This window comes from Pimephales promelas, chromosome 7, assembly GCF_988280905.1.
Source record: "Pimephales promelas chromosome 7, fPimPro1.hap1.1, whole genome shotgun sequence".
NCBI classification, from domain to species: domain Eukaryota; kingdom Metazoa; phylum Chordata; class Actinopteri; order Cypriniformes; family Leuciscidae; genus Pimephales; species Pimephales promelas.
This window is the reverse complement of record NC_142775.1, coordinates 28,494,514-28,563,267: the sequence shown is the minus strand read 5'-3', so window position 1 is coordinate 28,563,267 and position 68,754 is coordinate 28,494,514. Positions and strand designations below refer to the sequence as shown.

Here is a 68,754-nt window from a genome sequence, read left to right as displayed (position 1 = left end):
TTCACTCTCGCCGCCCTGCCAACGACGCCGTGGAAAGATTCATGGACGCTCTGATGCTCTGACGTAGATCGAATGCGTGATCTTTTTTAAAACTGTATTCAAAAGGGCCGCAAAGCAAACAAGCATGTCGATCGTTATTTTTGCAGAAAATTGATCGATGGAAATAACTTTAAAATTATAGTGACATGTTTTCTAATGAAATAAACAAACTAAAAGCCATATGTGTGTGGTGTGGCTTCTGTGTTCATGGTTCAGTGCTATTATAATTTGCTTTCCCACTGAAAAAGTGGTGAAAAAGCTTCAGGTTGGTGGAGAGATCCTTCCTCAAGTGGAGCAGTTTAAGTATCTTGGGGTTTTGTTCACGAGTGAGGGAAGGATGGAACGGGAGATTGACAGACGGATCGGTGCAGCTTCAGCAGTAATGCGGTCGATGTACCGGTCTGTTGTGGTGAAGAAGGAGCTGAGCCGTAAGGCAAAGCTCTCGATTTACCGGTCAATCTACGTTCCTACTCTCACCTATGGTCATGAGCTTTGGGTCATGACCGAAAGGACAAGATCTCGGATACAGGCGGCCGAAATGAGCTTTCTCCGCAGAGTGGCTGGGCGATCCCTTAGAGATAGGGTGAGAAGCTCGGTCACTCGGGAGGAGCTCAGAGTAGAGCCGCTACTCCTCCACATCGAGAGGGGTCAGCTGAGGTGGCTTGGGCATCTGTTCCGGATGCCTCCTGGACGCCTTCCTGGGGAGGTGTTCCGGGCACGTCCCACTGGGCGGAGGCCCCGGGGAAGACCTAGGACACGCTGGAGAGACTATGTCTCCCGGCTGGCCTGGGAACGTCTCGGCATCCCCCCAGAAGAGCTGGAGGAAGTGTCTAGGGAGAGGGAAGTCTGGGCATCTCTGCTTAGACTGCTGCCCCCGTGACCCGGCCCCGGATGAGCGGAAGAAGATGTATGTATGTATGTACTGAAAAAGTGTTCTAGCACGAAAATCTTGCCTATAAATAGTGTTGCGTGCCCTCTTATCAAATTGGAATGATCAACCTCCTTTATTTTGCTTGGGAACTAATGTGGTCGGAACCAAAGTTTACAGGACTGCGTTCTCTGGCATTCTCTCAAACGAAGCACTTCTACATTCAGATTGGTTGCCGCTGAACTGCGTCATTGCTTTTTTAAAGTTGAGCTGATTTCAACTCTCCTCGCCGCTCTCGCTGTCCAAGACGCGCTGCGCCGCTCTCGCCAGAGCTCACCGCCGGCTCTCATTGAAAATTAATGACTTCCGGCCACTTTGACGCTCTCGCCGGTGGCGGTGTGAATACACAGTAAGGGTGAATTGAAACTCATTATAATATGCAAAACTGTTATCCACTCACAACAGTGGGCGTTTACATTCAAGTCTTCAATGCGTGATGGCCATAAAAACCGAGCGTTTTTCAGCTAGGCAGACTGATCTCATGAAGTAGCGTGTGTATGACACGCCAATTCGTATTTCCATTTTTGCCGTGCTATCAAGATGCATAATCGCTTTTCAGTGTGTTTATGAACGTGGTTGACTTAACGTTATTACTGTATATATAAATATATGACTAACCTCAACCCCATCCCTAAACCTAACTGTCACTGGGGTTAATGGCATGTATGACTGTTCCCTTATCATCCTAGGAAAAAAAAAAGATCGCTCCCCAGGTGTAGATGTACATTTTTCTTCGTTTCGCACGGACATTTGACGGCGTGTACAGACACGCGGAATCACTCTGACGTTAATAGCGTAGACATACACAGATACACGTGGATACACGCAGATAGCTCAAAATGCGCAGAGACAACACGCCACTTGACTCGAAAATGGCGTGTATGTTTACGCAAAAGTCATGATGTCATGTTGCAAAACTAGTAAAATAGCCTATAACTTATTCATTTTGATGTTTTTGAATTCAAAAGCCAAGCGAACGTCATAAGTTGACCTCAGACAACAATATAATAAAATTTAAAAAGCCAGTTCAAGACCCCTTTAAATGTGCACTAGGTAACTCTTTTTTATGGTATAAGTGCAGTCCATTCATCTCATCATGTAGAGAAAAAGTTGCTCTGGCTTATTTGATGCGTGTATGGTGTGGGGAGTGCGAGCGTGAAAGGTTGACATGATGGATCACGATAAACCTCCAAACTTCGAGGAATCACCTGTTTTAAAATCACCACTGGTTTGGCTTTTTGAAGAACAGATATGGGAAAAGTTGTAAAAGTGAGACGGGGATGGCATTATTTTACTTAACCGATGAGTAATGTATTTTATTGAGCAGATAAATTGCCATTTTTAGCTCTCTAACAGAGTTCATTGTAAAACATTATCTACCGTAAAGGGTAATATTCTTCCACAGTCGCACAGAGCTGAAGCTCAACCAAAGCAAAATGCATTTTAAAATGCAAACGTGCCACGATTTTGATGACTTAAGACTGGGCAAGTATTAGAATACCTTTTCATGCTCTTCATGTGGATTGATGCAGTGGGTTTGGGATGAAGCATTTTAAAGTGTGACATCCTTTTTCTTTTTCTTTTTTTTGCCTTCGGCACACCTGTGCAATAATCATGCTAAAACCAATGAAGCTGCAGCATTTACTTCAACATAAAAATTAATTAAAATTAATTTGATATGGAGTGGGATGTGCTAATGAGAACAAATCGACATGGGTTGCTTTCATTCCTTAAACCCATTCACAGTTCAGCATATTTATTGAATTATCGATTTTGTGTGTACTTGCCTCATTTGTACAATATTCTTTTTTTCCCCTCAAATGTGTCATGTGTAATGAAATCCAATATGTAATTTGTGGCTGCTAGCAAGATTGTAACTTGAACCAGATTTTCCATTATTTCTTGAGATTTGATCGGAGACTCAAAGGTTAAGACTTGTAGATAAAAGCATTTTTTCTGCACTGGACTCTTTCAGTGATCCTCCAGATGACCTTGAGACTTGTTTGAGGTGTATGAACCTAGCTCTGATCAGGCTGGGTAGCCAGCTGGATGCCCACATCAGACACATGGCTGAGTGCTTGCTGAAGGTGACACAGAGCGGGTCTCTGGAGGTGAGGCTGACCCTTGCTGTCAGTGCCCAGCTCAGGTGATGCACTCAGATGCACGCTACCCTTGGGCCTGCTTGAGATATTAATCCATCCTGATTACTGCTGTTTTTACACCGGAGGCATGATTCAACTAACCTTGAAACAGGCTTATTTTTTGTGGCTCATGAATAAATGAGGTAAATTCTAGTGGTTGGTAAACTGTTGAAGCATTCAGGGTTTTATTGACCTCACAAGACATCAGGGGCCGATGCAAGTTTAAGATTTCATTTCTCAGTGTCAATGTTTCCTGAGTAATAATAACTGCAAGTTGTATAGATTCTCTCTTTTACACTGAAATGTTATTGCATGAACGATTTTACCTTAGAAATCTCAAGTAAATTTCACAAGAAAGTGCACAATTCTGAAGGGACAAAATTAGTTTTATTTTAAAACACTCAGTAACATTGAAAACTCATTTTTTATTTAAGTTAAGTATTTTAAAAATTAATGTTACCTACTGAAATTTTCCAATTTTAGCAACTAAAAAAAAAGAACACATAATTTTTTTTAACAAAAAACATTAATGAACACATTGTTTTTTGTTTTGGATCCACTGCAATGCAAGAAAGCAGCCACACTTTTCATTCATTTTACAGTTCAAACCTGTGCTGAATTCAGATGAGATGGGATGTTGACCACTAGATGGCAGTGTGCTCATTTACTGCTTTTTGAAAGCAGAAGTAACTTTCTTGTAGCGCCTTTATTTGGGTTTGAACCTTAAGAGATGCACGTTTCATTCTGATGTTTTAAATCAAAAATTGTAAACTAAAGTTCAGTGATAAGAAGTATATGATTATCATTGACTAATTTTTTGGAGACTTTATTTTTTCTCCATTTTATATGAGATTGTTTGGGGGGGGGGGGAATTCTGAAATGAAGATAGCCTATTGTTGACATGTCCAGGCTTTTTGGAATTGAATTGGACAAGTTATTGTTTGTGCTTAAAGATAGATGCTGCAAATATGAACTCTTGAAAAGTGCTTGATGCATGCAGTTTGTGGGCATTATTATAGAGCATCCAGTGCTATTTTAAGTGTGATCAGTTGTTTTAGGTAAAAGATGACTCTGTCAGTGTAAAATGCAGCCTAATTCAAAACACATCAGGATGCAGGTCCTCTTAGTCACTGTGTAATCGTGTATTAAAGAGATCAGGATGGAATTAAATGAGACCTTGGCTGTGCAACAGGATTTATGCAGGTCCTATTAGACTTATTCATTTCTAGTTTTAATTAAATTCTGGAAATGCAGCACTGCAGAAAAGTAACCTGTTATTGGATAATCTGGGTGTGTAGGCTCTCAGGGCAGGGTGCATATCAATAACGCCTCCAGTGAAAAGGCCACAGCATTATGGACTATTTAATGAGAGGATGTGAATTAACTCAGAGTCGGATGGGGAAAGAGGAGAGCCACCTTGCAATGAAATGCTTCTTTATTTGGCACACAATGGAATAAGGGCCGGAAAAATCAATGATGATATCTCCCGATTACAATCATCAAGGTTTACTTCTCTTTCAGAATGATTCCTATCAATTCCCTTAAGAGCAACAGCCTGTGTGAAGGATCAATACCATACTGGTGCTGTGGTTTTACCTAATGCGTGCAAGCCCTGGGCGTTTGGGGTCTGTGTGTGTGCGTGTATGAGTGAATGCATGCAAAGGCTCTTCTGCCACATTAGAATAGCCTTGCTTTCATTTGCCTCTAAAGGAGATCAGAATGAGGGGCTTTCATGTGCAGCATTCTCATTCCAGATCACATTCAGACATGATCTAATTATTCTTCAAGAGTTTCTCTGTGATTGTTGATGATGGTAATGAGGACTCCCTCCTCATCTTCTCATGTGGAGAGGGAGTGAGGGATAAGAACAGAGCAAAATGTCTGTCTTAATATGTTTTCTAGTAAAAAAAAAAATGTCTGAAGATACATTTACTTTTGAATCAAAATTTTATAAGATGACAATATAAAAACAAAACATTGTCCACATGTTAACACTTTATTTTACGGCGTGATACAGTGTAATTACTTAATTAATTACTTAGTAGTATAATAAGATTTAACAAACTAAGTTATGGAACAACCATACTTCCAGATTGTAATTACACTCATGTAATAGGCAGCTACTGTTACACGTGTAACAGGCCGAGTCGGTTACATATATGTTACCGACTTGGTGCAATGTAATTATATAAGAAAGTACTTTGTACTACTCAATGTAACTTAAAACTTATTGTAAGTACTTAAATATGTTGTTATGACCTTATAACCTTCAGTTACACATGGTCATTTTGTACCTTCTTTAATAGTGTATGAAGATTGTACATGAGTGTACTTCATGTGTATAAGGTATGTCAGCCCATTCTCACATTTGGACATGCTTCAATATCTGACGCTTTAGGCGCCCTTTAGCGTCAATTAGATGACGCCCTAGGATCGCGTGTACCCTACCCCCACCCCACACCTAAACCTAACCGCGTCCTCTAACTGACGCTTTCCTTTAGCGTCAGTTAGATCAGTGGTTCTCAAACTTTTTCAGGAGGAGGCCCCCTTGTGTAGGGTGAATCCTTTTGTGGCCCCCCAAAAGAAAACTCATAACGAAAACATCCTCAAACGTACAATTTTACTTACAAATTTTAGATTGAACCAAAAACAAATGAATTTGTACAATGCTGGAACAACAGTTCTGTTTTTAGCTTTATGTCTTTGAATATACAAAATTAGTTAAATTGTACATTTCATTAAATATAACATTTTTTTTTTATAAAAAATGGTTTTGACAGTTAACAGTAATATTGTCTGAAAAGTGCAACAAAAGTATTGAATACTGAACATTTGTGATGTTCATAGTAAAAGATAAACACTGAAAAATTAATTTGCTGATTGTAAAAAAGTGCATTAAACTTCTTACATTTTAAGGTAGTAAATGACAGTGGCTCAAGTTTGGTTTGCAAATTTGAACTGCAATCTGTTTTTTCAGCAAGAAACAAAAAATAATTCTACTCTACACAAAGAAATACTTTTTCAATATAGAAGACATACAATTTTATACAAGTTTTACAATATAAAAGAAATCATGCAATGCAGATTTCACATAGGACAATCCAAACTTACATACAGGTAAAATAATTTTTTTTAAATAATTTCATATTCTAGAATTTCTTTGCGGCCCCCCTAGCGCCATCTAGTGGCCCCCCAGGGGGCCACGGCCCCCAGTTTGAGAACCGCTGAGTTAGATGACGCAGTAGGATCGCGTCATGTAAGTGCCGCTAAAGGGCGCTTAAAACGTCAAATATTGAAGCATGGTCAAAGGTGACGCCTTGGGGTGAGAATGCGTTGGGTATGTAGATACACGTAGTACACTTGCGTACAATCTTGATACACTTTATTTTATGTTTATCCCTGTGTAATGTTATGTGATTGCAAAGTAATTAGGAAGCTACCGTATGCTTTTACACAACGCATTCTCACCCCAAGGCGTCACCTTTGACCATGCTTCAATATTTGACGTTTTAGGCGCCCTTTAGCGTCTCTTAAATGGCGCGATCCTACGGCGTCATCTAACTGACGCTAAAGCCTAGTTCACACTACGTGATTTTAAGCCCGATTTAAGCCCGATTTGCAAATCGTTGAGTCGCCGACAAGTCAGGGTGTTATCGCGTGCAAATCGCGGGCGATTAGCGGACGATTAACGCTCGCCAATCCGATAGTGTGAAAGAGCCAACAACGCATCAAAGACAGCTCGCAGACAGGTCACCGAGCTCAGAAAAATATCTAGCATGCTAGATATCTCGAGCAGTCGCGCGACTCAATCTCAGTGATGTCATGAGTACAGCCAATCATAGCAACGCATGGGTTGAGGACACCAGGTAATCTCTTTTTCTTTTTTGCATTTTTTTTTTCTCAGAGCAGATCGTCGAGCAAACAGTGTGCAGCACTAGTTTCTGTCTGACGTCCATATTCGCGTGTTGTGTTCTTCTCTGCAGTTTCGCGTCATTTCTGGTTCGTTTTATTGCGTGGTTTTTCGTGACAAAACATGGTTTCTAGACCAGATAGAATCGTGTTGTTGTCAACTCGTTATTTGTTTGATTATTTTCAGGATTTAGACCGTACTATAGTACTGAAACAGCTCTCATTGAGTCACAAATGATATGCTCTTATCATCCGATCGTGGTTGTATCTCTGTGTAGTGCGTTGTTAACTCGTGTAGTGAGTTACGTCCTGTTGTGGATCAATCACGTTGTGTTGTGTGGTGTGAACAGCTAAACAACTTGAACACTCATGATTTCACTGAGAGCAAGTCATTTAGTGTGAACTGCACAGTTCAGCCCGACATTTTAAAATCATGTAGTGTGAACTAGGCTTAAAGGAAAGCGTCTGTTAGAGGACGCGGTTAGGTTTAGGTGTGGGGTGGGGTAGGGTAGGGTACACGCGATCCTAGGGCGTCATTTAACTGACGCTAAAGGGCGCCTAAAGCGTCAGATATTGAAGCATGTCCAAATGCTTCCCAAGGCGTCAGTTAAGTGACGCCTTGGGGGTGAGAATGGGCTGTTTTTACAGCCCATTCTTGTTTTTCAGCCCATTCTTTTACAGCCCATTCATGTTTTTCAGCCCATAGGATCGCGTCGTGTAAGTGACGCTAAAGGGCGCCTAAAACGTCAAATATTGAAGCATGGTCAAAGGTGACGCCTTGGGGTGAGAATGCGTTGGCTTTTATGCTGTGAACGAAGGAGTTAGGCCTAATTCAAACTAAAGTATATATGGATAAGGTTTGTAGATACACATGAATTACACTTAAGTACAATCTTGATTCACTTTATTTTACGTAGCTTATACCTGTGTAATATTTTGTAAATTGAATGTAATTTAGAAGCTACTGCATGTATTTAAGCTGTAAACTGGGTTAATTCAGATGGATAATGTACATGAAGTACACTTAAGTACAACCTTGATACACTTTATTTTAGAAGGTACAAAATGACCATGTGTAACCTCAGACCTCATGAGTGTAATTACGATCTTACGATCTGATCTAATTACGAATTACGACCTAACTTGAGAACCAAACATTGATAAGATATTAAAACTTGTTTTCAAAGAATGTTTAAAAAAATATATAATAATTATTTATAATATAGAAATTATTTAATTATAAGAAAAACAATTATTATTATATTATGAATTATTATAGAATGTATTATAATGTGATAAACAATTATTAATTATAACAACAACACTAATAATAATGTATTAATATTAAGTGTTGTCTTTTAATACTCAATAATAAAATTTTTTACGATGATATTGAAGATTATAATAATTACAATTGTAATATAATTACAATGATAATTACTTGTATTATTATTGAGGCATAATTATCAATATTATTATTTTGACATTATGAATGATATACTATAGTATATAAACAGTGTAAAAATAATAATAATACTATTGAAATGAAATTTGACATTTACTTTTTTTGTAATATATTAAATAATTTTTTTTTCTAAAATTGATAATTCTATTATTATTAAATGTATTCTTAGTGTATTAAATATTCTCAGTGCATAAGAAAAATACATTTAGATGTGTTGTGGGGGTTTCTGGGCTGACACCACACATCACACACAGAAGGTGAGAGAGTTTGAATCACAGCTCGCAGAACCTCTGTGTCCCTGTCAGCCCTGCTCTGAGAACACTGAGTGAGACAACATGATGCCTTAAAAAAAAAAAAAATGGCCTGAGCACCACATGCAGGTTAAGCCATGCGTAAGCATCAGCGGACTTTATCAGTGCACGCATTGGCTGCTGACCGGCGCTTCTGAGCTGGGGCCCGTGTACAGAGATTCCTCCCAGGTGTTTGCAGGGACCATGATATGATGGGACTGGAATGTGAATGAAGCGTCACATAGAGTCTATGCTCATGTCAAGCAGGATTATGCTCTGATGTTGACAGCCGCGGATACAGAGAGCATTGTTATTTTGAGAGAAGATAGTGCCAAACTTGGCTGCAGGTTGTTGACTTGTTCTTGTTTGTTGACATAGTAATACGAATGTCGAATTCACTTTAAATAGTTAACCTACATTATTCCAAAGATCTGGCCTGAATGCTTGATTCAGTTGCAGCATTTAGTGGCCACTTGTGGTAAATGACTCTTAGGGCAACACTTTATAACTGACTGACACTATTTTATACTGTACTTTGCTTTACAATTAACTAATACTTTATCAATAATAAGCAATATTTAATTGATTTATTGTATAAATAGCCACATAATAAACATGATTATGTATAGTCAGCTGGTCAATTTTGCTAAATCAACCCCTTGTTTGTTAATGTTATCCCATTAATAATTAATGTTGCATAAAACATATTTCTCTATTCATGGCCATTTTATTTTTGACAGAAACATTTATATGGCTAATATTTCATGATATTTTTTTTATTACATTGTGTATGTTAATATGTATATCAGATGTAGGAAAAAATGTATTTCCGATACTTTGTGCCTTGGATTGCGTTGCAAGGTGCACATTTACATTTTTATCAATTCTTGATTTCCCTGGGAATCGAACCCATGACCTTGGCGTTGTAAGTATCAACACTCTACTGTTTGAGCTGAAGGAAAGTTATTATTATATTCACAATTATAGTAGAAAAATAGTTTTATTTGGACTTTTTCCTTTTTCTGTGGAACACATTTGGGGAAAAAAAATAAGAACAACTGAGCACCTGCAGAGCAAAGATGGCAGATTTGAAATCACATCCTGTATTTTCTAGGATTCCTGCGCCTGCAGAGCAACTGGCATTGAGATGAATGGGAATGCAAACAGATGGCTCTCTCCAAGTATTACAGGCCACCTTGGTACCGTTTATTTCTTTTTGTAAAGCTTTTCAAATAAGAAATCTCAGACTGCACATTAAATGAAAGCTCTGACAGTACAATTGTCCCTTCTAACTGAAATACTTTTGTCTCATTCTACTAAATTGTTAATCTATTTATTGAATAATTATGCTCTAGTTCAATGTTCTGTCTCTCTAGTGCGTTATTAGTTTAAGTAGCATTCAAACGTATGATAATATGAAGGTGATGATGGAGCTCGAAGTTCTGAGTCATTTACACTCCACACATTAAAAAACCATATTCTCAGCCACATTAATGAGTGAAAGTACCAAACAAGTTGAGTCAGAAAAGCTGATCCCTTCTTAATGTCAAAAGCTTCAGATGTCAACGCTCACCCCTCCTGAGCTTCCCCATGTATCTCCATCTCAGCAGCCTCCTGTTTCTGTCACAGGAATGGCTGCAAGATACTACTGAGTCCCGTTCATCTTTGGCGAGGATGAAAGAATGAGAGGAAAAAGTGAGAAAGTAGAGAAATAAACATGTGGAAAAGAGAGATTTAGACTGAGAAAGACAATAAAAAAAGAGAGATTATCGAAAAAAGAGAGAGAAGGTGAGAAAAAGATGAGTAGTGTTTGCTTAGGTCCCTCAGGTCCTGTAACAATAAGTGGGACACCACTAGTTTCTGCACTTTTTACGAAGAGACTATTTTATTTTCGCTATTTTCTTGGTCACGAGACCTGACACTGTCATTGTGCTCAAATTCTACATGCTGAGAGAAAGTAAAATGATAACCACAGGTTGCCTGAATAAAGACCAAAAATATAAATGGATCTCCAAAGGAAAGCAATAGGATGGTTTTTCAATTTTCCAGCATTCATCTCTACCTGGGTTTATTTAATTTCCGTTCAATGTTGGACACTGAACTTGATTATGTGCGTTACGACCACAGAGAAAGCGTACACGTTTTTGTCCACAGCTTTAAAATCCTAAAGGGGTTTCCTAAATATTCCAGAATTTTTGTAACATTTTATAAGCTCACTTACAATGTTATTCAAGGTTTCTTGCTCCAGGCTGCAGGGATTTCTTGTTATCATTTAGTTCTCATATGTTTTATTTAGTATAACTAAACTTCAGTCACTTGTTCAAATGTATAGACACTACCGTTCAAAAGTTTACTAAAAGATTTTTATTACTATTTCAAATCCCAGATAGCAAACTGACATTGAATCAACGTGGAAACAACGTCTCTCATGACATTGAAACAACGTTGATTTTGCTCATCGAATTAACTTTGAACCAACGTCAGACGCGGCATTCTTCAAAGCTAAATGAAAATCGAAAATTGGTTTGCTTTCATAACGTTGAAACAACGCGTTGATTTCAAGTTGATTTTCCGTTAGCTTTGAAAGAATGCCGCGTCTGACGTTGGTTCAACGTTAATTCGATGAGCAAAACAATGTCAGATCAACGTTGTTTTGATGTCATATTTCCACGTTGATTCAATGTCAGTTTGCTATCTGGGATGGTTGTTTTATATCTTAATACACACAATATCATTCATTCCTGTGGCTAAAAGTCTTCAGTGTCACATGATTCTAATGCTGATTTAGTGCTCAAGGATTTTTTTATTTATTATTATATTTTTTTTGTGGAAACCGTGATACATTTGTTCAGCATTTATTTGACATGGAAATCTTCTGTAACACTGTTACTTTTAAGCAACTCAATGCGTCCTAGCTGAATAAAATGATTCATTCATTTATTTATTTCTAAATAAAATAAAATAAATATCTCTGACCCCCAAATTTTTAAATAGAAAAGAGTTTATAATATATACTGCAATTCTGAATCCTGATTGTTACCCCAAGGCCAAGTTGCTGATAACTGAATAGTTGTATTATGTTAATGAGGTCAGTCATATGTTAATATGGGTTAGTTTCCATATATACTATCTTGGTGGACTGTAGTGGATATTTTATAGACTATCTAGAAGCTACATCAAATGGTTTGATACCTTGATTTCAAAACCTGTTTTCCATGATATGGCTTTAATACACATGTTTTTCACCATCGTCATTGATATAGGTAATTGCACTGTGGGTCCCTGATTCTGTGTTGGATGCAGGCAGCTGTACCCTCTTACCAACCAGCTGCTGTCTCTAGTCCCTCTGCTGCTCATGGAGAAGGTCATAGTCCTCTACATTCCACATCTACAAGCACCCCGAGCCTCTCTTAGCCGGCATTTACATCATTAGAGAAAGTCCGTTTGATGCCTCAATGGTTTTTAGAGATGTTTTTCCATTACAAACTCTGAAAACGTTTTTGTAAAGCTTCTTTCGTCTGATAATTGTTCAGGTCAGTGCTACAAGAAACCACCATGCACAGACAGCAGATGCTAATGTTTATCAGATGAGCTGAGAGGAAGTCTAAAAGAGTTTGTGAGCTGATTTATTGGCTGACTTCAGATACGACATTATCTTTTCCCCTGTCTGATCACCTGAATGACAAGTGGCACTGACTCAGGGGAATGTGGACTCGTAGGCTTCGCACCCAAAATGTGTGCACCTGCCAGAACCCTATCTGTAGCCAATCAGTCATATGTTCGTTCAGCCATACAGTAGTCGTCCTCACTAAGGGCCTAGACTCCTTCACATAGGTGGGGAAGGGTGTTATGAAACTGATATATCCAATTGATTTGGTACAACAAGGATGAAAGGAGAGAATTCAATACTAACGCTGCTGGCTTTTGCTGATTGGGTGTAGGACGTTGCGCTCCAAAATAAAATGTTTCTCTACATTGAGTATGATTAAATGATCTTTGTCCTGCAGAGGTAAAATTCATGTATGTGATTTCATAGACCTAGTTGTACATTAGCTAGACGTATGGCCCACATTTTTCATCTCTGTCTTCTATGAGGATCACAAACGAATGCACTTTTGATAAGTTAAAAGAAAAATGTTTGTATGCCATGAACGCATTAAAAAGTAACTAAGGCAATATAAATATGAGAGGCGAACTAAAAGCAAGGGTGTCCTCAGTGACTCATCCACAATGGCCCATTGTTCACGCAGTATTTACCGGTCGGTCTCGGTCATCCATCTTGTGTACATCTCCCAGCTCTCAGCATGAGATGGCCTTCAGCCAGTGCTCTGGGCCTCCTGTTATAAATCTAACAGGATTGTTTGCTATGATGCTCAGCCTCCAGCAGTCTGTCATCACAAGGATGCACGCTTGGCTTGAGGAGAAATTTTCCCCCCGACCACTTGTCTCGCCCTGTTTCTCTTTCGATAATGTTGAGAAGAACAGATGGAAGGGGAAGTTTGCAGGCTCGAGAGCCTGCGGCAGCCATGTTGCCGCGTATGTGCTTTTGGAGGGAATGGTCTTACCGTCTTTGGTCTCACTGCTTAGAGGTCACCGGTAATCACCACTTTTTACAGGCGGGCCATCAAGATAACGGAGGTCACGCGGCTTTTGTAGTGCAAGAACACCCTTGGGGCCTTGGTTGCTTCAGATCTGGCCTAGAAGGTGGCAGCAAGAGGACCAATCAATGTATATATGCAGTTTCCCTTCTTTCATAATTGTTATAGATATACATTTTGGTTGACCTCCTGTCACTTTGTATGCTACAGACTGCTGAAACCCTCCAAGGAGCTTGTTAGCATTTTAGCCTCTTTTTCTTTTTGCTGTTTCCATGCAAACAGATGCAAAGATGAGTGGCTCTGTACGACCTTAGTTAAGGTAGGTGCATCCTACGAGACTCACGGCATCTGCGAAGGTGGGTTGATGCTGAGTGATTGCTTTCCCACTGAGAGCGCTGGTAAATGGGAGATTTACCCTGAAGGTTCTCTTGGAGGGGGCACTACGATCGAGAATAGATTTTCACCAATGGTTAGATAATGGCAGTCAGCAGAGAATAATCCTGCAGAAACAACAAAAAAGAGAGAGAGAGAGATAGAGAGAGAGAGAGAGAGAGAGAAAGGAGCACATTATCATGAGTCCGGAGCAAGGCCATCTCCACCCCGCCCCGAGGAGGTGTGGGAGAGTAGCTAATGCCATTTATTCTTCTCTCGGAAACAGGATAACTAATATGTCAGTAGTGTCTTGTGAATGAATCCATATTGTCTGGCTCCTTAAATATTCAAGGCCTTTTATTACTCACTGGTCCTGTTAACACAGTATTTGTTCCCCAGCAATGTGGCACCCTATGTTTTCCTCAGTAATTTGCTGTATGCTTTGTAAACATACTCTCAAGTCAATGTTTAAATTCATTCTCTGTAGCAAACATTGTATCTTATTAGCACTCTTGGGAATGGCTACAGACAGGGTGGCCGCGGGTCATTAAAAAGTATTAAAAAGTCTTAAATCAATTTTCCTAAAAATAAGGCCTTAAAAAGTATTAAATTGTCTTAAATTCAGATTGGATAGGTCTTAAATATGTTAGTCATGTCACCGCAAAGATGCAGGCAAAGGCAATTGTTCTGCCAGCCAGGTCAAATATTTTCTACAAGGTAACGTAACCTGTGTGTGAGACACGCGGGTCTGATCAAACAGTGGAGTCATGAAAAACATCCGTCATTTTGTTCATAAAGGGCAACATTCAGCCTGCAAAGTGTTTATATTTGTGTAGGCCTATACTCGCATTAAAACACACTTTTAAAAGCAAAACGTATGTATCCAACCCCTGTTTGAAACAGTCCGTGTCGTGTTGTAACGTCTGTCAGAGTTTGAGGTCCCAGAAGAAGAATAGGAAAGACAGTGCAAACGAACTGGTTGTTCCACGAGTCCTTTTATAGTTGCTTTAACCTGTTAACTGTCACCCCCCTTTTTTGAATAGACATGAAAATGCACATTTCGAACTTAAATGGTTGTAATTCAAGAATGCTTTGGAATATAGACATATGATTGGTCTTGTTTTAAAGAAGACATTTGGCAGATTTTTGTAGAAGTGAAATAAATTAAGAAAGTGAAACAGAAAAAAAGTTATAGAAGTTTGAGTTTATGGAAATGTACAATGTAAAAATATTAATTATTCATATTTTACATAAAATATATATTTTCAAAACCTGGGCTACTCTAAAATGGCAGAAAGATCAAAGCCAAAAATCTGAACAAGTTGTGTTTCAAATTTTAGGTTGATATCTCAAAAAATGAGCTTTCAGTAAGATTTTGTTTGAGCGCAGTACCAAACTTTTTCACTAGGGCACAACCAGACTCCATTACTGCCCATATAAGGGCGCCTGCATTTCCATTCCTGTTTTGAGTGATATGAACCATTATTTTCACAATTTTCATACAATTTCTGAAGTAGAGATCCTTTTCAGAAGTAGCATGGGAAGTTTGGCAGATTTTGATATGAATTGAACCTCTAAGAAACACATACAAAGAACACGCATGTAAGTCATAGCTAGCTGCCACGTCACAAATGGTAAATTTATTATTTTTTTCTTGATATTTCAAACTTTTCAGACCTTTTTTTTCCAAAATAATTGAATGGATTCTATCTTTTGAACTTTTGGCATGAAAACAAACTGAGGTATCTACCATTTTTTCATGATTTTTCATGTTTACTGTTATTTTAAAATAAAGGTCTGAACACGCCTTATGAGTATGAAAATATTCTTGTTTTACATTGATAAATTATGGCTCCTCTGTAATATATTTTGAAAATCAGTCACCAAATATGGAAACTAGAGATTGTAAGCTTTCAAATGATATGTAGATTGTCAATATTATTTAAGGTATTTACTAAGATATTATTGTTTTAAAAATATAGTGGCAAACGTCCCACCTGTGGGACGGTGACAGTTTAAGCAACTATAAAAGTTTTGCTCTTCACATACACGTTGAAAGAGCGGATGTTAACAGGTTAAATAAAACACTCTGTAAAACGCTACAAATCAAAGTGGAAGTAAATGCATTAAATCAAAACAGCAGCCCGCGATAGATCGGTCATCTTCTTCCTCTTTGAGCGAGCATTCTCACTCTCACTGATCATGCGCGCTCACATAACAACATTTACACATACAATAACGAACGTCATAGAAGAAGTCATCTTAAAGGCATATCAACATGTCATGAACACTACTGAACACTAGGTGGCCATTACAGAGTTCCATCTTTTGGACATTCATCATACCGCATTGGTTTTCATTTCTTGTCCTCAAAACAGGGCAGTAATCTGTTTATTTTTAAGTGTTTGTAGTATTATTTTATACGGAAATAAATTATTTATAATTATTAGTTTAATTAACAAACTAATTATATGAAACTATTATCAGTACACTACAAATAAACAGAATCCAGAGTTTCAAGAAGATCAGAGAAACTCAAAATTTCGACCCCCCAAAAAACCGACAGTGGTACCCCTGTTGTTGTTTTTTTTTTCGGTGCAAAAAAATAAGTTTCTCCAATCTTCTCAAACCTCTGGATTCTGAGGGCCGTGAGATTAGACCGGAGTGCAAAAAATTGAGTCTTTTTCCAGAGCTGAGGTATTGAGATCCCACGCACCATTAATGCCATCATTATATCTCAGCTCTGGAAGGGTCTAGAGCCTCCATTTTGGCACTCAGGTCTAAGTCTCATGGCCCTCTATCACAATCCAGAGATTCAAGAAGATCAGAGAAACGCAAAATTTCAACTGGAAAAAAACGACAGTGGTACCGTGGTAGAGGGCCGTGAGACTTAGACCGGAGTGCAAAAAATGGAGGCTCTAGACCCTTCCAGAGCCGAGATATTGAGATATTTATAATGTCATAAATGCTACGTGGGATCTCAATATCTCGTCTCTGGAAGGGTCTAGAGCCTCCATTTTTGCACTCAAGTCTAAGTCTCATGGCCCTCTATCAGAATCCAGAGTTTCAAGAAGATCAGAAAAATTCAAAATTTTGACTCCCCCCAAAAAAAAAGACTGTGGGTACCCCTTTCGTTTTTTTTTTTTGTTTTTTTTTTCGGGGCGAGAAATTAAGTTTCTCCAATCTTCTCAAAACTCTGTATTCTGATAGAGGGCCATGAGACTTAGACTTGAGTGCAAAAATTGAGGCTCTAGACCCTTCCAGAGCTGAGATATTGAGAATATTTATATCTCAATATTTAATGGCATTAATGGTGCGTGGGATCTCAATATCTCAGCTCTGGAAGGGTCTAGAGCCTCCATTTTTACACTCAGGTCTAAGTCTCATGGCCCTCTATCAGAATCCAGAGTTTTGAGAAGATTGGAGAAACTTATTTCTCGCCCCCCAAAAAAACCCCAAAACAAAAAAAAACAAAAAAAAAAAAAAACCCAAAGGGGTACCACTGTCGTTTTTTTCGGGTCGAAATTTTGAGTTTCTCCAATCTTCTCAAAACTCTGGATTCTGATAGAGGGCCATGAGACTTAGACCTGCGTGCAAAAATGGATGCTCTAGATCCTTCCAGAGCTGAGATATGTTAAAGGATGTATAGGCCAAACCAGGTGTTATCAGAATCCCGATATTGACACGGACCCATCACAACATGTCTTCATATTACGGACTGAAGTGAGTGTTGGCAGTCAGGTGCTGGAGGTGTGGAGGAACGGATATGAAGAAGACACAATCAGCACCAACACGCACTCATCCACATAAACACTGCTGGGCTTATTACACACAGCACTGATCTGGCACTGCACTACTGTGTACTTGACCAGACAGCAGGTGCACACGGACAAACACACACACACACACACCACAGACAGTGTGTGAATCTCAACAAAACCAGGTCCTGGTCACACGTCACCCCAAAATATAAAGCAGGAAATATAAAGACTTAGACCTGAGTGCAAAAATGGAGGCTCTAGACCCTTCCAGAGCTGAAATATTGAGATATTTATAATGGCATTAATGGTGCGTGGGATCTCAATATCTCGGCTCTGGAAGGGTCTAGAGCCTCCATTTTTGCACTCAAGTCTAAGTCTCATGGCACTCTATCAGAATCCAGAGTTTTGAGAAGATTGGAGAAACTTAATTTCTCGCCCCGCGAAAAAAAAACCCGAAAGGGGTACCACTGTCGTTTTTCTCGGGTCGAAATTTTGAGTTTGTCTTCTCTGGATTCTGATAGAGGGCCATGAGACTTAGACCTGCGTGCAAAAATGGAGGCTCTAGACTCTTCCAGAGCTGAGATATTGACATCCCACGCACCATTAATGCCATTATAAATGTCTCAATATCTCAGCTCTGGAAGGGTCTAGAGCCTCTATTTTGGCACTCAGGTCTAAGTCTCATGGCCCTCCATCAGAATCCAGAGTTTCAAGAAGATCAAAGAAACTCAAAATTTCGAGCAGAAAAAAACGACAGTGGTACCCCTTTCGTTTTTTTTTTTCGGGGCGAGAAATTAAGTTTCTCCAATCTTCTCAAAACTCTGGATTCTGATAGAGGGCCATGAGACTTAGACTTGAGTGCAAAAATGGAGGCTCTAGACCCTTCCAGAGCCGAGATATTGAGATCCCACGCACCATTAATGCCATTATAAATATCTCAATATTTCAGCTCTGGAAGGGTCTAGAGACTCCATTTGTGCACTCAAGTCTAAGTCTCATGGCCCTCTATCAGAATCCAGAGTTTTGAAAAGATTGGAGAAACTTATTTCTCACCCCGAAAAAAAAAAAAAACCGAAAGAGGTACCACTGTCGTTTTTTTTTTTTTGGTCGAAATTTTGAGTTTCTCTGATCTTCTTGAAACTCTGGATTCTGATAGAGGGCCATGAGACTTAGATCTGAGTGCAAAAATGGAGGCTCTAGTCTAGACCCTTCCATAGCTGAGATATTGAGATATTTATAATGGCATTAATGGTGCGTGGGATCTCAATATGAAGAGTTCAGATGCAAAAGCCTCTAAATGCCATTTGAAATTTTCTTCTAAAATTATCATTTTTATCAAGCTTGTATATTTAATTTCAGTAATTTCACTTAAATGGCAATGAAGATTACCTATTAATTGTCATTTAAGTGAAATTACTGAACTTAAATATACAAGCTTGATAAAAATGATAATTTTAGAAGAAAATTTCAAATGGCACTTAGAGACTTTTGCATCTGAACTCTTCATATCTCGGCTCTGGAAGGGTCTAGAGCCTCCATTTTTGCACTCAAGTGTAAGTCTCATGGCCCTCTATCAGAATCCAGAGTTTTGAGAAGATTGGAGAAACTTAATTTCTCGCCCCGAAAAAAAAAAAAAAACGAAAGGGGTACCACTGTCGTTTTTTTTTTTTTTTTGGTCGAAATTTTGAGTTTCTCTGATCTTCTTGAAACTCTGGATTCTGGTAGAGGGCCATGAGACTTAGATCTGAGTGCAAAAATGGAGGCTCTAGACCCTTCCATAGCTGAGATATTGAGATATGTCGCCCAGTGTTTGGATTGCCCAGATTTTTGAGTGCTTTTCCATGGGTACTCATGATACTCATCTGTCCCAGGATGCTACGCGAGAGGATACTTCATTATCAACATCGCGGAGATCAGCAACGCAGGCGTTTTAAAATATGAGTAAAAACGGTTCCTTGTGTTTAAATCGTATGTGTTAAACTACTATAAAGTAAAGGTTTTAACTGTTGAAGGTGTAAAGGAGTTGGACAGTATAGAATAGTTGTGATTTTGCTGTAAACACATCTTTTATTATGTATAGCTAGTTAACAGGGGAGCTCCAGTAAGCACATGTACGTAAAGTTACTTTTCTAAAGTGGATTTACATAACCATACATCTTAAACATGCTTATTTAAAATGTCTATTTACATCAGGAAGGAAAATATTGTATAAATTTTGCAGGTGAGCACATCCCAACATGAAAAATACAACTGAGTGATGTAACGTTAAGTGTGCTATTATGCAGGATAATTCACTGTTGTCAACACTGCTAGACAAATGTGCTGTAAATAAGGCAAATAAACAAATCTAAAAAGTAACTAAACATGATATATATTTAATATGTCCCTTATTAGTGTTGATATATTGAGGAACATTTAAGTTGGATTAAAAGTGAGTTAACACATCAACCTCAGCATGTAGGCTAAATGCAGTGTTGATCTCATAATGTGAATCTTGTCTGTATGTTGAGAACACGCGTGTGTTTATCCGGTGGAGAGAGGCTCATGATGCTGAATGCTGTCATCTAAGGCTTTGAGTGAGTATACTACAGAAATGGATAGAAATTACAACATTTTTCTGAGTCTTGATTTCTGTCCATTTGCTGCAGAGCTTTTGTGGTGGAGCAGGACCTGCATGGAAAGATGATGGCAGTATTTGTTTGGGAAAAAAAGTTTTGGGGATTTTACTCAAATATAAAGTAAGGTTATTTTTAATACATAAATCAAATGATATTGTTCTGTTAAAATGACTGCTTTTGTGTAATGTTTGTGCATTTTTGTAGGATCTGAAATTTCTGCAGACTGGTGTGAGCACTGAGGATAAGGAGCCCAGAGCTGAATCCTGGAAGTGGTCCCATGGATGAGACCCTCCATCGCTCCATCTCTCCATCTGCCCTTATGAGTCCCTCTATCGCTCCACCTGCCCTTATTGCCTCAGATTGTGAAGCGCAGCACAGCAACAAGCTCTGGGACGAAGGCACAGTCCCCTCTGGTGAATTCATCAGAATAAAGCCGCAGAATGGGAACCGCTCTGTTGAGTCGGCATTAGGATGTGGTGTTCAGCGCCTGTAAATACATGCTTGTAGTTTGAATAAAGCTTCATGTGTTGTTGACTTGTATATGCATTTGTTTATTGTGATTGTTACTTTTATTTGTTCTTTTACTCATTTATTCATGTTTCTTATTGTTGTCAGTATATAAAATATAATTATTTAGTTAATGTATGCATTAATTCATCGATTGACTGACGATTGAGATGTTTCACTGCATTTAGTAATATACAGTAAATGTATTCATGAATAACTGTCATATGACAAAACAAATTTAATTTTGCTTGTTTTATTAAATTATATTTTTAGTATGTAAAAAAGTTTTATAATTAAGTATTGGTCAGTATTTAATATTATTGTTGTGTTTAAGTTTTGGGGTGAGCTAACAATGCAATTCATTCTGAGGTAATATTAATTTTTAAGGAGTGATACTTACATTTTTTCGAGTATAAAATCAACAGTTTTCTCCAAAATAGATATTCTAGCAGCTGCCCGTCTCCTTTGTGGAGACATTACAAACGCAGAGGAAAACTGTTCTAGGTTGTGCTGTCGAGTTGCTGATGTTATGAAGCGTTAGTGCACCTGTTGCATACAGTATATATTTTAAACTTTTTACATACAAGATCATGGAAAGATAATATAGTTTTATGTAACAATCATAATGACAAAACAGAAAATATAAGGATCATTGGTTTGTGTACATCATAATGTGACATCATAAAATTATATTTATGCACAGGAAAAAACAATAACAAGGCTAAATATCTTCATAATAGTTCTACATAATACATTAAAAAATGTGTTGTTGTTATAAGTCTGAGGGATGAAACAAGGTAAATTAATCAAGAAAAAGCGGAAAACTTTAAGGAGAAACTTTTTTGGGTATAAAATAAAGAAATTAACAACATATTCAAGAGAAGACGACTTTGGGGTTTCTTAATTAAAAAAATATCACTATAAGAATCACCTTGTGGGTCACATTAGTAGGGTTTAAAATACTACAACTTAAATCAACCCTAAATGTATTCAAAAAATAAATGGGAAGCTGTTTCTTCATCAATACACAACAAAATGAGCAAGTTTCATCAACATCAAGATATGTATAGATATTTGAATTAAACGTAGCCTATCCTTCATATATTTTAAATTGTTGCGCTTGTGATAACGCTTAGTAGGTCACATGATAACGTCAACATGGCAGATGTCCGGTTCTCATTCATACTCAGTGAGATTTGGTCATAAAGTACCTACTCTTTTAGCACTCGTTGCATAAGTACTTAACAAAATTAAGTACCTACTCATTAAGTATGTGGTTTGGAACGCAACCTCTATCTCAGCTCTGGAAGGGTCTAGAGCCTCCATTTTTGCACTCAGGTCTAAGTCTCATGGCCCTCTATCAGAATCCAGAGTTTTGAGAAGATTGGAGGAACTTAATTTTTCGCCCGAAAAAAAAAAAAAAACCGAAAGGGGTACCACTGTCGTTTTTTTTTTCGGGTCGATTTTTTGAGTTTCGATATCTCAGCTCTGGAAGGGTCTAGAGCCTCCATTTTTGCACTCAGGTCTAAGTTTCATGGCTCTCTATCAGAATCCAGAGTTTTGAGAAGATTGGAGGAACTTAATTTTTCGCCCGAAAAAAAAAAAAAACGAAAGGGGTACCACTGTCGTTTTTTTTTTCGGGTCGAATTTTTGAGTTTCGATATCTCAGCTCTGGAAGGGTCTAGAGCCTCTATTTTTTCACTCAGGTCTAAGTCTCACGGCCCTCTATCAGAATCCAGAGTTTTGAGAAGATTTGAGAAACTTAATTTTTCACCTGAAAAAAAACCCGAAAGGGGTACCACTGTCGTTTTTTTTTTTCGGGTCGAATTTTTGAGTTTCGATATCTCAGCTCTGGAAGGGTCTAGAGCCTCCATTTTTGCACTCAGGTCTAAGTCTCATGGCCCTCTATCAGAATCCAGAGTTTTGAGAAGATTGGAGGAACTTAATTTTTCGCCCGAAAAAAAAAAAAAAACCGAAAGGGGTACCACTGTCGTTTTTTTTTTCGGGTCGATTTTTTGAGTTTCGATATCTCAGCTCTGGAAGGGTCTAGAGCCTCCATTTTTGCACTCAGGTCTAAGTTTCATGGCTCTCTATCAGAATCCAGAGTTTTGAGAAGATTGGAGGAACTTAATTTTTTGCCCGAAAAAAAAAAAAAAACGAAAGGGGTACCACTGTCGTTTTTTTTTTCGGGTCGAATTTTTGAGTTTCGATATCTCAGCTCTGGAAGGGTCTAGAGCCTCTATTTTTTCACTCAGGTCTAAGTCTCACGGCCCTCTATCAGAATCCAGAGTTTTGAGAAGATTTGAGAAACTTAATTTTTCACCTGAAAAAAAACCCGAAAGGGGTACCACTGTCGTTTTTTTTTTTCGGGTCGAATTTTTGAGTTTCGATATCTCAGCTCTGGAAGGGTCTAGAGCCTCCATTTTTGCACTCAGGTCTAAGTCTCATGGCCCTCTATCAGAATCCAGAGTTTTGAGAAGATCGGAGGAACTTAATTTTTCTGGCCGAAAAAAAAAACGAAAGGGGTACCACTGTCGTTTTTTTTTCGGGTTGAAATTTTGAGTTTCGATATCTCAGCTCTGGAAGGGTCTAGAGCCTCCATTTTTGCACTCAGGTCTAAGTCTCATGGCCCTCTATCAGAATCCAGAGTTTTGAGAAGATTGTAGGAACTTAATTTTTCGCCCGAAAAAAAAAAACAAAAAACGAAAGGGGTACCACTGTCGTTTTTTTTTTCGGGTCGAATTTTTGAGTTTCGATATCTCAGCTCTGGAAGGGTCTAGAGCCTCCATTTTTGCACTCAGGTCTAAGTCTCATGGTCCTCTATCAGAATCCAGAGTTTTGAGAAGATTGGAGGAACTTAATTTTTCGACCGAAAAAAAAAAAGGGGTACCACTGTCGTTTTTTTTTCGGGTCGAATTTTTGAGTTTCGATATCTCAGCTCTGGAAGGGTCTAGAGCCTCCATTTTTGCACTCAGGTTTAAGTCTCATGGGCCTCTTTTTAGAATCCAGAGTTTTGAGAAGATTGGAGAAACTTAATTTTTCTGGCCGAAAAAAAAAACCGAAAGGGGTACCACTGTCGTTTTTTTTTCGGGTTGAAATTTTGAGTTTCGATATCTCAGCTCTGGAAGGGTCTAGAGCCTCCATTTTTGCACTCAGGTCTAAGTCTCATGGCCCTCTATCAGAATCCAGAGTTTTGAGAAGATTGGAGGATATTAATTTTTCGCCCGAAAAAAAACAAAACGAAAGGGGTACCACTGTCGTTTTTTTTTTCGGGTCGATTTTTTGAGTTTCGATATCTCAGCTCTGGAAGGGTCTAGAGCCTCCATTTTTGCACTCAGGTCTAAGTCTCATGGCCCTCTATCAGAATCCAGAGTTTTGAGAAGATTGGAGGAACTTAATTTTTCGCCCAAAAAAAAAAAAAAAACGAAAGGGGTACCACTGTCGTTTTTTTTTTTCGGGTCGAATTTTTGAGTTTCGATATCTCAGCTCTGGAAGGGTCTAGAGCCTCCATTTTTGCACTCTGGTCTAAGTCTCATGGCCCTCTATCAGAATCCAGAGTTTTGAGAAGATTGGAGGAACTTAATTTTTCGCCCGAAAAAAAAACAAAAAAAAAACTAAAGGGGTACCACTGTCGTTTTTTTTCGGGTCGAATTTTTGAGTTTCGATATCTCAGCTCTGGAAGGGTCTAGAGCCTCCATTTTTGCACTCAGGTCTATGTCTCACGGCCCTCTATCAGAATCCAAAGTTTTGAGAAGATTTGAGAAACTTAATTTTTCGCCTGAAAAAAAAAACGAAAGGGGTACCACTGTCGTTTTTTTTTCGGGTCGAATTTTTGAGTTTCGATATCTCAGCTCTGGAAGGGCCTAGAGCCTCCATTTTTGCACTCAGGTTTAAGTCTCATGGCCCTCTATCAGAATCCAGAGTTTTGAGAAGATTGGAGAAACTTAATTTTTTGGCCGAAAAAAAAAAAACGAAAGGGGTACCACTGTCGTTTTTTTTTCGGGTTGAATTTTTGAGTTTCGATATCTCAGCTCTGGAAGGGTCTGGAGCCTCCATTTTTGCACTCAGGTCTAAGTCTCATGGCCCTCTATCAGAATCCAGATTTTTGAGAAGATTGGAGGATATTAATTTTTCGCCCGAAAAAAAAAACCAAAAAACGAAAGGGGTACCACTGTCGTTTTTTTTTTTTCGGGTCGAATTTTTGAGTTTCGATATCTCAGCTCTGGAAGGGTCTAGAGCCTCCATTTTTGCACTCAGGTCTAAGTCTCATGGCCCTCTATCAGAATCCAGAGTTTTGAGAAGATTTGAGAAACTTAATTTTTCGCCTGAAAAAAAAAACGAAAGGGGTACCACTGTCGTTTTTTTTTTTCGGGTCGAATTTTTGAGTTTCGATATCTCAGCTCTGGAAGGGTCTAGAGCCTCCATTTTTGCACTCAGGTTTAAGTCTCATGGCCCTCTATCAGAATCCAGAGTTTTGAGAAGATTGGAGAAACTTAATTTTTTGGCCGAAAAAAAAAAACGAAAGGGGTACCACTGTCGTTTTTTTTTTTCAGGTTGAATTTTTGAGTTTCGATATCTCAGCTCTGGAAGGGTCTAGAGCCTCCATTTTTGCACTCAGGTCTAAGTCTCATGGCCCTCTATCAGAATCCAGAGTTTTGAGAAGATTGGAGGATATTAATTTTTCGCCCGAAAAAAAAAAATAAAAAACGAAAGGGGTACCACTGTCGTTTTTTTTTTCGGGTCGAATTTTTGAGTTTCGATATCTCAGCTCTGGAAGGGTCGAGAGCCTCCATTTTTGCACTCAGGTCTAAGTCTCATGACCCTCTATCAGAATCCAGAGTTTTGAGAAGATTGGAGAAACTTAATTTTTTGGCCGAAAAAAAAACGAAAGGGGTACCACTGTCGTTTTTTTTTTCGGGTTGAATTTTTGAGTTTCGATATCTCAGCTCTGGAAGGGTCTAGAGCCTCCATTTTTGCACTCAGGTCTAAGTCTCATGGCCCTCTATCAGAATCCAGAGTTTTGAGAAGATTGGAGGAACTTAATTTTTCGCCCGAAAAAAACAAAACAAAAAACGAAAGGGGTACCACTGTCGTTTTTTTTTTCGGGTCGAATTTTTGAGTTTCGATATCTCAGCTCTGGAAGGGTCTAGAGCCTCCATTTTTCACTCAGGTCTAAGTCTCATGGCCCTCTATCAGAATCCAGAGTTTTGAGAAGATTGGAGGAACTTAATTTTTCGCCCGAAAAAAAACAAAAAAAACGAAAGGGGTACCACTGTCGTTTTTTTCCAGGTCGAATTTTTGAGTTTCGATATCTCAGCTCTGGAAGGGTCTAGAGCCTCCATTTTTGCACTCAGGTCTAAGTCTCACGGCCCTCTATCAGAGTCCAGAGTTTTGAGAAGATTTGAGAAACTTAATTTTTCGCCTGAAAAAAAAAAACGAAAGGGGTACCACTGTCGTTTTTTTTTTCGGGTCGAATTTTTGAGTTTCGATATCTCAGCTGTGGAAGGGTCTAGAGCCTCCATTTTTGCACTCAGGTTTAAGTCTCATGGCCCTCTATCAGAATCCAGAGTTTTGAGAAGATTGGAGAAACTTAATTTTTTGGCTGAAAAAAAAAAACGAAAGGGGTACGACTGTCGTTTTTTTTTTCGGGTTGAATTTTTGAGTTTCGATATCTCAGCTCTGGAAGGGTCTAGAGCCTCCATTTTTGCACTCAGGTCTAAGTCTCACGGCCCTCTATCAGAATCCAGAGTTTTGAGAAGATTTGAGAAACTTAATTTTTCGCCTGAAAAAAAAAACGAAAGGGGTACCACTGTCGTTTTTTTTTTCGGGTTGAATTTTTGAGTTTCGATATCTCAGCTCTGGAAGGGTCTAGAGCCTCCATTTTTGCACTCAGGTCTAAGTCTCATGGCCCTCTATCAGAATCCAGAGTTTTGAGAAGATTGGAGGAACTTAATTTTTCGCCCGAAAAAAAACAAAAAAAAACGAAAGGGGTACCACTGTCGTTTTTTTTCGGGTCGAATTTTTGAGTTTCGATATCTCAGCTCTGGAAGGGTCTAGAGCCTACATTTTTGCACTCAGGTCTAAGTCTCACGGCCCTCTATCAGAATCCAGAGTTTTGAGAAGATTTGAGAAACTTAATTTTTCGCCTGAAAAAAAAACCGAAAGGGGTACCACTGTCATTTTTTTTTTTCGGGTCGAATTTTTGAGTTTCGATATCTCAGCTCTGGAAGGGTCTAGAGCCTCCATTTTTGCACTCAGGTTTAAGTCTCATGGCCCTCTATCAGAATCCAGAGTTTTGAGAAGATTGGAGAAACTTAATTTTTTGGCCGAAAAAAAAAAACGAAAGGGGTACCACTGTCGTTTTTTTTTTCGGGTCGATTTTTTGAGTTTCGATATCTCAGCTCTGGAAGGGTCTAGAGCCTCCATTTTTGCACTCAGGTCTAAGTTTCATGGCTCTCTATCAGAATCCAGAGTTTTGAGAAGATTGGAGGAACTTAATTTTTCGCCCGAAAAAAAAAAAAAAACGAAAGGGGTACCACTGTCGTTTTTTTTTTCGGGTCGAATTTTTGAGTTTCGATATCTCAGCTCTGGAAGGGTCTAGAGCCTCTATTTTTTCACTCAGGTCTAAGTCTCACGGCCCTCTATCAGAATCCAGAGTTTTGAGAAGATTTGAGAAACTTAATTTTTCACCTGAAAAAAAACCCGAAAGGGGTACCACTGTCGTTTTTTTTTTTCGGGTCGAATTTTTGAGTTTCGATATCTCAGCTCTGGAAGGGTCTAGAGCCTCCATTTTTGCACTCAGGTCTAAGTCTCATGGCCCTCTATCAGAATCCAGAGTTTTGAGAAGATTGGAGGAACTTAATTTTTCGCCCGAAAAAAAAAAAAAAAACCGAAAGGGGTACCACTGTCGTTTTTTTTTTCGGGTCGATTTTTTGAGTTTCGATATCTCAGCTCTGGAAGGGTCTAGAGCCTCCATTTTTGCACTCAGGTCTAAGTTTCATGGCTCTCTATCAGAATCCAGAGTTTTGAGAAGATTGGAGGAACTTAATTTTTCGCCCGAAAAAAAAAAAAAAACGAAAGGGGTACCACTGTCGTTTTTTTTTTCGGGTCGAATTTTTGAGTTTCGATATCTCAGCTCTGGAAGGGTCTAGAGCCTCTATTTTTTCACTCAGGTCTAAGTCTCACGGCCCTCTATCAGAATCCAGAGTTTTGAGAAGATTTGAGAAACTTAATTTTTCACCTGAAAAAAAACCCGAAAGGGGTACCACTGTCGTTTTTTTTTTTCGGGTCGAATTTTTGAGTTTCGATATCTCAGCTCTGGAAGGGTCTAGAGCCTCCATTTTTGCACTCAGGTCTAAGTCTCATGGCCCTCTATCAGAATCCAGAGTTTTGAGAAGATCGGAGGAACTTAATTTTTCTGGCCGAAAAAAAAAACGAAAGGGGTACCACTGTCGTTTTTTTTTCGGGTTGAAATTTTGAGTTTCGATATCTCAGCTCTGGAAGGGTCTAGAGCCTCCATTTTTGCACTCAGGTCTAAGTCTCATGGCCCTCTATCAGAATCCAGAGTTTTGAGAAGATTGTAGGAACTTAATTTTTCGCCCGAAAAAAAAAACAAAAAACGAAAGGGGTACCACTGTCGTTTTTTTTTTCGGGTCGAATTTTTGAGTTTCGATATCTCAGCTCTGGAAGGGTCTAGAGCCTCCATTTTTGCACTCAGGTCTAAGTCTCATGGTCCTCTATCAGAATCCAGAGTTTTGAGAAGATTGGAGGAACTTAATTTTTCGACCGAAAAAAAAAAAGGGGTACCACTGTCGTTTTTTTTTCGGGTCGAATTTTTGAGTTTCGATATCTCAGCTCTGGAAGGGTCTAGAGCCTCCATTTTTGCACTCAGGTTTAAGTCTCATGGGCCTCTTTTTAGAATCCAGAGTTTTGAGAAGATTGGAGAAACTTAATTTTTCTGGCCGAAAAAAAAAACCGAAAGGGGTACCACTGTCGTTTTTTTTTCGGGTTGAAATTTTGAGTTTCGATATCTCAGCTCTGGAAGGGTCTAGAGCCTCCATTTTTGCACTCAGGTCTAAGTCTCATGGCCCTCTATCAGAATCCAGAGTTTTGAGAAGATTGGAGGATATTAATTTTTCGCCCGAAAAAAAACAAAACGAAAGGGGTACCACTGTCGTTTTTTTTTTCGGGTCGATTTTTTGAGTTTCGATATCTCAGCTCTGGAAGGGTCTAGAGCCTCCATTTTTGCACTCAGGTCTAAGTCTCATGGCCCTCTATCAGAATCCAGAGTTTTGAGAAGATTGGAGGAACTTAATTTTTCGCCCAAAAAAAAAAAAAAAACGAAAGGGGTACCACTGTCGTTTTTTTTTTTCGGGTCGAATTTTTGAGTTTCGATATCTCAGCTCTGGAAGGGTCTAGAGCCTCCATTTTTGCACTCTGGTCTAAGTCTCATGGCCCTCTATCAGAATCCAGAGTTTTGAGAAGATTGGAGGAACTTAATTTTTCGCCCGAAAAAAAAACAAAAAAAAAACTAAAGGGGTACCACTGTCGTTTTTTTTCGGGTCGAATTTTTGAGTTTCGATATCTCAGCTCTGGAAGGGTCTAGAGCCTCCATTTTTGCACTCAGGTCTATGTCTCACGGCCCTCTATCAGAATCCAAAGTTTTGAGAAGATTTGAGAAACTTAATTTTTCGCCTGAAAAAAAAAAACGAAAGGGGTACCACTGTCGTTTTTTTTTCGGGTCGAATTTTTGAGTTTCGATATCTCAGCTCTGGAAGGGCCTAGAGCCTCCATTTTTGCACTCAGGTTTAAGTCTCATGGCCCTCTATCAGAATCCAGAGTTTTGAGAAGATTGGAGAAACTTAATTTTTTGGCCGAAAAAAAAAAAACGAAAGGGGTACCACTGTCGTTTTTTTTTCGGGTTGAATTTTTGAGTTTCGATATCTCAGCTCTGGAAGGGTCTGGAGCCTCCATTTTTGCACTCAGGTCTAAGTCTCATGGCCCTCTATCAGAATCCAGATTTTTGAGAAGATTGGAGGATATTAATTTTTCGCCCGAAAAAAAAAACCAAAAAACGAAAGGGGTACCACTGTCGTTTTTTTTTTTTCGGGTCGAATTTTTGAGTTTCGATATCTCAGCTCTGGAAGGGTCTAGAGCCTCCATTTTTGCACTCAGGTCTAAGTCTCATGGCCCTCTATCAGAATCCAGAGTTTTGAGAAGATTTGAGAAACTTAATTTTTCGCCTGAAAAAAAAAACGAAAGGGGTACCACTGTCGTTTTTTTTTTTCGGGTCGAATTTTTGAGTTTCGATATCTCAGCTCTGGAAGGGTCTAGAGCCTCCATTTTTGCACTCAGGTTTAAGTCTCATGGCCCTCTATCAGAATCCAGAGTTTTGAGAAGATTGGAGAAACTTAATTTTTTGGCCGAAAAAAAAAAACGAAAGGGGTACCACTGTCGTTTTTTTTTTTCAGGTTGAATTTTTGAGTTTCGATATCTCAGCTCTGGAAGGGTCTAGAGCCTCCATTTTTGCACTCAGGTCTAAGTCTCATGGCCCTCTATCAGAATCCAGAGTTTTGAGAAGATTGGAGGATATTAATTTTTCGCCCGAAAAAAAAAAAATAAAAAACGAAAGGGGTACCACTGTCGTTTTTTTTTTCGGGTCGAATTTTTGAGTTTCGATATCTCAGCTCTGGAAGGGTCGAGAGCCTCCATTTTTGCACTCAGGTCTAAGTCTCATGACCCTCTATCAGAATCCAGAGTTTTGAGAAGATTTGAGAAACTTAATTTTTTGGCCGAAAAAAAAAACGAAAGGGGTACCACTGTCGTTTTTTTTTTCGGGTTGAATTTTTGAGTTTCGATATCTCAGCTCTGGAAGGGTCTAGAGCCTCCATTTTTGCACTCAGGTCTAAGTCTCATGGCCCTCTATCAGAATCCAGAGTTTTGAGAAGATTGGAGGAACTTAATTTTTCGCCCGAAAAAAACAAAACAAAAAACGAAAGGGGTACCACTGTCGTTTTTTTTTTCGGGTCGAATTTTTGAGTTTCGATATCTCAGCTCTGGAAGGGTCTAGAGCCTCCATTTTTCACTCAGGTCTAAGTCTCATGGCCCTCTATCAGAATCCAGAGTTTTGAGAAGATTGGAGGAACTTAATTTTTCGCCCGAAAAAAAACAAAAAAAACGAAAGGGGTACCACTGTCGTTTTTTTCCAGGTCGAATTTTTGAGTTTCGATATCTCAGCTCTGGAAGGGTCTAGAGCCTCCATTTTTGCACTCAGGTCTAAGTCTCACGGCCCTCTATCAGAGTCCAGAGTTTTGAGAAGATTTGAGAAACTTAATTTTTCGCCTGAAAAAAAAAAAACGAAAGGGGTACCACTGTCGTTTTTTTTTTCGGGTCGAATTTTTGAGTTTCGATATCTCAGCTGTGGAAGGGTCTAGAGCCTCCATTTTTGCACTCAGGTTTAAGTCTCATGGCCCTCTATCAGAATCCAGAGTTTTGAGAAGATTGGAGAAACTTAATTTTTTGGCTGAAAAAAAAAAACGAAAGGGGTACGACTGTCGTTTTTTTTTTCGGGTTGAATTTTTGAGTTTCGATATCTCAGCTCTGGAAGGGTCTAGAGCCTCCATTTTTGCACTCAGGTCTAAGTCTCACGGCCCTCTATCAGAATCCAGAGTTTTGAGAAGATTTGAGAAACTTAATTTTTCGCCTGAAAAAAAAAACGAAAGGGGTACCACTGTCGTTTTTTTTTTCGGGTTGAATTTTTGAGTTTCGATATCTCAGCTCTGGAAGGGTCTAGAGCCTCCATTTTTGCACTCAGGTCTAAGTCTCATGGCCCTCTATCAGAATCCAGAGTTTTGAGAAGATTGGAGGAACTTAATTTTTCGCCCGAAAAAAAACAAAAAAAACGAAAGGGGTACCACTGTCGTTTTTTTTCGGGTCGAATTTTTGAGTTTCGATATCTCAGCTCTGGAAGGGTCTAGAGCCTACATTTTTGCACTCAGGTCTAAGTCTCACGGCCCTCTATCAGAATCCAGAGTTTTGAGAAGATTTGAGAAACTTAATTTTTCGCCTGAAAAAAAAACCGAAAGGGGTACCACTGTCATTTTTTTTTTTCGGGTCGAATTTTTGAGTTTCGATATCTCAGCTCTGGAAGGGTCTAGAGCCTCCATTTTTGCACTCAGGTTTAAGTCTCATGGCCCTCTATCAGAATCCAGAGTTTTGAGAAGATTGGAGAAACTTAATTTTTTGGCCGAAAAAAAAAAACGAAAGGGGTACCACTGTCGTTTTTTTTCGGGTTGAATTTTTGAGTTTCGATATCTCAGCTCTGGAAGGGTCTAGAGCCTCTATTTTTTCACTCAGGTCTAAGTCTCACGGCCCTCTATCAGAATCCAGAGTTTTGAGAAGATTTGAGAAATTTAATTTTTCGCCTGAAAAAAAAAAGAAAGGGGTACCACTGTCGTTTTTTTTTTCGGGTCGAATTTTTGAGTTTCGATATCTCAGCTCTGGAAGGGTCTAGAGCCTCCATTTTTGCACTCAGGTTTAAGTCTCATGGCCCTCTATCAGAATCCAGAGTTTTGAGAAGATTGGAGAAACTTAATTTTTTGGCCGAAAAAAAAAACGAAAGGGGTACCACTGTCGGTTTTTTTTCGGGTTGAATTTTTGAGTTTCGATATCTCAGCTCTGGAAGGGTCTAGAGCCTCCATTTTTGCACTCAGGTCTAAGTCTCATGGCCCTCTATCCGAATCCAGAGTTTTGAGAAGATTGGAGGATATTAATTTTTCGCCGGGAAAAAAAAAAAAAAACGAAAGGGGTACCACTGTCGTTTTTTTTTTCAGGTCGAATTTTTGAGTTTCGATATCTCAGCTCTGGAAGGGTCTAGAGCCTCCATTTTTGCACTCAGGTCTAAGTCTCATGGCCCTCTATCAGAATCCAGAGTTTTGAGAAGATTGGAGAAACTTAATTTTTTGGCCGAAAAAAAAAAACGAAAGGGGTACCACTGTCGTTTTTTTTTCGGGTTGAATTTTTGAGTTTCGATATCTCAGCTTTGGAAGGGTCTAGAGCCTCCATTTTTGCACTCGGGTCTAAGTCTCACGGCCCTCTATCAGAATCCAGAGTTTTGAGAAGATTTGAGAAACTTAATTTTTCGCCTGAAAAAAAAACCGAAAGGGGTACCACTGTCGTTTTTTTTTTCGGGTCGAATTTTTGAGTTTCGATATCTCAGCTCTGGAAGGGTCTAGAGCCTCCATTTTTGCACTCAGGTCTAAGTCTCATGGCCCTCTATCAGAATCCAGAGTTTTGAGAAGATTGGAGGATATTAATTTTTCGCCCGAAAAAAAAAAAACAAAAAACGAAAGGGGTACCACTGTCTTTTTTTTTCGGGTCGAATTTTTGAGTTTCGATATCTCAGCTCTGGAAGGGTCTAGAGCCTCCATTTTTGCACTCAGGTCTAAGTCTCATGGCCCTCTATCAGAATCCAGAGTTTTGAGAAGATTGGAGGAACTTAATTTTTCGCCCGAAAAAAAAACAAAAAACGAAAGGGGTACCACTGTCGTTTTTTTTTCGGGTCAAATTTTTGAGTTTCAATATCTCAGCTCTGGAAGGGTCTAGAGCCTCCATTTTTGCACTCAGGTCTAAGTCTCACTGCCCTCTATCAGAATCCAGAGTTTTGAGAAGATTTGAGAAACTTAATTTTTCACCTGAAAAAAAACCCGAAAGGGGTACCACTGTCGTTTTTTGACCCGAAAAAAACGACAGTGTTACCCATTTCGTTTTTTTCATTTTCGGGCGAAAAATTAAGTTTCTCCAATCTTCTCAAAACTCTGGATTCTGATAGAGGGCTGTGAGACTTTGACCTGAGTGCAAAAATGGAGGCTCTAGACCCTTCCAGAGCTGAGATATCGAAATTCAAAATTTCGACCCGAAAAAAAACGACAGTGTTACCCCTTTCGTTTTTTTTCATTTTCGGGCGAAAAATTGAGTTTCTCCAATCTTCTCAAAACTCTGGATTCTGATAGAGGGCCACAAAACTTTGACCTGAGTGCAAAAATGGAGGCTCTAGACCCTTCCAGAGCTGAGATATCGAAATTCAAAATTTCGACCCGAAAAAAAAAACGACAGTGTTACCCCTTTCGTTTTTTTTCATTTTCGGGCGAAAAATTGAGTTTCTCCAATCTTCTCAAAACTCTGGATTCTGATAGAGGGCCACGAAACTTTGACCTGAGTGCAAAAATGGAGGCTCTAGACCCTTCCAGAGCTGAGATATCGAAATTCAAAATTTCGACCCGAAAAAAAAAACTACAGTGTTACCCCTTTCGTTTTTTTTCATTTTCGGGCGAAAAATTGAGTTTCTCCAATCTCCTCAAAACTCTGGATTCTGATAGAGGGCCACGAAACTTTGACCTGTGTGCAAAAATGGAGGCTCTAGACCCTTCCAGAGCTGAGATATCGAAATTCAAAATTTCGACCCGAAAAAAAAAACGACAGTGTTACCCCTTTCGTTTTTTTTCATTTTCGGGCGAAAAATTAAGTTTCTCCAATCTTCTCAAAACTCTGGATTATGATAGAGGGCTGTGAGACTTTGACCTGAGTGCAAAAATGGAGGCTCTAGAACCTTCCAGAGCTGAGATATTGAATTTTAAAATTTCGACCCGAAAAAAAAACGACAGTGTTACCCCTTTCGTTTTTTTTTTCATTTTTGGGCAAAAAAATAAGTTTCTCCAATCTTCTCAAAACTCTGGATTATGATAGAGGGCTGTGAGACTTTGACCTGAGTGCAAAAATGGAGGCTCTAGACCCTTCCAGAGCTGAGATATTGAATTTTAAAATTTCGACCCGAAAAAAAACCGACAGTGTTACCCCTTACGTTTTTTTTGTTTTCGGGCGAAAAATTAAGTTTCTCCAATCTTCTCAAAACTCTGGATTCTGATAGAGGGCCACGAGACTTTGACCTGAGTGCAAAAATGGAGGCTCTAGACCCTTCCAGAGCTGAGATATCGAATTTCAAAATTTCGACCCGAAAAAAAACCGACAGTGTTACCCCTTACGTTTTTTTTTCATTTTTGGGCAAAAAATTAAGTTTCTCCAATCTTCTCAAAACTCTGGATTATGATAGAGGGCTGTGAGACTTTGACCTGAGTGCAAAAATGGAGGCTCTAGACCCTTCCAGAGCTGAGATATCGAACCTCAAAATTTCGACCCGAAAAAAAAACGACAGTGTTACCCCTTACGTTTTTTTCATTTTTGGGCGAAAAATTAAGTTTCTCCAATCTTCTCAAAACTCTGGATTATGATAGAGGGCTGTGAGACTTTGACCTGAGTGCAAAAATGGAGGCTCTAGACCCTTCTAGAGCTGAGATATTGAATTTTAAAATTTCGACCCGAAAAAAAAAACGACAGTGTTACCCTTTACGTTTTTTTCGTTTTCGGGCGAAAAATTAAGTTTCTCCAATCTTCTCAAAACTCTGGATTCTGATAGAGGGCCACGAGACTTTGACCTGAGTGCAAAAATTGAGGCTCTAGACCCTTCCAGAGCTGAGATATCGAATTTCAAAATTTCGACCCGAAAAAAAAACGACAGTGTTACCCCTTACGTTTTTTTTCATTTTTGGGCAAAAAATTAAGTTTCTCCAATCTTCTCAAAACTCTGGATTATGATAGAGGGCTGTGAGACTTTGACCTGAGTGCAAAAATGGAGGCTCTAGACCCTTCCAGAGCTGAGATATTGAATTTTAAAATTTCGACCTGAAAAAAAACGACAGTGTTACCCCTTACGTTTTTTTTGTTTTCGGGCGAAAAATTAAGTTTCTCCAATCTTCTCAAAACTCTGGATTCTGAAAGAGGGCCACAAGACTTTGACCTGAGTGCAAAAATGGAAGCTCTAGACCCTTCCAGAGCTGAGATATCGAATTTCAAAATTTCGACCCGAAAAAAAAACGACAGTGTTACCCCTTACGTTTTTTTTCATTTTTGGGCTAAAAAATTAAGTTTCTCCAATCTTCTCAAAACTCTGGATTATGATAGAGGGCTGTGAGACTTTGACCTGAGTGCAAAAATGGAGGCTCTAGACCCTTCCAGAGCTGAGATATTGAATTTTAAAATTTCGACCCGAAAAAAAAACGACAGTGTTACCCCTTACGTTTTTTTTTATTTTTGGGCAAAAAAATAAGTTTCTCCAATCTTCTCAAAACTCTGGATTATGATAGAGGGCTGTGAGACTTTGACCTGAGTGCAAAAATGGAGGCTCTAGACCCTTCCAGAGCTGAGATATTGAATTTTAAAATTTCGACCCGAAAAAAAACCGACAGTGTTACCCCTTACGTTTTTTTTGTTTTCGGGCGAAAAATTAAGTTTCTCCAATCTTCTCAAAGCTCTGGATTCTGATAGAGGGCCACGAGACTTTGACCTGAGTGCAAAAATGGAGGCTCTAGACCCTTCCAGAGCTGAGATATCGAATTTCAAAATTTCGACCCGAAAAAAAACCGACAGTGTTACCCCTTACGTTTTTTTTCATTTTTGGGCAAAAAATTAAGTTTCTCCAATCTTCTCAAAACTCTGGATTATGATAGAGGGCTGTGAGACTTTGACCTGAGTGCAAAAATGGAGGCTCTAGACCCTTCCAGAGCTGAGATATCGAAACTCAAAATTTCGACCCGAAAAAAAAACGACAGTGTTACCCCTTACGTTTTTTTCATTTTTGGGCGAAAAATTAAGTTTCTCCAATCTTCTCAAAACTCTGGATTATGATAGAGGGCTGTGAGACTTTGACCTGAGTGCAAAAATGGAGGCTCTAGACCCTTCCAGAGCTGAGATATTGAATTTTAAAATTTCGACCCGAAAAAAAAAACGACAGTGTTACCCCTTACGTTTTTTTCGTTTTCGGGCGAAAAATTAAGTTTCTCCAATCTTCTCAAAACTCTGGATTCTGATAGAGGGCCACGAGACTTTGACCTGAGTGCAAAAATGGAGGCTCTAGACCCTTCCAGAGCTGAGATATCGAATTTCAAAATTTCGACCCGAAAAAAAAACGACAGTGTTACCCCTTACGTTTTTTTTGTTTTCGGGCGAAAAATTAAGTTTCTCCAATCTTCTCAAAACTCTGGATTCTGATAGAGGGCCACGAGACTTTGACCTGAGTGCAAAAATGGAGGCTCTAGACCCTTCCAGAGCTGAGATATCGAATTTCAAAATTTCGACCCGAAAAAAAACCGACAGTGTTACCCCTTACGTTTTTTTTCATTTTTGGGCAAAAAATTAAGTTTCTCCAATCTTCTCAAAACTCTGGATTATGATAGAGGGCTGTGAGACTTTGACCTGAGTGCAAAAATGGAGGCTCTAGACCCTTCCAGAGCTGAGATATCGAAACTCAAAATTTCGACCCGAAAAAAAAAACGACAGTGTTACCCCTTACGTTTTTTTCATTTTTGGGCGAAAAATTAAGTTTCTCCAATCTTCTCAAAACTCTGGATTATGATAGAGGGCTGTGAGACTTTGACCTGAGTGCAAAAATGGAGGCTCTAGACCCTTCCAGAGCTGAGATATTGAATTTTAAAATTTCGACCCGAAAAAAAAAACGACAGTGTTACCCCTTACGTTTTTTTCGTTTTCGGGCGAAAAATTAAGTTTCTCCAATCTTCTCAAAACTCTGGATTCTGATAGAGGGCCACGAGACTTTGACCTGAGTGCAAAAATGGAGGCTCTAGACCCTTCCAGAGCTGAGATATCGAATTTCAAAATTTCGACCCGAAAAAAAAACGACAGTGTTACCCCTTACGTTTTTTTTCATTTTTGGGCAAAAAATTAAGTTTCTCCAATCTTCTCAAAACTCTGGATTATGATAGAGGGCTGTGAGACTTTGACCTGAGTGCAAAAATGGAGGCTCTAGACCCTTCCAGAGCTGAGATATCGAAACTCAAAATTTTGACCCGAAAAAAAAAACGACAGTGTTACCCCTTACGTTTTTTTCATTTTTGGGCAAAAAATTAAGTTTCTCCAATCTTCTCAAAACTCTGGATTCTGATAGAGGGCCACGAGACTTTGACCTGAGTGCAAAAATGGAGGCTCTAGACCCTTCCAGAGCTGAGATATCGAATTTCAAAATTTCGACCTGAAAAAAAAACGACAGTGTTACCCCTTACGTTTTTTTTCATTTTTGGGCAAAAAATTAAGTTTCTCCAATCTTCTCAAAACTCTGGATTATGATAGAGGGCTGTGAGACTTTGACCTGAGTGCAAAAATGGAGGCTCTAGACCCTTCCAGAGCTGAGATATCGAAACTCAAAATTTTGACCCGAAAAAAAAACGACAGTGTTACCCCTTACGTTTTTTTCGTTTTCGGGCGAAAAATTAAGTTTCTCCAATCTTCTCAAAACTCTGGATTCTGATAGAGGGCCACGAGACTTTGACCTGAGTGCAAAAATGGAGGCTCTAGACCCTTCCAGAGCTGAGATATCGAAACTCAAAATTTTGACCCGAAAAAAAAACGACAGTGTTACCCCTTTGTCGGGATGTGGTTTCAACTACAGCCGCCTGATGTTAGAATGCCACACTGATTTGTTGTCAGAGGTCTAGTTGAATACCATTACCCTGAGTCGTTGCGTCAATTTATTTGCCGATAGGCCCGGGAAAGGATGGAATAACTGGAGTACCATGCAGGAAATCGTTGAAGGTGAATTTATTGAGGACAGCTGTCTCAGCACACGTGCTTCAAATCAAGTTCAAAAATAAACAAAAGAAATCATCAAAAAAATACTCAAAATAAACATTACAAAACATAAATAAAACATGCTGAAAGCAGCAAAAACATGGCATCAAATCCAGCCTCGAGGAACAAACCTCTGACAATCACGACACATCCTACAGCATTGGACTGTACTAGTACTGGCACATGGCCCGTCTCTCCCCACTCAATTAGCCTCACTCCTTTATATATGCTATTTTCCCGCCAAAACTAGTGGGTCATACCAACTGTAGGGGTCGAATAACTCCCCTGACAATGGAAACATTCAATATCAGTGTTCTTGCATTTAAATCCAAACAGATACATAATCACAAATAATATCCTTAATCAAAGATAAACAATATGAAAACAATTATAACATTAAACAAAAAGACAATATAAACAACAACACTGTGAACGGATGTTCACATGGTGATAACCTACAGGTTCATCATCACACACCCCCCTTCCTCTAAACAGTCACGACCTCAGGAGTGACGTGACAAAAAGTCAGCCATAACATTAAGCACTCCTGGTCTATATTGGATTTCAAATTTAAAAGGTTGCAGGGATAAATACCATCGTGTTATTCTTGCGTTAGTGTCTCTCATTCTCTTGAGCCATTGCAATGCTCTGTGATCGGTCTCAAGCACAAAGTCTTTACCAATCAGATAGTACTTCAACGTGTCCAAGGCCCATTTGATGGCTAGGGCCTCCTTCTCCACTGTGGAATACTTAGTCTCTCGGGGAAAAAGTTTTCTGCTTATGTACTGAACTGGACGACGGTTTTCTCCTTCCCCCTGTAACAGTACTGCCCCCAGTCCCAACTCAGATGCATCCGTTTGTACCACAAATGGCAACTCAAAGTTCGGACTTTGTAACACAGGGTCTTTACATAAACAGGACTTAAGATCTTGAAAGGCACGTTCACATTCAGGTGTCCACTTGACTTTAGTGGAACTGCTTTTCTTTGTAAGTTCAGTCAGTGGTGCTGCTCTGCTGGCAAAGTTAGGTATAAACCTTCTGTACCAGCCGATCAAACCTAAAAAGGATCTGACACTTTTCTTCGACGATGGAGGTGCACATGACAAAATTGCTTGTAGCTTGTCCACTTGAGGTCTCACTGAACCTCCTCCAGCAATGTATCCCAAGAAAGAAACTTCCTGTCTGGCTATCTGGCATTTCTTGGCATTTACCACCAGACCTGCCCGCTGAATTCTTTCAAACACCTTTGTCAAGTGTTCCTGATGCTGTTCCCAAGACTCGCTAAAGATGACGATATCGTCAATGTATGCTGCTGCAAAGCTGTCCAGACCCCTCAGCACTTGATCCACCAGGCGTTGGAAGGTTGCTGCGGCCCCGTGCAGACCGAATGGCATATACTTAAAATGGTATAGCCCTGCTGGAACACGAAAAGCAGTCAAGTTCTTAGCAGAATCAGTTAAAGGAACTTGCCAATATCCTTTGCACAAATCTAACGTTGTTAAATACTTAGCTTTGCCTAGTTGTTCGATCAACTCGTCGACTCTCGGCATCGGATAAGGGTCGAAAGATGATACTGCATTCAGTTTCGAGTAATCAACGCAGAATCTGAGCGTGCCGTCTTTCTTGGGTACCAATACCACTGGGCTGCACCATTCACTTGTTGAGGGCTCGATGATATCAGACTCCAGCATCATTTGCACTTCCTCTTTCAAGGCAGGGATCAGGCGTGCTGGCACTCTGCAGTGACTTTGCCTGATCGGCTCTGTTGCAAGCAAACGAATATCGTGATGCAAAAGTTTTGTTCTTCCTGGTTTGTCAGAAAAGAGACCCCCTGGAACTAGACTCTGGAACTCTTTTTGCTGTTTGGGTGTTAGATGATCAATTAGTGGGAAAGTTGAATTTGAATTAACAGGAAAATATTGTTCCTCCAATTCCTCTTCATCCTCCACTTTCCTCGCCCACAGCTGCTCTGACCATGAGCCTTTTCTCTCATTCCAAGGCCTCAAAAGATTAATATGGAAGATCTGAGACTTTTTTCTACGGTCAGGTACAGCAATCTCATAATTTGTGGGACTCAGCTTTCTAAGCACTTCATATGGCCCTTGCCATTTGGCCAAAAGAGAACTTTCTGTAGTAGGGAGCAATAACAATACCCTCTGCCCTGGGCTCAGTGTTCTTTTCCTACTTGACTGATCATACCAATGTTTCTGTTGCTGCTGTGCTTTTGTCATGTTAGCCCTCACAACCTCGGCCATTGAGTCCAATTTCTCCCTCATCTTCATGACATATGACAAAATGTTTGTTTTCTCACGTGCATTATCTCCTTCCCAAGCCTCTTTTAGCACATCCAACGGTCCCCGAACCTGACGTCCATATAGCATCTCGAATGGCGAGAAGCCTGTTGATGACTGTGGGACTTCACGATAAGCGAACATCAAATACGGCAACCATTGGTCCCAATCAGTTCCTGTATCAGACACAAACTTTCGTAACATGTACTTCAAGGTCTGGTTAAACCTCTCCACCATACCATCGGTCTGAGGGTGATAAGGAGTGGTCTGGATAGGATGTATGCGCAACATTGAGCAAACTTGTTTCATTAACTTAGACGTAAAATTAGTACCCTGGTCTGTGATTATCTCTTTAGGCAATCCTACTCGAGAAAAAAGTTGAACCAGTGCATTGACAACCTGCCTTGTCTTGATGTTTCTGAGAGGAAACACCTCTGGATAACGCGTAGCGTAATCAGCAACAACAAGAATGTACTTATTACCAGATCTACTCCTTTCCAAAGGTCCTACGATGTCCATCGCAATACGAGAAAATGGTATGTCAATAATAGGCAAGCTTACCAGAGGTACTCTGTCACTCTTTTTAGCTGGTCTCACCATCTGACATTCTGGGCATGATTTACAAAAATCGATAACGTCTGTATAGAGCTTAGGCCAAAAGAACTTACCAGCAATTCTCGCCAGTGTTTTCTGCTGGCCTAAATGTCCTGCCCAAGGTACGGAATGTCCCAATTGTAATACCTTCAATCTCATAGACTCCGGTACCACCAATCTCTCACCTTCAGCACTTATTAAGTACAACTTGTCATCCTTGATCACCAGTTGATCTTTCTGAATTAATGCCGACCTTGTACTATCAGCCTTAGCTTTCTCAAACAACGGTTTTAAAGTTTCATCCTGCCTTTGCAACTGCACAATATCATGAGGAATTTGTTCGAGATCATCTGAATTCGGTTGTTTCACATTTTCAATTACCTCAGTACCCATTACTTTATCCTGCCGTTTCTCCCTCCTAGATTTCCTGTTTTTGGAAGCCACATTGAATGGTAAATCTTGTAAAAGTTGTTTAGTAACCTCTTCTTGATTAGCCTGTGCTCTGGTTACAACCCTTGCATCTGCTACCTTGTCATCACTCTGCAACAAATCCACCAACACAGGTATATCTCTGCCTAATATCACTGGATAAGGGGATTTGTCAATTACTCCAACTGATAACTTATAGGCTTGGCCTTCAATTTCAATCACCATCTCCGTTTTAGGATACTCTTTTTCATCGCCATGTATACAACAGACTCTCAGCTTATCCTGTTTCAGCACATTTGACTTTCCCAAACACTCTGGTCTCACTAATGTCTGGCTTGAACCTGAATCAACCAATGCTTTAAACAACGTATTTCCAATCTTCACCTCCACTACTGTGTCTGTGTTCAGTTCAATCTCATTTAGCTTCACAGAAGATCTTAACTCATAACACAAGCGAGTAGCAGACATGTTTTGCACTGGACACTCAGCTCTTTTATGCCCTGCCTGACCACATGTATGACATATTATCACAGACCTTCTGTTATACTGGCTAACTCCACTTGCACGCATACTGTTACTCAGAGTAGAACTATTTTGCAATGTCCGTCTATCAGCATCAAAATTTCTCAGACCACTACCCTTAGCATCCCCAGACTTACCGGTTGGGCTGTGGTGGATGTCTCGCCATCGTCTCGGCTGATGCAGTGATCGCCTCGCAGCCATGAATGACTCTGCCAGTTCTGCCGCTTGTTGACACGATGTAGGGCCATTCTGCTTCACCCACGTTCTTGCTTCTGGGTTCAGCAATTTGAGAAACTGCTCCAGTACTATTTGATCACCAATTTCTTGTTTAGTTCGACGTGAAGGGACCATCCACTTTTCGTACAGATCTTTCAGTCTCACATACAGTTCACGTGGTGTTTCATCATCACCTAGACTGTACGCTCTGAAACGTTGCCGAAAGGTTTCTGGATTAATTTCAAACTTGTCAAGTATCGTCTGTTTAACACAATCATAGTCCATTGAATTCTCAGGCTCCATAGCCACATACGCTGCTCTTGCTTTACCTGTTAGTAACGGCAGGAGATGTAACACCCAGTCCTGACTCGGCCATTTGCACGCTTGAGCAATACGTTCGAAAGTCATTAAATAATGCTCAATATCCTCATCACTTGACCAGGGCAGCATCCTTGGGCAGTTAAAACTTGTTAAACCATAATCTCGTCTTCCCGTTGTGACCTCATCTGCTGCTGATGTCGTCGTATCACTTAGTGCCTGTTGTCGCCTGGGACGTGTATTTGCATCCGACCTCAACTCTGTAGCCTCTGTGTCACTCACTGTTGGCACCCCCCTTGCCAGCCGATCCTGTCTTTCCTGGTGAACTTCGGACTGTAGTTGTACGAATTGATGTTGAAGTATCCGATATTTGTGCTCGTGACGTTGCGCTTCTTTTTCCAGCCTTTCTTCTCTTTGCTGTTGGCTATGCAGAAAGTTTTGCAGCATTATAGCCATCGGCTCTGACGTACTACCTGAAGTCCTTTCATCGTGCATTGGAGATGAACTCGTTGCCTCCAGTTCCTCTGCTGGTTTACCCTCATCTTTTCCCCTCGCTCCATCTTGCCTCTTTGGTGGCATTTTCCCTTTGACCAGAGATCAACCTCTGCCACTTTCCTTTAAACGATGTGCAGCTGGGGCAGCATGATTTCCACTGCATGTGTACTCGTTTCCCTTTTAAGGCCTGGAACCACCGCTGCCACCATGTGTCGGGATGTGGTTTCAACTACAGCCGCCTGATGTTAGAATGCCACACTGATTTGTTGTCAGAGGTCTAGTTGAATACCATTACCCTGAGTCGTTGCGTCAATTTATTTGCCGATAGGCCCGGGAAAGGATGGAATAACTGGAGTACCATGCAGGAAATCGTTGAAGGTGAATTTATTGAGGACAGCTGTCTCAGCACACGTGCTTCAAATCAAGTTCAAAAATAAACAAAAGAAATCATCAAAAAAATACTCAAAATAAACATTACAAAACATAAATAAAACATGCTGAAAGCAGCAAAAACATGGCATCAAATCCAGCCTCGAGGAACAAACCTCTGACAATCACGACACATCCTACAGCATTGGACTGTACTAGTACTGGCACATGGCCCGTCTCTCCCCACTCAATTAGCCTCACTCCTTTATATATGCTATTTTCCCGCCAAAACTAGTGGGTCATACCAACTGTAGGGGTCGAATAACTCCCCTGACAATGGAAACATTCAATATCAGTGTTCTTGCATTTAAATCCAAACAGATACATAATCACAAATAATATCCTTAATCAAAGATAAACAATATGAAAACAATTATAACATTAAACAAAAAGACAATATAAACAACAACACTGTGAACGGATGTTCACATGGTGATAACCTACAGGTTCATCATCACACCCTTACGTTTTTTTTCGTTTTCGGGCGAAAAATTAAGTTTCTCCAATCTTCTCAAAACTCTGGATTCTGATAGAGGGCCACGAGACTTTGACCTGAGTGCAAAAATGGAGGCTCTAGACCCTTCCAGAGCTGAGATATCGAATTTCAAAATTTCGACCCGAAAAAAAAACGACAGTGTTACCCCTTACGTTTTTTTTCATTTTTGGGCAAAAAATTAAGTTTCTCCAATCTTCTCAAAACTCTGGATTATGATAGAGGGCTGTGAGACTTTGACCTGAGTGCAAAAATGGAGGCTCTAGACCCTTCCAGAGCTGAGATATCGAAACTCAAAATTTTGACCCGAAAAAAAAACGACAGTGTTACCCCTTACGTTTTTTTCGTTTTCGGGCGAAAAATTAAGTTTCTCCAATCTTCTCAAAACTCTGGATTCTGATAGAGGGCCACGAGACTTTGACCTGAGTGCAAAAATGGAGGCTCTAGACCCTTCCAGAGCTGAGATATCGAAACTCAAAATTTTGACCCGAAAAAAAAACGACAGTGTTACCCCTTAGGTTTTTTTCATTTTTGGGCAAAAAATTAAGTTTCTCCAATCTTCTCAAAACTCCGGATTATGATAGAGGGCTGTGAGACTTTGACCTGAGTGCAAAAATGGAGGCTCTAGACCCTTCCAGAGCTGAGATATCGAAACTCAAAATTTTGACCCGAAAAAAAAACGACAGTGTTACCCCTTACGTTTTTTTCATTTTTGGGCGAAAAATTAAGTTTCTCCAATCTTCTCAAAACTCTGGATTCTGATAGAGGGCCACGAGACTTTGACCTGAGTGCAAAAATGGAGGCTCTAGACCCTTCCAGAGCTGAGATATCGAAACTCAAAATTTTGACCCGAAAAAAAACGACAGTGTTACCCCTTACGTTTTATTCATTTTTGGGCGAAAAATTAAGTTTCTCCAATCTTCTCAAAACTCTGGATTCTGATAGAGGGCCACGAGACTTTGACCTGAGTGTAAAAATGGAGGCTCTAGACCCTTCCAGAGCTGAGATATCGAAACTCAAAATTTTGACCCGAAAAAAAAACGACAGTGTTACCCCTTACGTTTTTTTTTCATTTTTGGTCAAAAAATTAAGTTTCTCCAATCTTCTCAAAACTCTGGATTATGATAGAGGGCTGTGAGACTTTGACCTGAGTGCAAAATTGGAGGCTCTAGACCCTTCCAGAGCTGAGATATCGAATTGTAAAATTTCGACCCGAAAAAAAAAACGACAGTGTTACCCCTTACGTTTTTTTTGTTTTCAGGTGAAAAATTAAGTTTCTCCAATCTTCTCAAAACTCTGGATTCTGATAGAGGGCCACGAGACTTTGACCTGAGTGCAAAAATTGAGGCTCTAGACCCTTCCAGAGCTGAGATATCGAATTTCAAAATTTCGACCCGAAAAAAAAACGACAGTGTTACCCCTTACGTTTTTTTTCATTTTTGGGCTAAAAAATTAAGTTTCTCCAATCTTCTCAAAACTCTGGATTATGATAGAGGGCTGTGAGACTTTGACCTGAGTGCAAAAATGGAGGCTCTAGACCCTTCCAGAGCTGAGATATTGAATTTTAAAATTTCGACCTGAAAAAAAAACGACAGTGTTACCCCTTACGTTTTTTTGTTTTCGGGCGAAAAATTAAGTTTCTCCAATCTTCTCAAAACTCTGGATTCTGAAAGAGGGCCACAAGACTTTGACCTGAGTGCAAAAATGGAAGCTCTAGACCCTTCCAGAGCTGAGATATCGAATTTCAAAATTTCGACCCGAAAAAAAAAACGACAGTGTTACCCCTTACGTTTTTTTTCATTTTTGGGCTAAAAAATTAAGTTTCTCCAATCTTCTCAAAACTCTGGATTATGATAGAGGGCTGTGAGACTTTGACCTGAGTGCAAAAATGGAGGCTCTAGACCCTTCCAGAGCTGAGATATTGAATTTTAAAATTTCGACCCGAAAAAAAAACGACAGTGTTACCCCTTACGTTTTTTTTCATTTTTGGGCAAAAAAATAAGTTTCTCCAATCTTCTCAAAACTCTGGATTATGATAGAGGGCTGTGAGACTTTGACCTGAGTGCAAAAATGGAGGCTCTAGACCCTTCCAGAGCTGAGATATTGAATTTTAAAATTTCGACCCGAAAAAAAAACGACAGTGTTACCCCTTACGTTTTTTTCGTTTTCGGGCGAAAAATTAAGTTTCTCCAATCTTCTCAAAACTCTGGATTCTGATAGAGGGCCATGAGACTTTGACCTGAGTGCAAAAATGGAGGCTCTAGACCCTTCCAGAGCTGAGATATCGAATTGCAAAATTTTGACCCGAAAAAAAACCGACAGTGTTACCCCTTACGTTTTTTTTTCATTTTTGGGCAAAAAGTTAAGTTTCTCCAATCTTCTCAAAACTCTGGATTATGATAGAGGGCTGTGAGACTTTGACCTGAGTGCAAAAATGGAGGCTCTAGACCCTTCCAGAGCTGAGATATTGAATTTTAAAATTTCGACCTGAAAAAAAACGACAGTGTTACCCCTTACGTTTTTTTGTTTTCGGGCGAAAAATTAAGTTTCTCCAATCTTCTCAAAACTCTGGATTCTGAAAGAGGGCCACAAGACTTTGACCTGAGTGCAAAAATGGAAGCTCTAGACCCTTCCAGAGCTGAGATATCGAATTTCAAAATTTCGACCCGAAAAAAAAAACGACAGTGTTACCCCTTACGTTTTTTTTCATTTTTGGGCTAAAAAATTAAGTTTCTCCAATCTTCTCAAAACTCTGGATTATGATAGAGGGCTGTGAGACTTTGACCTGAGTGCAAAAATGGAGGCTCTAGACCCTTCCAGAGCTGAGATATTGAATTTTAAAATTTCGACCCGAAAAAAAACCGACAGTGTTACCCCTTACGTTTTTTTTGTTTTCGGGCGAAAAATTAAGTTTCTCCAATCTTCTCAAAACTCTGGATTCTGAAAGAGGGCCACAAGACTTTGACCTGAGTGCAAAAATGGAAGCTCTAGACCCTTCCAGAGCTGAGATATCGAATTTCAAAATTTCGACCCGAAAAAAAAAACGACAGTGTTACCCCTTACGTTTTTTTTCATTTTTGGGCTAAAAAATTAAGTTTCTCCAATCTTCTCAAAACTCTGGATTATGATAGAGGGCTGTGAGACTTTGACCTGAGTGCAAAAATGGAGGCTCTAGACCCTTCCAGAGCTGAGATATTGAATTTTAAAATTTCGACCCGAAAAAAAACCGACAGTGTTACCCCTTACGTTTTTTTTGTTTTCGGGCGAAAAATTAAGTTTCTCCAATCTTCTCAAAACTCTGGATTCTGATAGAGGGCCACGAGACTTTGACCTGAGTGCAAAAATGGAGGCTCTAGACCCTTCCAGAGCTGAGATATCGAATTTCAAAATTTCGACCCGAAAAAAAACCGACAGTGTTACCCCTTACGTTTTTTTTCATTTTTGGGCAAAAAATTAAGTTTCTCCAATCTTCTCAAAACTCTGGATTATGATAGAGGGCTGTGAGACTTTGACCTGAGTGCAAAAATGGAGGCTCTAGACCCTTCCAGAGCTGAGATATCGAAACTCAAAATTTCGACCCGAAAAAAAAAACGACAGTGTTACCCCTTACGTTTTTTTCATTTTTGGGCGAAAAATTAAGTTTCTCCAATCTTCTCAAAACTCTGGATTATGATAGAGGGCTGTGAGACTTTGACCTGAGTGCAAAAATGGAGGCTCTAGACCCTTCCAGAGCTGAGATATTGAATTTTAAAATTTCGACCCGAAAAAAAAAACGACAGTGTTACCCCTTACGTTTTTTTCGTTTTCGGGCGAAAAATTAAGTTTCTCCAATCTTCTCAAAACTCTGGATTCTGATAGAGGGCCACGAGACTTTGACCTGAGTGCAAAAATTGAGGCTCTAGACCCTTCCAGAGCTGAGATATCGAATTTCAAAATTTCGACCCGAAAAAAAAACGACAGTGTTACCCCCTTACGTTTTTTTTCATTTTTGGGCAAAAAATTAAGTTTCTCCAATCTTCTCAAAACTCTGGATTATGATAGAGGGCTGTGAGACTTTGACCTGAGTGCAAAAATGGAGGCTCTAGACCCTTCCAGAGCTGAGATATTGAATTTTAAAATTTCGACCTGAAAAAAAACGACAGTGTTACCCCTTACGTTTTTTTGTTTTCGGGTGAAAAATTAAGTTTCTCCAATCTTCTCAAAACTCTGGATTCTGAAAGAGGGCCACAAGACTTTGACCTGAGTGCAAAAATGGAAGCTCTAGACCCTTCCAGAGCTGAGATATCGAATTTCAAAATTTCGACCCGAAAAAAAAACGACAGTGTTACCCCTTACGTTTTTTTTCATTTTTGGGCTAAAAAATTAAGTTTCTCCAATCTTCTCAAAACTCTGGATTATGATAGAGGGCTGTGAGACTTTGACCTGAGTGCAAAAATGGAGGCTCTAGACCCTTCCAGAGCTGAGATATTGAATTTTAAAATTTCGACCCGAAAAAAAAACGACAGTGTTACCCCTTACGTTTTTTTTTATTTTTGGGCAAAAAAATAAGTTTCTCCAATCTTCTCAAAACTCTGGATTATGATAGAGGGCTGTGAGACTTTGACCTGAGTGCAAAAATGGAGGCTCTAGACCCTTCCAGAGCTGAGATATTGAATTTTAAAATTTCGACCCGAAAAAAAAAACGACAGTGTTACCCCTTACGTTTTTTTTGTTTTCGGGCGAAAAATTAAGTTTCTCCAATCTTCTCAAAACTCTGGATTCTGATAGAGGGCCACGAGACTTTGACCTGAGTGCAAAAATGGAGGCTCTAGACCCTTCCAGAGCTGAGATATCGAATTTCAAAATTTCGACCCGAAAAAAAACCGACAGTGTTACCCCTTACGTTTTTTTTCATTTTTGGGCAAAAAATTAAGTTTCTCCAATCTTCTCAAAACTCTGGATTATGATAGAGGGCTGTGAGACTTTGACCTGAGTGCAAAAATGGAGGCTCTAGACCCTTCCAGAGCTGAGATATCGAAACTCAAAATTTCGACCCGAAAAAAAAACGACAGTGTTACCCCTTACGTTTTTTTCATTTTTGGGCGAAAAATTAAGTTTCTCCAATCTTCTCAAAACTCTGTATTATGTTAGAGGGCTGTGAGACTTTGACCTGAGTGCAAAAATGGAGGCTCTAGACCCTTCCAGAGCTGAGATATTGAATTTTAAAATTTCGACCCGAAAAAAAAAACGACAGTGTTACCCCTTACGTTTTTTTCGTTTTCGGGCGAAAAATTAAGTTTCTCCAATCTTCTCAAAACTCTGGATTCTGATAGAGGGCCACGAGACTTTGACCTGAGTGCAAAAATGGAGGCTCTAGACCCTTCCAGAGCTGAGATATCGAATTTCAAAATTTCGACCCGAAAAAAAAACGACAGTGTTACCCCTTACGTTTTTTTTCATTTTTGGGCAAAAAATTAAGTTTCTCCAATCTTCTCAAAACTCTGGATTATGATAGAGGGCTGTGAGACTTTGACCTGAGTGCAAAAATGGAGGCTCTAGACCCTTCCAGAGCTGAGATATCGAAACTCAAAATTTTGACCCGAAAAAAAACGACAGTGTTACCCCTTACGTTTTTTTCGTTTTCGGGCGAAAAATTAAGTTTCTCCAATCTTCTCAAAACTCTGGATTCTGATAGAGGGCCACGAGACTTTGACCTGAGTGCAAAAATGGAGGCTCTAGACCCTTCCAGAGCTGAGATATCGAAACTCAAAATTTTGACCCGAAAAAAAAACGACAGTGTTACCCCTTAGGTTTTTTTCATTTTTGGGCAAAAAATTAAGTTTCTCCAATCTTCTCAAAACTCTGGATTCTGATAGAGGGCCACGAGACTTTGACCTGAGTGCAAAAATGGAGGCTCTAGACCCTTCCAGAGCTGAGATATCGAATTTCAAAATTTCGACCTGAAAAAAAAACGACAGTGTTACCCCTTACGTTTTTTTTCATTTTTGGGCAAAAAATTAAGTTTCTCCAATCTTCTCAAAACTCTGGATTATGATAGAGGGCTGTGAGACTTTGACCTGAGTGCAAAAATGGAGGCTCTAGACCCTTCCAGAGCTGAGATATCGAATTTCAAAATTTCGACCCGAAAAAAAAACGACAGTGTTACCCCTTACGTTTTTTTTCATTTTTGGGCTAAAAAATTAAGTTTCTCCAATCTTCTCAAAACTCTGGATTATGATAGAGGGCTGTGAGACTTTGACCTGAGTGCAAAAATGGAGGCTCTAGACCCTTCCAGAGCTGAGATATTGAATTTTAAAATTTCGACCCGAAAAAAAAACGACAGTGTTACCCCTTACGTTTTTTTTTATTTTTGGGCAAAAAAATAAGTTTCTCCAATCTTCTCAAAACTCTGGATTATGATAGAGGGCTGTGAGACTTTGACCTGAGTGCAAAAATGGAGGCTCTAGACCCTTCCAGAGCTGAGATATTGAATTTTAAAATTTCGACCCGAAAAAAAAAACGACAGTGTTACCCCTTACGTTTTTTTTGTTTTCGGGCGAAAAATTAAGTTTCTCCAATCTTCTCAAAACTCTGGATTCTGATAGAGGGCCACGAGACTTTGACCTGAGTGCAAAAATGGAGGCTCTAGACCCTTCCAGAGCTGAGATATCGAATTTCAAAATTTCGACCCGAAAAAAAACCGACAGTGTTACCCCTTACGTTTTTTTTCATTTTTGGGCAAAAAATTAAGTTTCTCCAATCTTCTCAAAACTCTGGATTATGATAGAGGGCTGTGAGACTTTGACCTGAGTGCAAAAATGGAGGCTCTAGACCCTTCCAGAGCTGAGATATCGAAACTCAAAATTTCGACCCGAAAAAAAAACGACAGTGTTACCCCTTACGTTTTTTTCATTTTTGGGCGAAAAATTAAGTTTCTCCAATCTTCTCAAAACTCTGTATTATGTTAGAGGGCTGTGAGACTTTGACCTGAGTGCAAAAATGGAGGCTCTAGACCCTTCCAGAGCTGAGATATTGAATTTTAAAATTTCGACCCGAAAAAAAAAACGACAGTGTTACCCCTTACGTTTTTTTCGTTTTCGGGCGAAAAATTAAGTTTCTCCAATCTTCTCAAAACTCTGGATTCTGATAGAGGGCCACGAGACTTTGACCTGAGTGCAAAAATGGAGGCTCTAGACCCTTCCAGAGCTGAGATATCGAATTTCAAAATTTCGACCCGAAAAAAAAACGACAGTGTTACCCCTTACGTTTTTTTTCATTTTTGGGCAAAAAATTAAGTTTCTCCAATCTTCTCAAAACTCTGGATTATGATAGAGGGCTGTGAGACTTTGACCTGAGTGCAAAAATGGAGGCTCTAGACCCTTCCAGAGCTGAGATATCGAAACTCAAAATTTTGACCCGAAAAAAAACGACAGTGTTACCCCTTACGTTTTTTTCGTTTTCGGGCGAAAAATTAAGTTTCTCCAATCTTCTCAAAACTCTGGATTCTGATAGAGGGCCACGAGACTTTGACCTGAGTGCAAAAATGGAGGCTCTAGACCCTTCCAGAGCTGAGATATCGAAACTCAAAATTTTGACCCGAAAAAAAAACGACAGTGTTACCCCTTAGGTTTTTTTCATTTTTGGGCAAAAAATTAAGTTTCTCCAATCTTCTCAAAACTCTGGATTCTGATAGAGGGCCACGAGACTTTGACCTGAGTGCAAAAATGGAGGCTCTAGACCCTTCCAGAGCTGAGATATCGAATTTCAAAATTTCGACCTGAAAAAAAAACGACAGTGTTACCCCTTACGTTTTTTTTCATTTTTGGGCAAAAAATTAAGTTTCTCCAATCTTCTCAAAACTCTGGATTATGATAGAGGGCTGTGAGACTTTGACCTGAGTGCAAAAATGGAGGCTCTAGACCCTTCCAGAGCTGAGATATCGAAACTCAAAATTTTGACCCGAAAAAAAAACGACAGTGTTACCCCTTACGTTTTTTTCGTTTTCGGGCGAAAAATTAAGTTTCTCCAATCTTCTCAAAACTCTGGATTCTGATAGAGGGCCACGAGACTTTGACCTGAGTGCAAAAATGGAGGCTCTAGACCCTTCCAGAGCTGAGATATCGAAACTCAAAATTTTGACTCGAAAAAAAAACGACAGTGTTACCCCTTACGTTTTTTTTCGTTTTCGGGCGAAAAATTAAGTTTCTCCAATCTTCTCAAAACTCTGGATTCTGATAGAGGGCCACGAGACTTTGACCTGAGTGCAAAAATGGAGGCTCTAGACCCTTCCAGAGCTGAGATATCGAATTTCAAAATTTCGACCCGAAAAAAAAACGCCAGTGTTACCCCTTACGTTTTTTTTCATTTTTGGGCAAAAAATTAAGTTTCTCCAATCTTCTCAAAACTCTGGATTATGATAGAGGGCTGTGAGACTTTGACCTGAGTGCAAAAATGGAGGCTCTAGACCCTTCCAGAGCTGAGATATCGAAACTCAAAATTTTGACCCGAAAAAAAAACGACAGTGTTACCCCTTACGTTTTTTTCGTTTTCGGGCGAAAAATTAAGTTTCTCCAATCTTCTCAAAACTCTGGATTCTGATAGAGGGCCACGAGACTTTGACCTGAGTGCAAAAATGGAGGCTCTAGACCCTTCCAGAGCTGAGATATCGAAACTCAAAATTTTGACCCGAAAAAAAAACGACAGTGTTACCCCTTAGGTTTTTTTCATTTTTGGGCAAAAAATTAAGTTTCTCCAATCTTCTCAAAACTCCGGATTATGATAGAGGGCTGTGAGACTTTGACCTGAGTGCAAAAATGGAGGCTCTAGACCCTTCCAGAGCTGAGATATCGAAACTCAAAATTTTGACCCGAAAAAAAAAACGACAGTGTTACCCCTTACGTTTTTTTCATTTTTGGGCGAAAAATTAAGTTTCTCCAATCTTCTCAAAACTCTGGATTCTGATAGAGGGCCACGAGACTTTGACCTGAATGCAAAAATGGAGGCTCTAGACCCTTCCAGAGCTGAGATATCGAAACTCAAAATTTTGACCCGAAAAAAAAACGACAGTGTTACCCCTTACGTTTTATTCATTTTTGGGAGAAAAATTAAGTTTCTCCAATCTTCTCAAAACTCTGGATTCTGATAGAGGGCCACGAGACTTTGACCTGAGTGTAAAAATGGAGGCTCTAGACCCTTCCAGAGCTGAGATATCGAAACTCAAAATTTTGACCCGAAAAAAAAACGACAGTGTTACCCCTTACGTTTTTTTTTTCATTTTTGGGCAAAAAATTAAGTTTCTCCAATCTTCTCAAAACTCTGGATTATGATAGAGGGCTGTGAGACTTTGACCTGAGTGCAAAATTGGAGGCTCTAGACCCTTCCAGAGCTGAGATATCGAATTGTAAAATTTCGACCCGAAAAAAAAAACGACAGTGTTACCCCTTACGTTTTTTTTGTTTTCAGGTGAAAAATTAAGTTTCTCCAATCTTCTCAAAACTCTGGATTCTGATAGAGGGCCACGAGACTTTGACCTGAGTGCAAAAATTGAGGCTCTAGACCCTTCCAGAGCTGAGATATCGAATTTCAAAATTTCGACCCGAAAAAAAAACGACAGTGTTACCCCTTACGTTTTTTTTCATTTTTGGGCAAAAAATTAAGTTTCTCCAATCTTCTCAAAACTCTGGATTATGATAGAGGGCTGTGAGACTTTGACCTGAGTGCAAAAATGGAGGCTCTAGACCCTTCCAGAGCTGAGATATTGAATTTTAAAATTTCGACCTGAAAAAAAACGACAGTGTTACCCCTTACGTTTTTTTGTTTTCGGGCGAAAAATTAAGTTTCTCCAATCTTCTCAAAACTCTGGATTCTGAAAGAGGGCCACAAGACTTTGACCTGAGTGCAAAAATGGAAGCTCTAGACCCTTCCAGAGCTGAGATATCGAATTTCAAAATTTCGACCCGAAAAAAAAACGACAGTGTTACCCCTTACGTTTTTTTTTCATTTTTGGGCTAAAAAATTAAGTTTCTCCAATCTTCTCAAAACTCTGGATTATGATAGAGGGCTGTGAGACTTTGACCTGAGTGCAAAAATGGAGGCTCTAGACCCTTCCAGAGCTGAGATATTGAATTTTAAAATTTCGACCCGAAAAAAAAAACGACAGTGTTACCCCTTACGTTTTTTTTCATTTTTGGGCAAAAAAATAAGTTTCTCCAATCTTCTCAAAACTCTGGATTATGATAGAGGGCTGTGAGACTTTGACCTGAGTGCAAAAATGGAGGCTCTAGACCCTTCCAGAGCTGAGATATTGAATTTTAAAATTTCGACCCGAAAAAAAACCGACAGTGTTACCCCTTACGTTTTTTTTGTTTTCGGGCGAAAAATTAAGTTTCTCCAATCTTCTCAAAACTCTGGATTCTGATAGAGGGCCACGAGACTTTGACCTGAGTGCAAAAATGGAGGCTCTAGACCCTTCCAGAGCTGAGATATCGAATTTCAAAATTTCGACCCGAAAAAAAAAACGACAGTGTTACCCCTTACGTTTTTTTTCATTTTTGGGCTAAAAAATTAAGTTTCTCCAATCTTCTCAAAACTCTGGATTATGATAGAGGGCTGTGAGACTTTGACCTGAGTGCAAAAATGGAGGCTCTAGACCCTTCCAGAGCTGAGATATTGAATTTTAAAATTTCGACCTGAAAAAAAACGACAGTGTTACCCCTTACGTTTTTTTGTTTTCGGGCGAAAAATTAAGTTTCTCCAATCTTCTCAAAACTCTGGATTCTGAAAGAGGGCCACAAGACTTTGACCTGAGTGCAAAAATGGAAGCTCTAGACCCTTCCAGAGCTGAGATATCGAATTTCAAAATTTCGACCCGAAAAAAAAACGACAGTGTTACCCCTTACGTTTTTTTTCATTTTTGGGCTAAAAAATTAAGTTTCTCCAATCTTCTCAAAACTCTGGATTCTGAAAGAGGGCCACAAGACTTTGACCTGAGTGCAAAAATGGAAGCTCTAGACCCTTCCAGAGCTGAGATATCGAATTTCAAAATTTCGACCCGAAAAAAAAACGACAGTGTTACCCCTTACGTTTTTTTTCATTTTTGGGCTAAAAAATTAAGTTTCTCCAATCTTCTCAAAACTCTGGATTATGATAGAGGGCTGTGAGACTTTGACCTGAGTGCAAAAATGGAGGCTCTAGACCCTTCCAGAGCTGAGATATTGAATTTTAAAATTTCGACCCGAAAAAAAAACGACAGTGTTACCCCTTACGTTTTTTTTTCATTTTTGGGCAAAAAAATAAGTTTCTCCAATCTTCTCAAAACTCTGGATTATGATAGAGGGCTGTGAGACTTTGACCTGAGTGCAAAAATGGAGGCTCTAGACCCTTCCAGAGCTGAGATATTGAATTTTAAAATTTCGACCCGAAAAAAAACCGACAGTGTTACCCCTTACGTTTTTTTTGTTTTCGGGCGAAAAATTAAGTTTCTCCAATCTTCTCAAAACTCTGGATTCTGATAGAGGGCCACGAGACTTTGACCTGAGAGCAAAAATGGAGGCTCTAGACCCTTCCAGAGCTGAGATATCGAATTTCAAAATTTCGACCCGAAAAAAAAACCGACAGTGTTACCCCTTACGTTTTTTTTCATTTTTGGGCAAAAAATTAAGTTTCTCCAATCTTCTCAAAACTCTGGATTATGATAGAGGGCTGTGAGACTTTGACCTGAGTGCAAAAATGGAGGCTCTAGACCCTTCCAGAGCTGAGATATCGAAACTCAAAATTTCGACCCGAAAAAAAAACGACAGTGTTACCCCTTACGTTTTTTTCATTTTTGGGCGAAAAATTAAGTTTCTCCAATCTTCTCAAAACTCTGGATTATGATAGAGGGCTGTGAGACTTTGACCTGAGTGCAAAAATGGAGGCTCTAGACCCTTCCAGAGCTGAGATATTGAATTTTAAAATTTCGACCCGAAAAAAAAAAACGACAGTGTTACCCCTTACGTTTTTTTCGTTTTCGGGCGAAAAATTAAGTTTCTCCAATCTTCTCAAAACTCTGGATTCTGATAGAGGGCCACGAGACTTTGACCTGAGTGCAAAAATGGAGGCTCTAGACCCTTCCAGAGCTGAGATATCGAATTTCAAAATTTCGACCTGAAAAAAAAACGACAGTGTTACCCCTTACGTTTTTTTTCATTTTTGGGCAAAAAATTAAGTTTCTCCAATCTTCTCAAAACTCTGGATTATGATAGAGGGCTGTGAGACTTTGACCTGAGTGCAAAAATGGAGGCTCTATACCCTTCCAGAGCTGAGATATCGAAACTCAAAATTTTGACCCGAAAAAAAAACGACAGTGTTACCCCTTACGTTTTTTTCGTTTTCGGGCGAAAAATTAAGTTTCTCCAATCTTCTCAAAACTCTGGATTCTGATAGAGGGCCACGAGACTTTGACCTGAGTGCAAAAATGGAGGCTCTAGACCCTTCCAGAGCTGAGATATCGAAACTCAAAATTTTGACCCGAAAAAAAAACGACAGTGTTACCCCTTAGGTTTTTTTCATTTTTGGGCAAAAAATTAAGTTTCTCCAATCTTCTCAAAACTCCGGATTATGATAGAGGGCTGTGAGACTTTGACCTGAGTGCAAAAATGGAGGCTCTAGACCCTTCCAGAGCTGAGATATCGAAACTCAAAATTTTGACCCGAAAAAAAAACGACAGTGTTACCCCTTACGTTTTTTTCATTTTTGGGCGAAAAATTAAGTTTCTCCAATCTTCTCAAAACTCTGGATTCTGATAGAGGGCCACGAGACTTTGACCTGAGTGCAAAAATGGAGGCTCTAGACCCTTCCAGAGCTGAGATATCGAAACTCAAAATTTTGACCCGAAAAAAAAACGACAGTGTTACCCCTTACGTTTTATTCATTTTTGGGCGAAAAATTAAGTTTCTCCAATCTTCTCAAAACTCTGGATTCTGATAGAGGGCCACGAGACTTTGACCTGAGTGTAAAAATGGAGGCTCTAGACCCTTCCAGAGCTGAGATATCGAAACTCAAAATTTTGACCCGAAAAAAAAACGACAGTGTTACCCCTTACGTTTTTTTTTTCATTTTTGGGCAAAAAATTAAGTTTCTCCAATCTTCTCAAAACTCTGGATTATGATAGAGGGCTGTGAGACTTTGACCTGAGTGCAAAATTGGAGGCTCTAGACCCTTCCAGAGCTGAGATATCGAATTGTAAAATTTCGACCCGAAAAAAAAAACGACAGTGTTACCCCTTACGTTTTTTTTGTTTTCAGGTGAAAAATTAAGTTTCTCCAATCTTCTCAAAACTCTGGATTCTGATAGAGGGCCACGAGACTTTGACCTGAGTGCAAAAATTGAGGCTCTAGACCCTTCCAGAGCTGAGATATCGAATTTCAAAATTTCGACCCGAAAAAAAAACGACAGTGTTACCCCTTACGTTTTTTTTCATTTTTGGGCAAAAAATTAAGTTTCTCCAATCTTCTCAAAACTCTGGATTATGATAGAGGGCTGTGAGACTTTGACCTGAGTGCAAAAATGGAGGCTCTAGACCCTTCCAGAGCTGAGATATTGAATTTTAAAATTTCGACCTGAAAAAAAACGACAGTGTTACCCCTTACGTTTTTTTGTTTTCGGGCGAAAAATTAAGTTTCTCCAATCTTCTCAAAACTCTGGATTCTGAAAGAGGGCCACAAGACTTTGACCTGAGTGCAAAAATGGAAGCTCTAGACCCTTCCAGAGCTGAGATATCGAATTTCAAAATTTCGACCCGAAAAAAAAACGACAGTGTTACCCCTTACGTTTTTTTTTTCATTTTTGGGCTAAAAAATTAAGTTTCTCCAATCTTCTCAAAACTCTGGATTATGATAGAGGGCTGTGAGACTTTGACCTGAGTGCAAAAATGGAGGCTCTAGACCCTTCCAGAGCTGAGATATTGAATTTTTAAATTTCGACCCGAAAAAAAAACGACAGTGTTACCCCTTACGTTTTTTTTCATTTTTGGGCAAAAAAATAAGTTTCTCCAATCTTCTCAAAACTCTGGATTATGATAGAGGGCTGTGAGACTTTGACCTGAGTGCAAAAATGGAGGCTCTAGACCCTTCCAGAGCTGAGATATTGAATTTTAAAATTTCGACCCGAAAAAAAACCGACAGTGTTACCCCTTACGTTTTTTTTGTTTTTGGGCAAAAAATTAAGTTTCTCCAATCTTCTCAAAACTCTGGATTCTGATAGAGGGCCACGAGACTTTGACCTGAGTGCAAAAATGGAGGCTCTAGACCCTTCCAGAGCTGATATATCGAATTTCAAAATTTCGACCTGAAAAAAAAACGACAGTGTTACCCCTTACGTTTTTTTTCATTTTTGGGCAAAAAATTAAGTTTCTCCAATCTTCTCAAAACTCTGGATTATGATAGAGGGCTGTGAGACTTTGACCTGAGTGCAAAAATTGAGGCTCTAGACCCTTCCAGAGCTGAGATATTGAATTTTAAAATTTCGACCCGAAAAAAAAAACGACAGTGTTACCCCTTACGTTTTTTTTCATTTTTGGGCAAAAAAATAAGTTTCTCCAATCTTCTCAAAACTCTGGATTATGATAGAGGGCTGTGAGACTTTGACCTGAGTGCAAAAATGGAGGCTCTAGACCCTTCCAGAGCTGAGATATTGAATTTTAAAATTTCGACCCGAAAAAAAACCGACAGTGTTACCCCTTACGTTTTTTTTGTTTTCGGGCGAAAAATTAAGTTTCTCCAATCTTCTCAAAACTCTGGATTCTGATAGAGGGCCACGAGACTTTGACCTGAGTGCAAAAATGGAGGCTCTAGACCCTTCCAGAGCTGAGATATCGAATTTCAAAATTTCGACCCGAAAAAAAACCGACAGTGTTACCCCTTACGTTTTTTTTCATTTTTGGGCAAAAAATTAAGTTTATCCAATCTTCTCAAAACTCTGGATTATGATAGAGGGCTGTGAGACTTTGACCTGAGTGCAAAAATGGAGGCTCTAGACCCTTCCAGAGCTGAGATATCGAAACTCAAAATTTCGACCCGAAAAAAAAACGACAGTGTTACCCCTTACGTTTTTTTCATTTTTGGGCGAAAAATTAAGTTTCTCCAATCTTCTCAAAACTCTGGATTATGATAGAGGGCTGTGAGACTTTGACCTGAGTGCAAAAATGGAGGCTCTAGACCCTTCCAGAGCTGAGATATTGAATTTTAAAATTTCGACCCGAAAAAAAAAACGACAGTGTTACCCCTTACGTTTTTTTCGTTTTCGGGCGAAAAATTAAGTTTCTCCAATCTTCTCAAAACTCTGGATTCTGATAGAGGGCCACGAGACTTTGACCTGAGTGCAAAAATGGAGGCTCTAGACCCTTCCAGAGCTGAGATATCGAATTTCAAAATTTCGACCCGAAAAAAAAACCGACAGTGTTACCCCTTACGTTTTTTTTCATTTTTGGGCAAAAAATTAAGTTTCTCCAATCTTCTCAAAACTCTGGATTATGATAGAGGGCTGTGAGACTTTGACCTGAGTGCAAAAATGGAGGCTCTAGACCCTTCCAGAGCTGAGATATCGAAACTCAAAATTTCGACCCGAAAAAAAAACGACAGTGTTACCCCTTACGTTTTTTTCATTTTTGGGCGAAAAATTAAGTTTCTCCAATCTTCTCAAAACTCTGGATTATGATAGAGGGCTGTGAGACTTTGACCTGAGTGCAAAAATGGAGGCTCTAGACCCTTCCAGAGCTGAGATATTGAATTTTAAAATTTCGACCCGAAAAAAAAAAACGACAGTGTTACCCCTTACGTTTTTTTCGTTTTCGGGCGAAAAATTAAGTTTCTCCAATCTTCTCAAAACTCTGGATTCTGATAGAGGGCCACGAGACTTTGACCTGAGTGCAAAAATGGAGGCTCTAGACCCTTCCAGAGCTGAGATATCGAATTTCAAAATTTCGACCTGAAAAAAAAACGACAGTGTTACCCCTTACGTTTTTTTTCATTTTTGGGCAAAAAATTAAGTTTCTCCAATCTTCTCAAAACTCTGGATTATGATAGAGGGCTGTGAGACTTTGACCTGAGTGCAAAAATGGAGGCTCTAGACCCTTCCAGAGCTGAGATATCGAAACTCAAAATTTTGACCCGAAAAAAAAACGACAGTGTTACCCCTTACGTTTTTTTCGTTTTCGGGCGAAAAATTAAGTTTCTCCAATCTTCTCAAAACTCTGGATTCTGATAGAGGGCCACGAGACTTTGACCTGAGTGCAAAAATGGAGGCTCTAGACCCTTCCAGAGCTGAGATATCGAAACTCAAAATTTTGACCCGAAAAAAAAACGACAGTGTTACCCCTTACGTTTTATTCATTTTTGGGCGAAAAATTAAGTTTCTCCAATCTTCTCAAAACTCTGGATTCTGATAGAGGGCCACGAGACTTTGACCTGAGTGTAAAAATGGAGGCTCTAGACCCTTCCAGAGCTGAGATATCGAAACTCAAAATTTTGACCCGAAAAAAAAACGACAGTGTTACCCCTTACGTTTTTTTTTTCATTTTTGGGCAAAAAATTAAGTTTCTCCAATCTTCTCAAAACTCTGGATTATGATAGAGGGCTGTGAGACTTTGACCTGAGTGCAAAATTGGAGGCTCTAGACCCTTCCAGAGCTGAGATATCGAATTGTAAAATTTCGACCCGAAAAAAAAAACGACAGTGTTACCCCTTACGTTTTTTTTGTTTTCAGGTGAAAAATTAAGTTTCTCCAATCTTCTCAAAACTCTGGATTCTGATAGAGGGCCACGAGACTTTGACCTGAGTGCAAAAATTGAGGCTCTAGACCCTTCCAGAGCTGAGATATCGAATTTCAAAATTTCGACCCGAAAAAAAAACGACAGTGTTACCCCTTACGTTTTTTTTCATTTTTGGGCAAAAAATTAAGTTTCTCCAATCTTCTCAAAACTCTGGATTATGATAGAGGGCTGTGAGACTTTGACCTGAGTGCAAAAATGGAGGCTCTAGACCCTTCCAGAGCTGAGATATTGAATTTTAAAATTTCGACCTGAAAAAAAACGACAGTGTTACCCCTTACGTTTTTTTGTTTTCGGGCGAAAAATTAAGTTTCTCCAATCTTCTCAAAACTCTGGATTCTGAAAGAGGGCCACAAGACTTTGACCTGAGTGCAAAAATGGAAGCTCTAGACCCTTCCAGAGCTGAGATATCGAATTTCAAAATTTCGACCCGAAAAAAAAACGACAGTGTTACCCCTTACGTTTTTTTTTTCATTTTTGGGCTAAAAAATTAAGTTTCTCCAATCTTCTCAAAACTCTGGATTATGATAGAGGGCTGTGAGACTTTGACCTGAGTGCAAAAATGGAGGCTCTAGACCCTTCCAGAGCTGAGATATTGAATTTTAAAATTTCGACCCGAAAAAAAAACGACAGTGTTACCCCTTACGTTTTTTTTCATTTTTGGGCAAAAAAATAAGTTTCTCCAATCTTCTCAAAACTCTGGATTATGATAGAGGGCTGTGAGACTTTGACCTGAGTGCAAAAATGGAGTCTCTAGACCCTTCCAGAGCTGAGATATTGAATTTTAAAATTTCGACCCGAAAAAAAACCGACAGTGTTACCCCTTACGTTTTTTTTGTTTTTGGGCAAAAAATTAAGTTTCTCCAATCTTCTCAAAACTCTGGATTCTGATAGAGGGCCACGAGACTTTGACCTGAGTGCAAAAATGGAGGCTCTAGACCCTTCCAGAGCTGATATATCGAATTTCAAAATTTCGACCTGAAAAAAAAAACGACAGTGTTACCCCTTACGTTTTTTTTCATTTTTGGGCAAAAAATTAAGTTTCTCCAATCTTCTCAAAACTCTGGATTATGATAGAGGGCTGTGAGACTTTGACCTGAGTGCAAAAATTGAGGCTCTAGACCCTTCCAGAGCTGAGATATTGAATTTTAAAATTTCGACCCGAAAAAAAAAACGACAGTGTTACCCCTTACGTTTTTTTTCATTTTTGGGCAAAAAAATAAGTTTCTCCAATCTTCTCAAAACTCTGGATTATGATAGAGGGCTGTGAGACTTTGACCTGAGTGCAAAAATGGAGGCTCTAGACCCTTCCAGAGCTGAGATATTGAATTTTAAAATTTCGACCCGAAAAAAAACCGACAGTGTTACCCCTTACGTTTTTTTTGTTTTCGGGCGAAAAATTAAGTTTCTCCAATCTTCTCAAAACTCTGGATTCTGATAGAGGGCCACGAGACTTTGACCTGAGTGCAAAAATGGAGGCTCTAGACCCTTCCAGAGCTGAGATATCGAATTTCAAAATTTCGACCCGAAAAAAAACCGACAGTGTTACCCCTTACGTTTTTTTTCATTTTTGGGCAAAAAATTAAGTTTATCCAATCTTCTCAAAACTCTGGATTATGATAGAGGGCTGTGAGACTTTGACCTGAGTGCAAAAATGGAGGCTCTAGACCCTTCCAGAGCTGAGATATCGAAACTCAAAATTTCGACCCGAAAAAAAAACGACAGTGTTACCCCTTACGTTTTTTTCATTTTTGGGCGAAAAATTAAGTTTCTCCAATCTTCTCAAAACTCTGGATTATGATAGAGGGCTGTGAGACTTTGACCTGAGTGCAAAAATGGAGGCTCTAGACCCTTCCAGAGCTGAGATATTGAATTTTAAAATTTCGACCCGAAAAAAAAACGACAGTGTTACCCCTTACGTTTTTTTCGTTTTCGGGCGAAAAATTAAGTTTCTCCAATCTTCTCAAAACTCTGGATTCTGATAGAGGGCCACGAGACTTTGACCTGAGTGCAAAAATGGAGGCTCTAGACCCTTCCAGAGCTGAGATATCGAATTTCAAAATTTCGACCCGAAAAAAAACCGACAGTGTTACCCCTTACGTTTTTTTTCATTTTTGGGCAAAAAATTAAGTTTCTCCAATCTTCTCAAAACTCTGGATTATGATAGAGGGCTGTGAGACTTTGACCTGAGTGCAAAAATGGAGGCTCTAGACCCTTCCAGAGCTGAGATATCGAAACTCAAAATTTTGACCCGAAAAAAAAAACGACAGTGTTACCCCTTACGTTTTTTTCGTTTTCGGGCGAAAAATTAAGTTTCTCCAATCTTCTCAAAACTCTGGATTCTGATAGAGGGCCACGAGACTTTGACCTGAGTGCAAAAATGGAGGCTCTAGACCCTTCCAGAGCTGAGATATCGAAACTCAAAATTTTGACCCGAAAAAAAAACGACAGTGTTACCCCTTAGGTTTTTTTCATTTTTGGGCAAAAAATTAAGTTTCTCCAATCTTCTCAAAACTCTGGATTCTGATAGAGGGCCACGAGACTTTGACCTGAGTGCAAAAATGGAGGCTCTAGACCCTTCCAGAGCTGAGATATCGAATTTCAAAATTTCGACCTGAAAAAAAAACGACAGTGTTACCCCTTACGTTTTTTTTCATTTTTGGGCAAAAAATTAAGTTTCTCCAATCTTCTCAAAACTCTGGATTATGATAGAGGGCTGTGAGACTTTGACCTGAGTGCAACAATGGAGGCTCTAGACCCTTCCAGAGCTGAGATATCGAAACTCAAAATTTTGACCCGAAAAAAAAACGACAGTGTTACCCCTTACGTTTTTTTCGTTTTCGGGCGAAAAATTAAGTTTCTCCAATCTTCTCAAAACTCTGGATTCTGATAGAGGGCCACGAGACTTTGACCTGAGTGCAAAAATGGAGGCTCTAGACCCTTCCAGAGCTGAGATATCGAATTTCAAAATTTCGACCCGAAAAAAAAACGACAGTGTTACCCCTTACGTTTTTTTCATTTTTGGGCAAAAAATTAAGTTTCTCCACTCTTCTCAAAACTCTGGATTATGATAGAGTGCTTTGAGACTTTGACCTGAGTGCAAAAATGGAGGCTCTAGACCCTTCCAGAGCTGAGATATCGAATTGTAAAATTTCGACCCGAAAAAAAAACGACAGTGTTACCCCTTACGTTTTTTTCATTTTTGGGCGAAAAATTAAGTTTCTCCAATCTTCTCAAAACTCTGGATTATGATAGAGGGCTGTGAGACTTTGACCTGAGTGCAAAAATGGAGGCTCTAGACCCTTCCAGAGCTGAGATATTGAATTTTAAAATTTCGACCCGAAAAAAAACGACAGTGTTACCTCTTACGTTTTTTTCGTTTTCGGGCAAAAAATTAAGTTTCTCCAATCTTCTCAAAACTCTGGATTATGATAGAGGGCTGTGAGACTTTGACCTGAGTGCAAAAATGGAGGCTCTAGACCCTTCCAGAGCTGAGATATCGAAACTCAAAATTTCGACCCGAAAAAAAAACGACAGTGTTACCCCTTACGTTTTTTTCATTTTTGGGCGAAAAATTAAGTTTCTCCAATCTTCTCAAAACTCTGGATTATGATAGAGGGCTGTGAGACTTTGACCTGAGTGCAAAAATGGAGGCTCTAGACCCTTCCAGAGCTGAGATATTGAATTTTAAAATTTCGACCCGAAAAAAAAAAACGACAGTGTTACCCCTTACGTTTTTTTCGTTTTCGGGCGAAAAATTAAGTTTCTCCAATCTTCTCAAAACTCTGGATTCTGATAGAGGGCCACGAGACTTTGACCTGAGTGCAAAAATGGAGGCTCTAGACCCTTCCAGAGCTGAGATATCGAATTTCAAAATTTCGACCTGAAAAAAAAACGACAGTGTTACCCCTTACGTTTTTTTTCATTTTTGGGCAAAAAATTAAGTTTCTCCAATCTTCTCAAAACTCTGGATTATGATAGAGGGCTGTGAGACTTTGACCTGAGTGCAAAAATGGAGGCTCTAGACCCTTCCAGAGCTGAGATATCGAAACTCAAAATTTTGACCCGAAAAAAAAACGACAGTGTTACCCCTTACGTTTTTTTCGTTTTCGGGCGAAAAATTAAGTTTCTCCAATCTTCTCAAAACTCTGGATTCTGATAGAGGGCCACGAGACTTTGACCTGAGTGCAAAAATGGAGGCTCTAGACCCTTCCAGAGCTGAGATATCGAAACTCAAAATTTTGACCCGAAAAAAAAACGACAGTGTTACCCCTTACGTTTTATTCATTTTTGGGCGAAAAATTAAGTTTCTCCAATCTTCTCAAAACTCTGGATTCTGATAGAGGGCCACGAGACTTTGACCTGAGTGTAAAAATGGAGGCTCTAGACCCTTCCAGAGCTGAGATATCGAAACTCAAAATTTTGACCCGAAAAAAAAACGACAGTGTTACCCCTTACGTTTTTTTTTTCATTTTTGGGCAAAAAATTAAGTTTCTCCAATCTTCTCAAAACTCTGGATTATGATAGAGGGCTGTGAGACTTTGACCTGAGTGCAAAATTGGAGGCTCTAGACCCTTCCAGAGCTGAGATATCGAATTGTAAAATTTCGACCCGAAAAAAAAAACGACAGTGTTACCCCTTACGTTTTTTTTGTTTTCAGGTGAAAAATTAAGTTTCTCCAATCTTCTCAAAACTCTGGATTCTGATAGAGGGCCACGAGACTTTGACCTGAGTGCAAAAATTGAGGCTCTAGACCCTTCCAGAGCTGAGATATCGAATTTCAAAATTTCGACCCGAAAAAAAAACGACAGTGTTACCCCTTACGTTTTTTTTCATTTTTGGGCAAAAAATTAAGTTTCTCCAATCTTCTCAAAACTCTGGATTATGATAGAGGGCTGTGAGACTTTGACCTGAGTGCAAAAATGGAGGCTCTAGACCCTTCCAGAGCTGAGATATTGAATTTTAAAATTTCGACCTGAAAAAAAACGACAGTGTTACCCCTTACGTTTTTTTGTTTTCGGGCGAAAAATTAAGTTTCTCCAATCTTCTCAAAACTCTGGATTCTGAAAGAGGGCCACAAGACTTTGACCTGAGTGCAAAAATGGAAGCTCTAGACCCTTCCAGAGCTGAGATATCGAATTTCAAAATTTCGACCCGAAAAAAAAACGACAGTGTTACCCCTTACGTTTTTTTTTTCATTTTTGGGCTAAAAAATTAAGTTTCTCCAATCTTCTCAAAACTCTGGATTATGATAGAGGGCTGTGAGACTTTGACCTGAGTGCAAAAATGGAGGCTCTAGACCCTTCCAGAGCTGAGATATTGAATTTTAAAATTTCGACCCGAAAAAAAAACGACAGTGTTACCCCTTACGTTTTTTTTCATTTTTGGGCAAAAAAATAAGTTTCTCCAATCTTCTCAAAACTCTGGATTATGATAGAGGGCTGTGAGACTTTGACCTGAGTGCAAAAATGGAGGCTCTAGACCCTTCCAGAGCTGAGATATTGAATTTTAAAATTTCGACCCGAAAAAAAACCGACAGTGTTACCCCTTACGTTTTTTTTGTTTTTGGGCAAAAAATTAAGTTTCTCCAATCTTCTCAAAACTCTGGATTCTGATAGAGGGCCACGAGACTTTGACCTGAGTGCAAAAATGGAGGCTCTAGACCCTTCCAGAGCTGATATATCGAATTTCAAAATTTCGACCTGAAAAAAAAACGACAGTGTTACCCCTTACGTTTTTTTTCATTTTTGGGCAAAAAATTAAGTTTCTCCAATCTTCTCAAAACTCTGGATTATGATAGAGGGCTGTGAGACTTTGACCTGAGTGCAAAAATTGAGGCTCTAGACCCTTCCAGAGCTGAGATATTGAATTTTAAAATTTCGACCCGAAAAAAAAAACGACAGTGTTACCCCTTACGTTTTTTTTCATTTTTGGGCAAAAAAATAAGTTTCTCCAATCTTCTCAAAACTCTGGATTATGATAGAGGGCTGTGAGACTTTGACCTGAGTGCAAAAATGGAGGCTCTAGACCCTTCCAGAGCTGAGATATTGAATTTTAAAATTTCGACCCGAAAAAAAACCGACAGTGTTACCCCTTACGTTTTTTTTGTTTTCGGGCGAAAAATTAAGTTTCTCCAATCTTCTCAAAACTCTGGATTCTGATAGAGGGCCACGAGACTTTGACCTGAGTGCAAAAATGGAGGCTCTAGACCCTTCCAGAGCTGAGATATCGAATTTCAAAATTTCGACCCGAAAAAAAACCGACAGTGTTACCCCTTACGTTTTTTTTCATTTTTGGGCAAAAAATTAAGTTTATCCAATCTTCTCAAAACTCTGGATTATGATAGAGGGCTGTGAGACTTTGACCTGAGTGCAAAAATGGAGGCTCTAGACCCTTCCAGAGCTGAGATATCGAAACTCAAAATTTCGACCCGAAAAAAAAACGACAGTGTTACCCCTTACGTTTTTTTCATTTTTGGGCGAAAAATTAAGTTTCTCCAATCTTCTCAAAACTCTGGATTATGATAGAGGGCTGTGAGACTTTGACCTGAGTGCAAAAATGGAGGCTCTAGACCCTTCCAGAGCTGAGATATTGAATTTTAAAATTTCGACCCGAAAAAAAAAACGACAGTGTTACCCCTTACGTTTTTTTCGTTTTCGGGCGAAAAATTAAGTTTCTCCAATCTTCTCAAAACTCTGGATTCTGATAGAGGGCCACGAGACTTTGACCTGAGTGCAAAAATGGAGGCTCTAGACCCTTCCAGAGCTGAGATATCGAATTTCAAAATTTCGACCCGAAAAAAAAACCGACAGTGTTACCCCTTACGTTTTTTTTCATTTTTGGGCAAAAAATTAAGTTTCTCCAATCTTCTCAAAACTCTGGATTATGATAGAGGGCTGTGAGACTTTGACCTGAGTGCAAAAATGGAGGCTCTAGACCCTTCCAGAGCTGAGATATCGAAACTCAAAATTTCGACCCGAAAAAAAAACGACAGTGTTACCCCTTACGTTTTTTTCATTTTTGGGCGAAAAATTAAGTTTCTCCAATCTTCTCAAAACTCTGGATTATGATAGAGGGCTGTGAGACTTTGACCTGAGTGCAAAAATGGAGGCTCTAGACCCTTCCAGAGCTGAGATATTGAATTTTAAAATTTCGACCCGAAAAAAAAAAACGACAGTGTTACCCCTTACGTTTTTTTCGTTTTCGGGCGAAAAATTAAGTTTCTCCAATCTTCTCAAAACTCTGGATTCTGATAGAGGGCCACGAGACTTTGACCTGAGTGCAAAAATGGAGGCTCTAGACCCTTCCAGAGCTGAGATATCGAATTTCAAAATTTCGACCTGAAAAAAAAACGACAGTGTTACCCCTTACGTTTTTTTTCATTTTTGGGCAAAAAATTAAGTTTCTCCAATCTTCTCAAAACTCTGGATTATGATAGAGGGCTGTGAGACTTTGACCTGAGTGCAAAAATGGAGGCTCTAGACCCTTCCAGAGCTGAGATATCGAAACTCAAAATTTTGACCCGAAAAAAAAACGACAGTGTTACCCCTTACGTTTTTTTCGTTTTCGGGCGAAAAATTAAGTTTCTCCAATCTTCTCAAAACTCTGGATTCTGATAGAGGGCCACGAGACTTTGACCTGAGTGCAAAAATGGAGGCTCTAGACCCTTCCAGAGCTGAGATATCGAAACTCAAAATTTTGACCCGAAAAAAAAACGACAGTGTTACCCCTTACGTTTTATTCATTTTTGGGCGAAAAATTAAGTTTCTCCAATCTTCTCAAAACTCTGGATTCTGATAGAGGGCCACGAGACTTTGACCTGAGTGTAAAAATGGAGGCTCTAGACCCTTCCAGAGCTGAGA

At 39.4% G+C, this 68,754-nt stretch overlaps 1 protein-coding gene across 1 annotated transcript; it reads right to left on the bottom strand.

Annotated features, from left to right (window-relative positions):
* Positions 1 to 38,726: 38,726 nt before the first annotated feature.
* On the bottom strand, positions 38,727 to 43,963 carry LOC120474245 (uncharacterized). Its single transcript, XM_089133303.1, has 2 exons — positions 42,704 to 43,963; positions 38,727 to 42,582 (listed from the first exon to the last, which is right to left on the bottom strand). Exons 1-2 carry the CDS (start codon positions 42,748 to 42,750, stop codon positions 38,826 to 38,828), a joined length of 3,804 nt encoding a protein of 1,267 aa, XP_088989429.1. The 5' UTR covers positions 42,751 to 43,963; the 3' UTR covers positions 38,727 to 38,825.
* Between the last annotated feature and the right edge of the window lie 24,791 nt (positions 43,964 to 68,754).

Excerpts from the sequence above, each read along its gene's own strand:
- LOC120474245 (XM_089133303.1), bottom strand. The coding sequence starts at position 42,750 with ATGGCCGAGTCAGGACTGGGTGTTACATCTCCTGCCGTTACTAACAG. Across the intron at positions 42,583-42,703 it reads TCTCCTGCCGTTACTAACAG|AGCGTACAGTCTAGGTGATG; the intron begins GTAAAGCAAGAG and ends GCAACGTTTCAG.